This window comes from Ranitomeya imitator, chromosome 2, assembly GCF_032444005.1.
Source record: "Ranitomeya imitator isolate aRanImi1 chromosome 2, aRanImi1.pri, whole genome shotgun sequence".
In the NCBI taxonomy this organism is placed as follows: Eukaryota; Metazoa; Chordata; class Amphibia; order Anura; family Dendrobatidae; genus Ranitomeya; species Ranitomeya imitator.
This window is the reverse complement of record NC_091283.1, coordinates 181196173-181268261: the sequence shown is the minus strand read 5'-3', so window position 1 is coordinate 181268261 and position 72089 is coordinate 181196173. Positions and strand designations below refer to the sequence as shown.

The following is a 72089-nucleotide window of genomic DNA, read 5'->3' as shown; positions in this document are numbered from 1 at the left end:
CACCGCGGAGACACCATCACGTGTTTCTCAACGCAGTGATTCCAGAACACTGCCCCCATCCCTTATGGGAAATATGCAGATGCATGTAAAGAAGCTGCGGAGACACCATCACGTGTTTCTCGACGCAAGCAGTGAATAGCCAGGCCTTTCTCTGTGGATGGATACCATGCTTGGCATAGGTGGCTTTCCTTCATAGGATGCTGCCCTTCCCGTGGTTGTTCCCTCCCGGGGAAAGGCCTGGCTATTCACTGCTTGCGTCGAGAAACACGTGATGGTGTCTCCGCGGTGTTGGATGTTTTGGTCTCCCCGAGGCCAATCATCTGTGCCTTTAAAGGTACCTTCACACTGACCAACTTCACAACGATATCGCTAGCGAACCGTGACATTGCAGCGTCCTGGATAGCGATATCGTTGTGTTTGACACGCAGCAGTGATCTGGATCCTGCTGTGACATCGTTGGTCGGAGCAGAAAGCCCAGAACTTTATTTCATTGCTGGATCTCCCGCAGACATCGCTGAATCGGCGTGTGTGACGCCGATTCAGCGATGTCTTCACTGGTAACCAGGGTAAACATCGGGTTACTAAGCGCAGGGCCGCCCTTAGTAACCTGATGTTTACCCTGGTTACCAGTGTAAATGTAAAAAAAAAAAAAAACACTTCATACTTACATTCAGGTGTCTGTCGCGTCCCTCGGCGTTCTGCTTCCCTGCACTGTCAGCGCCGGCCAGCCGTAAAGCAGATTACAGTGGTGACGTCACCGCTGTGCTTTACGGCCAGCCGGCACTCACAGTCAGTGCAGGAAAGCACAGCGCCGGGGGACAGACACCGGAATGTAAGTATGTAGTGTTTTTTTTTTTTTACATTAGCACTGGTAACCAGGGTAAACATCGGGTTACTAAGCGCGGCCCCGATGTTTACCGTGGTTACCAGGGGACTTCGCATAGTTGGTCGCTGGAGAGCTGTCTGTGTGACAGCTCTCCAGCGACCACACAGCAACGCTGCAGCGATCGGGATCGTTGTCTAGATCTCTGCAGTGTCGCTAAATGTGACGGTACCTTAAGTCCGGGGTACCCCGACGAAGACAGATTTGTTGAAATACGTCCTTATGGAGAGACCACTCTCCTGAGGCAAGACCTTGCCGACTGAGGAAGTCCGCAGCCCAATTCTCCACTCCTGGAATGTGAAGGGCCGATATGACCGAGTGATTGTGTTCGGCCCAGCGAAGGATGTGTTCTACCTCGCGCATTGCCGCTCTGCTGCGGGTGCCCCCCTGATGGTTTATATAAGCCACTGCCATGGCATTGTCCAACTGGATACGGATGGGGCGACCTGCATAGAGATGATGGAACCGCTTTAGGGACAGCCTGGTCACCCGTATCTCCAGGATGTTGATTGGAAGATGAGACTCGTGTCGAGTCCAGGTTCCCTGCGCAGTGTGATGGCGAAAAACCGCTCCACAGCCTAGTAGTCTGGCGTCAGTGGTGACTACCAGCGAATGGACCGGGAGGAAGGACCTCCCTTGGAGAAGAGAGGATTGGAGCATCCACCATTGGAGTGTCTGCCTGACCCGAGGGGAGAGGGGACACAGTTGGTCGAGGGAAAACAGACTCCCATCCCATGCGTCCAGAAGTGCGTGCTGGAAGGGGCGGAGGTGTAGTTGCGCAAAAGGAATCGCTTCCATTGCGGCCACCATTTTTCCGAGAATCCTCATGCCGAAACGGATGGAGCAGGGGGACGGCCGAAGAAGCTTCCAGACCCCCTGTTGAAGAGCCAGGACCTTGTCCCGAGGAAGAAGCACTAACCCTAGGGACGTGTCCAGGGTCATGCCCAGGAAGGAAATCCGTTGAGCTGGAAGAAGGGATGACTTCTTCAAATTGATCAACCAGCCCAGCCGAGAAAGAGTATCCAAGGAAATGCGGACGCACTCCTCGCAGGCTCGGAAGGATGGGCATTTGACCAATAAGTCGTCTAGATAGGGGAGAACGACTTAGCCCCGAGAATGCAGAATGGCCATGACAGCCGCCATGACCTTTGTGAAAACTCTGGGGGCAGTGGCGAGGCCGAAAGGCAAGGCTCTGAACTGAAAGTGTTCCTCTCCGACGGCGAGGCGGAGAAACCTTTGATGAGGTGGGAAGATTGGGATGTGGAGGTATGCATCCCGGATGTCGATGGATGCTAAGAATTTGCCGTGTTCCATCGAGGCAATGACGGAATGGAGGAATTCCATCCTGAAATGACGGACTTTGACAAATCTGTTCAAGAGCTTTAGGTCCAGGATGGGCCTTACTGTTCCATCCTTTTTGGGAACCATAATGTTATGACTTGGTGGTTAAGAGGCCACACTGATATGACCTGGTGGCTAAAACGCAACATGGAGCGAGCTCTGAGAAGGTGGTATCTCTACTGACCGCAGTCCCTAATCCTAACAACAACACTAGAAATAGCCGTGGGATGTTCCTGACTCTCCCTAGACACCTCTTCACAGCCTAAGAAATAACTACCCCTAAAGAAGGAAATAGAAAGCAATCTTGCCTCAGAGAAAACCCCCAAAAGGAAAGATAGCCCCCCACAAATATTGACTGTGAATGGAAAGGGAAATGACGTACAAAGAAATTAAATCAGAATTCAGCAAAGGAGGCCAATACTAAACTAGATAGACAGAGAGAAAAGGATACTGTGCGGTCAGTATAAAAACTACAAAATCCACGCAGAGTTTACAAAAATGAACTCCACACCGACTCACGGTGTGGAGGGGCAAATCTGCTTTCCCAGAGCTTCCAGCTAGCCTGAATACCACATAGTGACAAGCTGGACAAAAAGAGACATATTTGAAAAGCAATAGAGTCCAAACAAATGGACAAACAAAAACTAGCAAAAACTTATCTTTTGCAGACAAGGACTGGCCATATGAGAATTCCAAGGAAAGAACCAAATCCAACCAAGAACATTGACAGCAGGCATGGACTAAAGCCCAGAGCAGGTTTAAATAACAAACCCAGGCAAGGCGATTAGTGAAGGCAGCTGCTACAGCTACCTAAAGGAGCAGCAGTTCCACTCGAAACCACCAGAGGGAGCCCAAGGGCAGAACTCACAAAAATACCATTAGCAACCACAGGAGGGAGCTCCAGAACGGAATTCACAAAACATAAACAGGTTTAAATAAAAACCGCGGAATCTTTCATCCATTGGGACAGGGACGATGACTCCGTCTTGTTGGAGCGACTGGGTGGCCTGGGAAAAAGCTCGGGCGCGCCTTCCCGCTTTGGGAGGGCGGGAAGCGAAAAACCGGGTTGGAGGGGGGGGGAATCGATTTTGTAACCGGAGGACACCAGATCCCTGACCCACTCGTCGTGAACGACGGCGAGCCAGGTATGACGGAACAAGAGAAGGCGTCCGCCAACTTTGCTGGTGTCGTCCGGACGGGATTGTGAGTCATTTGGAAGATGATTGGGGTCTGGATCCCCTGGACCTAGATTGTGTGGAGCAGCCCCTCCAGGAATGGTTGGGCCTGTATGAAGCCTGAGGGCTCTCGTCTCTGGCGGCACGACACCCCGAACCAGGTGAACTGGCCGATGGATGCCATGAGTAGGTTCCACGAAAGGGCCGAAACCGGGTCTGTGGCTGCCGTCGGAACGTTTGTCTGAATCTCTCCTGGGGAAGGGAAGTACTTTTACCTCCCGTAGCGTTTGAAATCAGTTTGTCCAGTTTTTCACCAGAAAGACGGCCACTGAGATATGGCAGAGATGTGAGCGACTTTTTAGATTCGGAGACTGCTCGCCAGTTCCTCATGCATAGCGCTCTCCTAATCGCCACAGCGTTAGCAGCTGTAAGTGCAGAGCAGTTAGCTGGGTCCAGGGAAGCGTTTACTAAGTAATTGACAGCCAAGGAGATTTGATTTGCAAACTCCGCTATGTCAGGAGAAAGGTTGCTGTTCTGTAAGGTCTTATGCAGAGAGTCTGCCCAAAAGACCACGGCTTTGGCTACCCAGGTAGAAGCGGAGGAGGGGAAGAGTGCCGAGCCTGAAGCCTCAAAGACTGAACGGGCGAGGCTGTCAACTAGGCGGTCCGTGGGATCTTTGTTAGAAGAGCCGTCCGGCACAGATAGGATAGTTTTAGAGGACAAACGTGAGACAGGAGGATCCACAGGAGGGGATTCTGTCCTTTGTTTTCGGAGATCAGGAGAAAAGGGATATTTGGACTCAAGAGATCTCTGGCCCTGAAAACGTTTGTCTGGATGCTCCCTATGACGCTGGACTATGGCCTGGAACTCCGGGTGATTGGCAAACACCCTGTGAGTACGTTTAGTCCTTTTGAAGGACACAGAATTATCCGTACTGGAAGTCGCCGGTTCCTCGTCGACCTGAAGGGACTGGTTGACGGCCTCAATGAGACTATCTATAGTGCTCTGATAACCTTGCGACTCCATATCTAGAGGCCCATCGGACTCAGGATCAGAGTCCTGGTCGGAAGAGGTGCCTGGGGAGCGAGAGCGGGAAGCGGAGCTACCAGACGCCGAGGCACCAGAGGGCCTGGGAAACGAGCTACGGACGCGCTTCCTAGATGGCCGCTTGTGCTTAGAATGAGAGCGGCCCCTTCAGGCTGAAGATTCCGCAGCCGTAGGGGGATGCTCCTGAATAGGCGGATCAGTAGTCCTGCTCCTGGTAGGATCCTGGAGGGACTCAATAGCCTTAGTCAAAGAAGCCATAGACTGCGAAAGTGACAAAGCCCACTCAGGGGGACCGGTCACTGCAGGCTCGTTTGCGGCCGGGGGCTCTTGAGCACTTTTAGGGTCACAAGCATTACAGAGCGGGGCAGTATGCCCACTTGGTAGCGCAGCCTGACAGGAGGTGCAAGAAGTAAAGAACACTGTATGCGTTTTTGCAGACTTTTTGTGTTTAGGCAGAGACATGTCATCTGCTAATCTCCATGCAGGCTGTGCAGCCAGTAAAAACGGAGCACTGTGCAGCTAGTAAAAACGGAGCATTTTGTAGAGCGGAGCCTGCAGAAGGATGGGAGCTGTCAGCGCGCAGCGCATGTACCCAGGTCCTGTGTCCAGATGCCGCACTGAGACCGGTGAGAAGTGGCGTTGAGGTCCCCCTGTTGTAGGCAAGATGGATGCCGAGAGCTTGGAGGGCGCTTCTCGTAATATGCGAGAAGCGCTGAAGCGGTGGGCGGGGCCTCGCACGTGACGCACGCTGTGGGCGGACCGCGGCCTAGCAGAGACAGAAGCCGGGGACTAAATTAGCGGTGCCCGGCCGCAAGATGCGACCGAGCCCGCAGTGCGCTCGGGAGCCCCCCCTTACCCCAGCAGACTCACCGCTAGAGATGCTCTTCAGGCGAGTTATGAGGGGCGATGCAGTCCACCTCGATCCAGCGCCCTCTTGATGAGGAGCTGGAGAGGGACTGGGAAGCTCCTTGCAGCACTGCTATTCTCTTAGTGGTGGAGCAGAGGGAGGGCGGCCGGACAATACTCCAGGAAGATGGCTTCTGTGTATCCTCAGGCTATATTCACACTTTGCGGATTTTGCTGCGGATCCGCAGTGGATTTGACCGCTGCGGATCTGCAGCAGTTTCCCATGAGTTTACAGAACAATGTAAACCTATGGGAAACAAAAAACGCAGTGCACATGCTGCGGAAAAAAACGCGCGGAAACGCTGCGGATTACATTCCGCAGCATGTCACTTCTTTTCTGCGGATTTTCACCTGCTCCAATAGAAAACTGCAGATGAAAATCCGCAGAAGAAACCGCAGTAAAAACCGCGATAAATCCGAAGTAAAAACCGCGACGGGTTTTCACTGCGGATTTTGGAATTCTGCTGCGGAAAAATCCGCAGTGGAATCTGCAAAGTGTGCACATAGCCTCAGGGTTCGCTTCCCTAGGATTTCACAGGGCATGTCCACAGTCGAGCATCCCACATCGCAGGAAAGGGTACGAGTAAACTCGCCGTGCTCGCCTGTTAGTGTTTCGGGGGAGATCGGACCCCTTAAAAGGGTCCGTCGCCCCCTTCATCCTCTTGAAAAAAAAATAAGAATAAAAATAAAAACGTCTGGAAAGAAACAGACGCAGTGTGCCTCCTACGGACACTAAGCAAGAACTGGTATTATCCGGAGCCAGTGGGCGGTGTACACTGCAGGGGAGGAGCTAACCCTTTTTTGTATTTACTTAGCAGCAAACACCCACGGTCCTGTGTCCCCCAATGTGGCAATAGAGAAAAAACAACATATAATTAGGGCAAGTAACAGTGCCTCTTTAAGCCTTGATCCCCTAAATCCACAGTTCCCCACCTTTATGTGGTAGAGTCACAGACAGGGACCCTTCCAGCAGGAATATCAGACGTATTAGGCCAATGCTGTACAACCAGATATATGGATATAATTGAGACTACAACCGCCGGTGACATCTTTGTGCTCCAGGATGTTTTCGTTCTCTGTGCCTGGAGGTAGAATTAGAAGAAAATGTATTGTCCACAGTGACCCCTCGTCATCCACTGACCCGCCAACTGACATCAGCCTGTCACCCTATATATTACATAATGATATGGTATTTACAGGCTGGCTATATCTACTGTATAAGAAGAGACCATGGAACAGAAAAAGTTGAAATGGAAGATTTCTCACCTTGTGTGGTAGTTAGAAGTAAAATATATGAAGTCCTTGCTCGTAAGCACATTGGTCTCTCTCATTTATGGTTTAAAGAGAGATTGGATCATTTTAAAGAGGTCATAAATGAGACGTGGAAATACTCCGGACCCCACATTCTATACTGGACACTGTGACATCACCGCAGCGTTCCATCACATCTCTAGTCACCGGCGCGGCCACCACCAAGTCTATGGCGGAATGGACAATGAATAATAGCAATAATTCTAAAATTATTTCATTATACATACAGGGAAGAAATGTTCATTCTTCCCGCAGACACCAGATTTTATTTTCTAATATTTCTCCTTTAATTAACCCCTTAAGAACACAGATAATTTTCGCGCTTTCTATTTTTCCTCCTCAACTTCCAAGAGCCAGAACTGATTTTTTTTTCAATGAACATTTACACCAATGAACAGACTGTGACCTTATCTTTTGTGAAGCATCTAATGAGCATGTGCAAAAGTGATTGTACAGGAGGGGGGAGGAGGTGAGCTGTGACATCACCAATGATGATTGGTAGATCCTGCGTTATCAGCTTTGTACAGAGGTGTTACCAGTAATTGTAATCCTACCTCTGCTGATATGACAACTGCTGAAAACTCTTCCTGAATGGAAGACTGTAAAATAGTCCCAGTGGGGAGAGACAAAGCCTTTTAATTTTTCCAGTGACCCAGTTGATTTAGGACCTGCTTTTATGCGTGATAAACTAACGTTTTTTGTTTTTTTTTGCTTTACAGCTTTTACTATTTGGGTTAACTAATTTTATGTTTTGATTGGTCTTTTATTTATTTCTACTGTGGGAAAAAGAGTAGGGATTTGAACGGTTAAGGTACCTTCACACACAACGATATTGTTAACGATATCGTTGCTATTTGTGACGTAGCAACGATATCGTTAATGAAATCGTTATGTGTGACAGCGACCAACGATCAGGCCCCTGCTGGGAGATCGTTGGTCGCTGAATAAAGTCCAGAACTTTATTTCGTCGCTGGATCTCCCGCGGACATCGCTGGATCGGCGTGTGTGACACCGATCCAGCGATGTCTTCACTGGTAACCAGGGTAAACATCGGGTAACTAAGCGCAGGGCCGCGCTTAGTAACCCGATGTTTACCCTGGTTACCATGCTAAAAGTAAAAAAAAACAAACAGTACATACTTACCTACAGCCGTCCGTCCTCCAGCGCTGCGCTCTGCACTCCTCCTGTACTGTCTGTGAGCCGGAAAGCAGAGCGGTGACGTCACCGCTCTGCTTTCCGGCTCCCAGACAGTACAGGAGGAGAGCAGAGAAGCAGAGCGCAGCGCTGGAGGACGGACGGCTGTAGGTAAGTATGTACTGTTTGTTTTTTTTTACTTTTAGCATGGTAACCAGGGTAAACATCGGGTTACTAAGCGCGGCCCTGCGCTTAGTTACCCGATGTTTACCCTGGTTACCGGCATCGTTGGTCGCTGGAGAGCGGTCTGTGTGACAGCTCTCCAGCGACCAAACAGCGACGCTGCAGCGATCCGGATCGTTGTCGGTATCGCTGCAGCGTCGCTTAATGTGAAGGGGCCTTTACTCGCCTTATTTTGGCTGCATGTTGAGGGTATTAGCTGTGGAGCCAAGACATTCTGAACTTGGCCTCGTGGCCGAATTGCAAAGATGCTATGAGGACCCGATTGGTAAGGATTAATATATATATATATATATATATATATATATTTTAACTGAACTTCGTGGAGGACAGCTTGCTATGTGCACACGTTCAGGAATGTCTGAGCAAAACTGGACTCTCTACGCCGGAAATCTGCTCACGTGTTTTTCATGCATGAAGTCATGCTACAAAAAAAAAACATACTAGGTAATATACAGTATAAGTTAAATATTGAATTTTTTTTATATACAAATGAAGACTCATCGGTGCACCTTTTGTCATGGCCTATGCACATCTGTTTCCATATTAAAGCCAGTCGCCTGTCTTGATTGACAGCGCTACATTGGTAAGAGCAAACACTACCTGAAATCAGTGAGCCCCAAGGGTCAGTGTGGGTGTGCACAGTGTGTCTTCGGCCGCTGCTCAAGCGGCTTCAGTGAGGACGGTAGTTTAAGAGAACAGACAGCGGGCACACATCACATGGTTCTCTCCTCCCTGAAGTCGCTTGCTACGCTTCCAGCTGCATTGTTAAGACCTACTGGGAGTTGCAGTTTCATGCAAGCGCGTATGCTGGGGGCTGCAGTTTCATGCAAGTGCGTATGCTGGGGGCTGACCTGACATTGCAATGGGTCACTGTACTAACGCTAGTACAGTACTCATCGACTGATAGCAGTTCTGGTGATGTAGTCATGATCCGACTGTGGTTCTGGTGACGTATTCATGTACTGACTACAGATTTGGTAATAAATGTATGTACTAATAAAGGTTGTGGCAATGTACTTGCATACAGACAGTGGTTCTGGTGATATATTAATGTAGATGTTGTAATCTTTAATTTATTAGACTTGTTATTTGATCGCTACATGGTCATTGTGCTGTTCTGAACATACAGCCATCTGAATTAGGCCATATTTGTCAGCTGAACAACTGTTTGACTAATGCCCCCATATGCTATAGACAGTTGTCTGATCATTCATGCAGCAGCTATCTCACCAGATTCTCCCATTTACAAGACCGCTCAATCTGACAAACTATGATGTGTTCTCCATGAGAGCCACTGCTAGACATCTCTGGGGGCGGCTTGTCATTTAGAGCAGAGGTCCCCAACTCCAGTCCTCAAGGCCCACCAACATGTCATGTTTTCAGGATTTCCTTAGTCTTGCCCAGGTAATAATTGCATCACCTGTGCAATGCAAAGGAAATCCTGAAAACATGACCTGTTGGTGGGCCTTGAGGACTGGAGTTGGGGACCTCTGATTTAGAGAACCAAAAGCATCTTCAGTCCTAAATCGGACACGCCGGATCCTCATCCCACTCCGACATAATCAGTCAGATTAGACTGTCGGCTGAACCTGTCAATATGGGTGGATTCGGACTTTAGTCTAAGGCTGCAGTCACACTATCAGTATTTGGTCAGTATTTTACATCAGTATTTGTAGCCAAAACCAGGAGTGGGTGATAAATACAGAAGTGGTGCATATGTTTCTATTATACTTCTCCTCTAATTTTTCCACTCCTGGTTTTGGCTTCCAAATACTGATGTAAAATACTGACCAAATACTGATAGTGTGACGGCAGCATAATAAGTATGAGAGGACTTAACTACCACGTAAAGGATACGGGCACTTCCAGGATATGTGTGCACAACATTTTTAGACGTTTGTGAGGCACAAGAGCGCTTTAGGAAACGCCGGGGTCTTTTGTGCTGAAGCTACTTTTTTTTTTCTTCTTTAAGTAATGTTTTCTGACACATTTTGGACACCGGTTTTTAATTTAAGGCTATGTGCACACGTTCAGGATTTCTTGCAGAAATTTCCTGAGGAAAACCTGAAATTTTCTGCAAGAAATCTGCATGCGTTTTTTTGCGCGTTTTTGGTGCGTTTTTTTTGCAGATTTTCCAGACATTTCCCAATGCATTATATAGTGGGAAATCCGCAAAATTAATGAACATGCTATTTTTTTACCGCGAAAAAAAACGCATCATGTGCACAAAAATCGCGGAATATGTTCTAAATGATGGGATGCATAATGTATGCTTTTTTTTTGCGGTTTTATAGCGAAAAATCAGCAACATGTGCACACAGCCTAAGTGTACTAAATAAACTAGTGAACGGCTTCCAAGCAGAAGTCGCCTGAGGAATGATCAAGTTAATTTGTTTAACTGCTTTGGAAACCTGGGTATAGCCACCACATTTCCCCTACCCCCCCAGTGTTATGTCTCCTAGTGGCAGGACGTATACCCATGGTCCTATGTCCCCCAGTCCTAGGTCTTCTAGCTCAGGGGTCCCCAACTCCAGTCCTCAAGGCCCACCAACAGGTCATGTTTTCAGGATTTCCTTAGTCTTGCCCAGGTAATAATTGCTATAAAGGCACAGATGATTGGCCTCGGGGAGACCAAAACATCCAACACCGCGGAGACACCATCACGTGTTTCTCAACGCAGTGATTCCAGAACACTGCCCCCATCCCTTATGGGAAATATGCAGATGCATGTAAAGAAGCTGCGGAGACACCATCACGTGTTTCTCGACGCAAGCAGTGAATAGCCAGGCCTTTCCCCGGGAAGGAACAACCACGGGAAGGGCAGCATCCTATGAAGGAAAGCCACCTATGCCAAGCATGGTATCCATCCACAGACAGCTGTTTCGGGGTTTTTGCCCCTCATCAGTGTGGAGTAGGAATCTGGCTATTAGGAGCAGTGCCTAGTAAAAAGGCTATAAAGGCACAGATGATTGGTCTCGAGGAGACCAAAACATCCAACACCGCGGAGACACCATCACGTGTTTCTCAACGCAGTGATTCCAGAACACTGCCCCCATCCCTTATGGGAAATATGCAGATGCATGTAAAGAAGCTGCGGAGACACCATCACGTGTTTCTCGACGCAAGCAGTGAATAGCCAGGCCTTTCCCCGGGAAGGAACAACCACGGGAAGGGCAGCATCCTATGAAGGAAAGCCACCTATGCCAAGCATGGAATCCATCCACAGACAGCTGTTTCGGGGTTTTTGCCCCTCATCAGTGTGGAGTAGGAATCTGGCTATTAGGAGCAGTGCCTAGTAAAAAGGCTATAAAGGCACAGATGATTGGCCTTGGGGAGACCAAAACATCCAACACCGCGGAGACACCATCACGTGTTTCTCAACGCAGTGATTCCAGAACACTGCCCCCATCCCTTATGGGAAATATGCAGATGCATGTAAAGAAGCTGCGGAGACACCATCACGTGTTTCTCGACGCAAGCAGTGAATAGCCAGGCCTTTCCCCGGGAAGGAACAACCTACTCCACACTGATGAGGGGCAAAAACCCCGAAACAGCTGTCTGGAGTGAGGTTTTCTGGAGCAATCCAGACCCTTTTGCAGAGAATTCTGTTTTTTTCTGTGGTCGTTTGTACCGACAGCTTTGAAGATGAGTTATGTGAAGAACACCATCCGAGTGACGTTGGAGCCATCTATCCGGGCAAGGAACAGCGTGGTCTTTATTGTACGTGACCTTATTGAGGAAAAGGCTGGAGGAAAGCGGGAGAACATCTATAGCATCAATGAGTTCCCTAATCAAGGTAACTACGATGTTACTTTTATGTCGGAGCATTATTGCCTGAATGTCTATAAGTGGTTTCGGAATCATGCCGGAGATCCCTGTTTGAAGGGAGTCAAATGTGAACCACTGTTTGGTCTTCAGGAAAGGCAGGTGACTATCACTGTCTATAACCCCTTTACTGAACCTGCATTGTTGGAGAGCTTCCTCTCACAGTATTGTGACTTTGTTTCAAAGGGAGAGAAGCAAGTGAACTGTTTAGGAATCTTCAATTGTAGATACAAATATCGTGTAAGGTTCAGAAGAGATCCTGGCAGTGTGGGTGGGTTCAGACACCCTCCGGCAAACTTCTCTGTGGCAGGGCATAGGGGTTTCCTGACGTACCCTGGGCAGCCTCTGTTTTGCAGGAGATGTTTCTCTTTTGGACATGTCCAGGCAGACTGCCAGAAGGGGCAGTGTTGCCGAAACTGCAAGAAGGAGGGGCATATGGCTGGTGATTGCCCGATGGCTAAGACCTGTGACGTGTGTGGTAGTAGTGACCACATGTATAAGGATTGTCCGCAGAGAGCGCCTAGACGCTCAGAGAGTGAATGGAGAGAGGAGGAGGAGAGAAGGAGGAGGTTGGCGATTATCAGAAAGGAATCTGAAAGAATGGAGAGAGAGGAAAGGAGGGAGAGGGAGAGGGAAAGACGCTCTGTGACTCCAGATGACATTGTGCTAGCACCCCGTGGTACTATGAGTGATGCACAGAAGGAAGATAAGGAGTTTTGGTTGGCGGCAAAAAAAGTAGAGAAGGGGTTTAAGAAGAAGGAAGAAGATCAGGAAGAAGATGAGGAAGAAGATGATGACTCTACTGTGCCTGAAATGTTTTCTCTTGAGGAAGCAATGGATGCAACCGAGGAAGACGTGCGTATTTCTGAAGCTGAGAGCCCTGTGCACCCCTCAGATCCTCAGAATATTAGAGGGCTTTCTTCAGATCAGGACAGGGGTGCGAATAAGTGTCAGAGGGAGGAGGATGGGGAAAGTGATGAGGCATGCACTAGCATGCCTAAGAGGAAAATTGGGCCAGCTAAAAAAAAATGGAGTGAGCACGAAGGGGTTAGTGGTTCAGAGACTTGCTGTTCAGTCCAAATGGCAGAGGAGGACAATGGTGATACTGGGTAAAATGAAAGCTCAGTGGATCTGTTTTTTTTTTCTCTCCATTCTGTGAGTCTTGACCTTTGTCAAGGGCTTTTTGTGTAATGTGTGTAGTTTTGTGGTAATTTTTGCATTGTTTTTTTGTTTTTATAGTATGGGTTTTTCTATAGTTTCTCAAAATGTGAGAGTTTTTAAGAAAGCGAGGAGGAGAGCAGCAATTTTGGATTTTTTAGCTATGCAGAGTGCATCTATTTTTTGTTTGCAAGAATGTGGGATTGTGGATGGTGTGAAAGGGGATGAGTGGTCTTATGGTGCGTCTGTGTGGTCTGGTAGTGCAAATAATAGAAATGATGGTGTGGGGATTTTAGTTAAGGGGCAGGAGGTTGTTTTGAATAATTATTTGGTGGTGGAGGTGGGGAGGTGTATCTTAGCAAATTTTGAATATAAAAATGCTAAGTTTTGTGTTATCAATATTTATGCGCCAGTAAAAAAAAATGAGCGTAAGTTATTATTTGAAAAAGTGAAGCTTTTTGTTCCAGGAAGAGTGCCTGTGGTGATTGTGGGTGATATGAATTGTGATGTGGGGGGAGTGAATGTGGATGTGTCTGGAAATGTTTTGCTGGAGTTAGTTACTGACTTTGATTTGAGTGATATGCAGCGTGTGTGTAAGGTTAACCCTTTGTTAGATACCTTTTTTTCTGATAGTGGAAGAGCACAGTCCAGGTTGGATTATTGTTTTATTTCTAAAAATATTATTCCTGTTGGATATAAGCAGGATAGGGTCGTTTTTTCGGACCATGTTTGTGTGTTGTGCGAGTTAGATATTAATGTTAGTGGTGTGTTTGGAAAGGGTTTGTGGAAATTAAATGTGAAATTGTTGGAAAATGAAGCTGTGAGGAAGGAGTATGTGAGAAAGTATGAACAGTGGTGTAAAAGTAAGGAAAGTTTTGGGAATGTTTGTGAGTGGTGGGATTGGGTTAAGAGGCAGACAAAAAAGTTTTTTAAAAGTGTGGGGTATGAATTTGCGGCAATTAAGAGGGAAAAGTTTGTTAAGTTGAATGCCCGTTTATGTTTATTGTATAAATTGAGGGAAGGAGGAATGGAGGTGGAGGAGGGGATAAAAAAGGTTAAAAAAGAAATTAAAGAGTTTTTGGAAGAGAAAGGGAAGAGTATTATTTTTAGGGCAAAAATTGATAGAATGGAGCAAGATGAAAGGTGTTCGAGGTTTTTCTTTAAAAAGGTTTTTGGGAAAAAGCAGAGTATGGGTGTTTTGAATGCAGAGGATGGAAGAGAGGTAAGTGGGGAGGATATGTGTGAACATGTGGCTAAGTTTTATGAGGAGCTGTATGCAGTGAAGTGGAGGGATGAGGCTTTGGAGGAGGATGTACTAAGTGTATTAGAAAATAAATTGAGTGAGATGGAGAGAGAGAGAGTGATGGGTGAGGTGACAGGTGATGAGGTATGGAAGGTAATGAATAGCATGGCGTTAAATAAGACTCCAGGAGAGGATGGACTTCCTATAGAGTTTTATAGGGTGATGTGGCATGTGATTGGTAAGGATTTTGTGGATATGTGTAAGTATATGTGGTCTAGTATGGAGGTGGCTGAGAGTATGCGTGCAGGGATGGTTGTGTTAATACCTAAAAAAGGAGATTTGAAGAGTTTAAAAAATTGGAGACCGATAACGTTGTTGAATTGCGATTATAAGATCTATGCGAAAGTAATGGCGAATAGGATGTGTGATGTGATAGAGAGTGTGATTGGGGATGAACAGTGTTGTGCAGTGCCTGGGAGACGTATACATGAGTGTGTGTGTATGTTGAGAGATTGTTTGTGGGACTGTATGAGTCGGAAGAAGAGTGTATTTGTTTTGAGTTTGGACTTTGAAAAGGCGTATGATCGGTTATCACATAGTTTTTTGTTCCGGGTATTATTGAGAATGGGGTTTCCGCCTGATTTTGTTTGGAGGGTGAGGAGCTTATATAAAGACATTTATAGTTGTGTTTTGATGAATGGTTCTGTGGGTAGAAGAGTGAATGTTTTTTCAGGTGTGCGACAAGGTTGTCCTTTGCCTCCTGTGTTTTTTTATTTGTGCGATTGAACCGTTGCTTTGTATGTTGAGGAAAGATAAAGTGATTAGAGGAGTACAAGTGCCAGGAGGTGGAGGGAGGGAATGGAAGGTTAGTGCTTATATGGATGACGTGTGTGTGTTGTGTGATTCAGAGTATTCTGTGAGGCGGGTGAAGTTATTAGCGTCTATTTTTTGTGGTGCGTCAGCATTTAAGGTGAATTGGGAGAAGAGTGAGTGTAAGGTTTTTGGGGGAGGGGTTTTAAGTAAGGATGTAGGAGTGAATGAGGTGACTGGGTCTATTAAGGTTTTGGGGGTGAAATTTTCAGAGAGTTTGGATGGGAAAGAAAGTTGGGATGATGCGAAAGGAAAGGTTGAGCGGAAGTTATGTTTTTGGAAGATGAGAAGTCTTTCGTTTTTTGGAAAAATCTTAGTTATTAAAAGTGTGATTTTGCCTATTTTCTTATATATTGCAGTGGTCTTTCCGCCGGGGTATATGTGTATGAGGGGGTTAAATAGGATTCTGTTTGTGTTTTTGTGGAATTCTAGAATGGAGAGGGCTAGGAGGGAGGTTTTGGTGAAACGTTTAGAAAAAGGTGGGTTGGGTTTTCCAAACCTTGAGGTGTTTTTTGGTGTAAATATTGTGGTTTTTGTGTTGAGGGTGATTAGGATGGATGGCAAGTTTTCTTGTCTGTGTAGGTTTTTGTTTGGGGCGTATTTATTTCGTTTGAAGTGGCGAGAGAGGGATCTGAGGTATCCGGTTGCTTTTGACGTGCCTAGATGGTATGTGTGGGTTTATAAATTTTTGGTGAAGTATGAGTTATGTGATGTGGATGTTAGGTTGTTGAGTAATAAGAAGGCTGTGTATAGGATGATTGAATGTAGAGAGACAGAGTGTGGAATAAACATGGTAAGAGGGAATGATATAGAAAAAGTATGGAAGAAAGTGCGGTTAGACGGTATGACGAATAGGCAGAGTGAGATTGTGTGGCAGTCTTTGCATGGAGTGTTACCAGTTAGGGAATTTCAGAAGAATCGTGGGTTGGGGAGAAATGATATGTGTCCGAGAGGTGGGTGTGGTGGAAGGGAAAGTGTAATACATGTGTTTTGGAATTGTCATTATGCTAGGGAGGTGATTGGAAGAATGGGACCGTTGTGTAAAGAATTGTGTGGTGTGAGCTTGTTATCGTTCGAGTTGTTCATGTTTGGCTTGGGAATGTGTGATGGAGTGAAGGAGAGAGTGTTGTGGTTAATAGTTGCATGTATAAAGGAAGTATTATGGGATGTGAGGAATGTGTATGTTTTTAAGAGAAAGGAAATTGTAGTAAAGAATAGTCTAAAAGTGATTTTGGGGAAGATGTATGTGTGTTTTCTATGGGATAAAAGAAGAAGGGGGGAGGTGGATGCCGAAGGGATTTGGAAGGTGAAGAAGTGGAGATACCTTGTAAATATGTCTTGACTTGTTTTTTCTGATGTTGTAGTAAACTGAAATTTTCCGATGATGATGGGAACAGCTTTTGTGTTTTGGATTTGACGCAGCTGTTTGGGATTTTTCTTTGGTCTTGGATTTCTGGACCGTGGATTTTCCCATCTGAGGGAAGAAAAAAAAAAAAAAAGAAAAAAAAAGAAACAGCTGTCTGTGGATGGATACCATGCTTGGCATAGGTGGCTTTCCTTCATAGGATGCTGCCCTTCCCGTGGTTGTTCCTTCCCGGGGAAAGGCCTGGCTATTCACTGCTTGCGTCGAGAAACACGTGATGGTGTCTCCGCAGCTTCTTTACATGCATCTGCATATTTCCCATAAGGGATGGGGGCAGTGTTCTGGAATCACTGCGTTGAGAAACATGTGATGGTGTCTCCGCGGTGTTGGATGTTTTGGTCTCCCCGAGGCCAATCATCTGTGCCTTTATAGCCTTTTTACTAGGCACTGCTCCTAATAGCCAGATTCCTACTCCACACTGATGAGGGGCAAAAACCCCGAAACAGCTGTCTGTGGATGGATACCATGCTTGGCATAGGTGGCTTTCCTTCATAGGATGCTGCCCTTCCCGTGGTTGTTCCTTCCCGGGGAAAGGCCTGGCTATTCACTGCTTGCGTCGAGAAACACGTGATGGTGTCTCCGCAGCTTCTTTACATGCATCTGCATATTTCCCATAAGGGATGGGGGCAGTGTTCTGGAATCACTGCGTTGAGAAACACGTGATGGTGTCTCCGCGGTGTTGGATGTTTTGGTCTCCCCGAGGCCAATCATCTGTGCCTTTATAGCCTTTTTACTAGGCACTGCTCCTAATAGCCAGATTCCTACTCCACACTGATGAGGGGCAAAAACCCCGAAACAGCTGTCTGTGGATGGATACCATGCTTGGCATAGGTGGCTTTCCTTCATAGGATGCTGCCCTTCCCGTGGTTGTTCCTTCCCGGGGAAAGGCCTGGCTATTCACTGCTTGCGTCGAGAAACACGTGATGGTGTCTCCGCAGCTTCTTTACATGCATCTGCATATTTCCCATAAGGGATGGGGGCAGTGTTCTGGAATCACTGCGTTGAGAAACACGTGATGGTGTCTCCGCGGTGTTGGATGTTTTGGTCTCCCCGAGGCCAATCATCTGTGCCTTTATAGCCTTTTTACTAGGCACTGCTCCTAATAGCCAGATTCCTACTTCACACTGATGAGGGGCAAAAACCCCGAAACAGCTGTCTGTGGATGGATACCATGCTTGGCATAGGTGGCTTTCCTTCATAGGATGCTGCCCTTCCCGTGGTTGTTCCTTCCCGGGGAAAGGCCTGGCTAGTCACTGCTTGCGTCGAGAAACACGTGATGGTGTCTCCGCAGCTTCTTTACATGCATCTGCATATTTCCCATAAGGGATGGGGGCAGTGTTCTGGAATCACTGCGTTGAGAAACACGTGATGGTGTCTCCGCGGTGTTGGATGTTTTGGTCTCCCCGAGGCCAATCATCTGTGCCTTTATAGCCTTTTTACTAGGCACTGCTCCTAATAGCCAGATTCCTACTCCACACTGATGAGGGGCAAAAACCCCGAAACAGCTGTCTGTGGATGGATACCATGCTTGGCATAGGTGGCTTTCCTTCATAGGATGCTGCCCTTCCCGTGGTTGTTCCTTCCCGGGGAAAGGCCTGGCTATTCACGGCTTGCGTCGAGAAACACGTGATGGTGTCTCCGCAGCTTCTTTACATGCATTTGCATATTTCCCATAAGGGATGGGGGCAGTGTTCTGGAATCACTGCGTTGAGAAACACGTGATGGTGTCTCCGCGGTGTTGGATGTTTTGGTCTCCCCGAGGCCAATCATCTGTGCCTTTATAGCCTTTTTACTAGGCACTGCTCCTAATAGCCAGATTCCTACTCCACACTGATGAGGGGCAAAAACCCCAAAACAGCTGTCTGTGGATGGATACCATGCTTGGCATAGGTGGCTTTCCTTCATAGGATGCTGCCCTTCCCGTGGTTGTTCCTTCCCGGGGAAAGGCCTGGCTATTCACTGCTTGCGTCGAGAAACACGTGATGGTGTCTCCGCAGCTTCTTTACATGCATCTGCATATTTCCCATAAGGGATGGGGGCAGTGTTCTGGAATCACTGCGTTGAGAAACACGTGATGGTGTCTCCGCGGTGTTGGATGTTTTGGTCTCCCCGAGGCCAATCATCTGTGCCTTTATAGCCTTTTTACTAGGCACTGCTCCTAATAGCCAGATTCCTACTCCACACTGATGAGGGGCAAAAACCCCAAAACAGCTGTCTGTGGATGGATACCATGCTTGGCATAGGTGGCTTTCCTTCATAGGATGCTGCCCTTCCCGTGGTTGTTCCTTCGGGGAAAGGCCTAGCTATTCACGGCTTGCGTCGAGAAACACGTGATGGTGTCTCCGCAGCTTCTTTACATGCATCTGCATATTTCCCATAAGGGATGGGGGCAGTGTTCTGGAATCACTGCGTTGAGAAACACGTGATGGTGTCTCCGCGGTGTTGGATGTTTTGGTCTCCCCGAGGCCAATCATCTGTGCCTTTATAGCCTTTTTACTAGGCACTGCTCCTAATAGCCAGATTCCTACTCCACACTGATGAGGGGCAAAAACCCCAAAACAGCTGTCTGTGGATGGATACCATGCTTGGCATAGGTGGCTTTCCTTCATAGGATGCTGCCCTTCCCGTGGTTGTTCCTTCCCGGGGAAAGGCCTGGCTATTCACTGCTTGCGTCGAGAAACACAAGATGGTGTCTCCGCAGCTTCTTTACAAGCAGGTAATAATTGCATCACCTGTGCAATGCAAAGGAAATCCTGAAAATAGGGATTTGTGTGTACTCACCGTAAAATCCTTTTCTCCGAGCCATTCATTGGGGGACACAGACCATGGGTGTATGCTGCTGCCACCAGTAGGCTGACACTAAGTAATACAAAGAAAAAGTTAGCTCCTCCCCTGCAGTATACACCCTCCTGCTGGCTCCCAGCTAACCAGTTCGGTGCAAAAGCAGTAGGAGATCAATAACGACATATAAGCGTAAAGCATGTCACATTATATATAAGAGTATAACATATCAAAAGATAAAAACAAAGCATAAGCTAATAACAGGGTGGGAGCTGTGTCCCCCAATGAATGGCTCGGAGAAAAGGATTTTACGGTGAGTACACAAAAATCCCTATTTCTCCTTCGCCTCATTGGGGGACACAGACCATGGGACGTCCCAAAGCAGTCCCTGGGTGGGGACAACATCACTTCAGGCCGTGTAGCCGCTACTTACAAGTGCGCCACCGCGGCCTGCAAAGTCCACCTGCCCAGACTCACATCTGTGGAAGTGAGTGAATTATAGTGCTTCAAGAATGCATGCGGCCTGGAGGAATTCGCAAGCCTGCGGTCGTGCTTGCCGACGTCTGGCGCCTAGAGCCCTCAGACAGGGAGATAGGCTGGCATCTAGCGCGAAAGGACTCCTGGATGGAGAAAAGAATCCACCAGGCTAACGTGGCCGAAGAAAAACGGCTAAACCCTTCCTGTGACGGTCAGGAAGCCTACTTACCATCGAAAAACCCGAGTAAAATGTCCAACCTTTGGAAGGACGTCGTCCTCCATACGTACCCACTCGGAGCACTCGCTTCTTCCAGATTATGGAGAACCCATTCCGCTTTGTGGACTAGAGCCGAAGGAGATGAGAGGACGATGCCCCTGCAACAGTGGAGATATAATACCCCTTGGCAACGAGGGAAGGGGATGGCTAGAGGGCAACCTTGCCTTGAAGGTAATAAGGAAAAAAGATAAAGAACAGAGCGTCGAGATCTGAAGACTCATCAGGAGGACAAGAGCGCAGAGAAAGAAGGGGAGAGACCCTCCCTGATAGAAAAGTCTATCCGAATCAGAAAAGGAGTCCACTGTAAGATGCCCAGGACCATTAAGGTCCCACGGATTTAACGGTACGCGGTAGGGAAGAACTACAGGTTGAGGCCTGCAAGAAAGACCATATTTCCAGCTTGAGACAATAAGCCGGAAAAATACTAGTACTGCAAGCGAGAAAAAAACCTGACATGGTCAGTGCGGGTCTCCCGGGATCACTGGGGCCCTACCCGCTTCCGAAAAGGTTTCAGACGCAGTGGAAGAGGGGTTATGGAAATTGGTACCATGGAAGAATAGATCATGCACTGCAATGGTCTTGGATCGCGAGGCCAAACCATGAACTGGAGTACATTGGCGTTCAGTTTGGACGCCATCCGAACTACCTCTGGAGTACTCCAGTGAAGGCAGGTCCGATGGAAGATTTCCGAGTGAAGTTCCCACTCACTTGAGGAAAAACCCGGACGGCTGAATATGTCTGCCGCCCAGTGTTCTACTCCAGGGAATGTACTGTTGAGATCACCGAAGATAGAACTCGGCCCATCAGAGAGTGCGAGGTACCTTAGCCATGGCGCTTGACTGAGGGTACTTGCTAGATGGCTAACTTGGGGCACAGCCGAGGCATTATCCAACTGAAGACCCGCCAGAAGGCAGAGGGCCTGCTGAAGGAATAGCCGTACCGTTCGGATCTACAGAGAGATGATCGGGAGAAGAAAACTGGCAATGGTATCTCCCAATAGCCTTTGGGCCAGGAGAAGGCTCTGGAAGAGAAAGGAGCTCAGAGACTACCCTTTGAGAGCCTGATAGACTTGCAGAAAACGAGCGCAGCGAAGGAAACTGCTTCCGTAGACGTCCTTTCCCTCAGAACCCTCCTAGCGAATTGAAAGAACCGAGGGAATGAGAGATCGAGTGCGCAATCTCCCTGTAGAAGGGCCACGACCTAGACCCGAGAGAGAATAACCATCCTTCTTGGGCAGGATCATCCTCAAAGAGGATCTGCTGGGCTGAGAATGAGGAAAAAAAAAAAAACTTGTCTAAGTTTAGCTGCTAGCCCAATAGAGAGGTAATTGCAAGTGATATGGACGACTCAGCGTAGTCCTAGGAGAGCGGCTACAAAGTCGACCAAATAGGGCAGGACGACCATGCTTCTAAGGTGCAAGAAGAACATGACAACCGTCATGACCCTTGCGACCACTCTGGTGTGGTAGCCAGGCAGAAGGGCCAGGTCGTGAAAATACTGTTCGCGAATGGAAAGGCGAAGAGATTATAGTAGAGAGGAGAAATAGGTATGTGAGGGTAAGAATCCCGAATGACGATGGATGCCAGAAAACAACCACGTTTCTCTGTTGAAGAAGTGGCTGAGCGGAGGAACTCCATCCGAAAAAAGAAAGGGTCCTGTCAAAGGTTGTTAGAAGTTTGGGGTCCAGGAATGGAGATACTTTTCATTCCCTCCATTTTGGAACCAAGATCCCTTAGATCTAGACTGTCCTGGCCAATGCTTCCACTGCTGGTTGAGCCTGAAGAAGAGATACGATCCCTTGCTAGTCTCCCGCTCAGAAGATTTGATTGGCCAGCTATACTGTGGAACGAAGTAGATAAGGTCTGGGACCCGGAGACTTTCATTCTCTCCCTTTGGTCAAGCAACCCATGTGGCGGCTAAGGAAGGGTAGAGCGCTGAACCCGAAACCACAAGACGGAACGAACTAGATTTGCTATCCGACTGTCTGTGGAATCTTAATGGTCACGTGCCTTAAAGACCAGGTCATACTGGTCGTGTGCCTTTAAAAGCCAGGGCATACTGGACATGAGCCTTTAAGACCAGGGCATACTGGTCATGGCCTTGAAAAACCAGGACGTACTAGTCATGTGCCTTTAAGACCAGGGCATACTGGTTATTGCGTTTAAGACCAGGGGATACTGGTCACGTGCCTTTAAGACCAGGGCATACTGGTCATGTGCCTTTAAGACCAGGAAATACTGGTCACGTGCCTTTAAGACAAGGGCATACTGGTCATGTGCCTTTAAGACCAGGGTATACTGGACACGTGTCTTTAAGACCAGGGGATACTGGTCACGCGTCTATAAGACCAGGGCATGCTGGTCACGTGCCTTTAAGACCAGGAATACTGGTCATGAAAGGAATGTTGGAACAAGTGCCTTAAAGACCAGCAAAGCTGGTAATGTGCCTTTAAGAACAAGAATGCTGGTCATGCTCCTTTAAGACCAGGGATGCTGGTCATGTGCCTTTAAGACGAGGGCATACTTGCCATGTGCCTTTAAGACCAGTGCCTACTGGCCCTGTGCCTTTAAGACCAGGGCATACTGGCCTGATTAAGTACTAAGGAAAAGGAGACCGGCTTCTGGCAGAGCAGAGAATGCTGGGGATGTGACCCTTTTAAAACTAGGGGACCCTTAAGACCAGGGAATGCTGGTCCTGGGTTTAATAAAAAGGCATGGAAAGCTGGGGATGCACCTATGGGCCCAGCGACTACCGGGCAGAGTATTAAATACCAGGGAATGAGTCACCAGGGAATGAGTCACCAGGGAATGAGTCATGAGAGCTTCATTGCTGGGAACTCACAGCTCTCTGTTTGCAAGCCTGCACACTGTACTATACATTCTGTAGTGTGCAGGAGCACCAGAGACTGCAGCCTTAAGTATATAAAAAACAGGGAAAGCTAGTCCCTTAATGCTGCCGGGATGCGTGCCGGGGGGGGGGGGGGGGAGATATTGGGGCGATTCACCTTACTCAGGTTCTGAGTCCCCCGTCTGGAATAGCGCTGACTTCAGCGCTGAAAAACCGCCGGCCGCAGCCCCCTCCAGAAGAAATAGTGACCGCAATGGAGGAGGAAGAAGATGGCCGCCGAGATCTCGTCTGGAACGAGAAGCGCCTGAATAGGGGGGCGGAGCCGCTAGAAGGGAGCAAGCGGTGGGCGGGGCTTCCCGGGATGCGGCCTAAACAGGGCAGAAGCTGGGGACTAAATTTATGGCTTCGGCCGGCGCGCACCCGCAGACTGAGGGGAAAAGTGCCGCGAAGCTCTGTGGGGACCCAGTCGCTATGGAGCCCTCCTCTGACCGCCGGAAAACCCAAATCTCACGGAGCACTTACCCCAATATGGAGGGGGTGGCAGATGCTGCAGGTAGGAGCTGTGCCCGGGTAGATAGGACGGTGCAGGGTTGGGGAGCCTCCATCCACCATCCCTGCAGAAGAGGGGTGGAGAGGAACCGTCTGCCTCCTTCCATCATCCGCTTTTTCAGTGGTGATGCAGTGGGGGCTGCTCGGACGCCACGCTGGAAGGTGCCTCTGTACAGCCGAGGGTAAAACCTGGTGGACAGGGCTGAATGTCCGGCAATAGACCTGGCTGCAGAAGAGGATACTGAAGGTGAAACTCCAGTGCTCGTCTGATAAGGGAGGGGGGAGATCGGTGCCCTTGAAGGGGCCCGTCGCCCCTAGAATCAGCTCAGGCAGTGGCTTCCCACGTCGCAGGAGAGGATACGGAGAGGTAAAACTCCCGTGCTCGCCTGTTGATGGTTCGAGGAGATCGGAACATGAAAGAATCCGTCGCCCCATTCGACCGTAGAAAAAGTAAAAAACGGTAAAAAAAGAGTTCTTTGGGTCTGAATAGCAGACCCGTCCGTGTGCCTCCTACGGACACTAAGCAAGAACTTGTTAGCTGGGAGCCAGCAGGAGGGTGTATACTGCAGGGGAGGAGCTAACTTTTTCTTTGTATTACTTAGTGTCAGCCTCCTGGTGGCAGCAGCATACACCCATGGTCTGTGTCCCCCAATGAGGCGAAGGAGAAACATGACCTGTTGGTGGGCCTTGAGGACTGGAGTTGGGGACCCCTGTTCTAGGTGACTGAGTGCAGGCTGTTTATACTCCTATTATGTCTCCTAGCGGCAGGACGTATACCCACGGCCCTTTGTGCCTCAGTGTTATGTCTCCTAGCGGCAGGACGTATACCCACGGCCCTTTGTGCCTCAGTGTTATGTCTCCTAGCGGCAGGACGTATACCCACGGCCCTTTGTGCCTCAGTGTTATGTCTCCTAGCGGCAGGACGTATACCCACGGCCCTTTGTGCCTCAGTGTTATGTCTCTTAGCGGCAGGACGTATACTCACGGTCCTATGTCCCCCAGTGTTACTAACAAGAAAACCCCTTTTCTTCACTTTAACCGCATTACCATATACTTTTAGACCCCTCAATCCAGGTGAGGTCAACTATTATTTTCCAATTTATCTTTTAATTAAGTCTTTTGTGCAAGTATTTAGTTAAGAGCATAAAGTCCGGTCATCAGACTACAAATAACACTGTACTACAAGTCTCAGCAGATCTGAACATAAATACAACAGAACATTAGAACATAATATGATGTGTCAGTAAATTGTGCAATAATATAGAAGGCGGACACATTAGTGCAAAGAAAAAGTCACAGGAATTGGCAATCACAGATGAGAACCGATGATATTGAAAGAAACATGATGGGGAGAGTAGTACATGTCATAGATAAACCATCTTAGAACGGGAAAATCTCCACTGATTGAATGCTACTGGACAGTCCTGGTGCCAGAAATTGTTCACAGTAGTCCAATACTTCCAGCAGCGCAGAGGAGGTTCAGCAGAAGGGTCTCATGTATTTGCGCTACCATCTTGCACAACGTCCTGCAGCATCTTCTTGGTGTCACCCCTGTGCCAGCAGCTCAATTTAAAGGTGTTTTCTTGATTTTTACTGTCCATGCCCCAGCTGATTAATACATGAGCGGACACAGAGAAGAGGCCCTGTACAAGAACCGTAGATGGCTCTCTGCAGTCCAATAGCTCCTCATAATGCACAATTTTACCTGCTTTAGAGGTAGATGTGGCTCCCTTACCTCTTGGCCCCTTGTCTGTGCACCAATGGTATGGTTGCCCCTACATTGACAGGTTTGGCCAGTGCTCTTTACCTAGGGAACCGGCCACCACTGTTAGATTGCAGAGGTGTCCAGTTACCTACACAATGAGCAGTGAACTATAGAAATAACAATCCCTCCGTTATTAAAAATCTAATAAGAGGCAAATTGCAAAGTTGATTGTCTTTCCAAACACTTTACAATTTTACCCACTTCTGATGAGAAACCCCCCTTTAAAATCTGTAATTTTGGTGATACAACAGGTGGTATAATTTTTTTCTAAGTAAACCAAAGCTTCCGTTTTTCTTATTACCGTAATATTTTCCAACTCACGTCTTATTCTCACAGTTAAGGTATATGTGCAAAGAAAGAAAAGGCAACTATAAAAAAAAAAATTAATAAAATAATATAAGTTCAGATTTTTGTCCATTAGTTGTTTTCCTTTAAAAACCTTTACATAATAGAAATGATTAATTAAAATCTGGTAATCTCCATTTGATTCAGCGTTTAGGCATAAGTCTGAAGTAGATGTCAGATTGTGCCCAGAATAATTTAGGGTAACACAGTCGCTAAAAGCTCAGGCTTCGTCCTCAGGATTTCTGCTGTCTGTGCACCACCTGGTAAGATGATCCTTTGGGTCAATGATCAGCCCCAGAATGATAGCAACCACGGCCAACAGCTGGATGGCCAGACATCAGATAATAATGCGGACCAGATCAGACTGCCATAAGACAGATACAACTTCCCCCGTGGTCCTACTAAATCTAACATGTATGATCAGAGGTCTTTATGACAGGTCAGTAGGATCGCAGGGATGGGATCTGGGTCTATCAGCTGTAAAATAGATGATGAAGCCGACTCCAGGGTTAGACGCTCAGTATTTAGGTTCCTGAGGTATGATCACGCCTAGGGTCAGAGGTCAAGCTCTTCTGCTCCGTTACCAACATGGACGTCGCCATTCATTTCCCGCACAGAGTCTATACCAAGATATCCCAGGAGGATGTCACTCCGCCGGCGGGAAAGATGCAGGATGTCTTCTGCCAGTGACTGAACCGTAGTGTATCTCACCTTATCCAAATCGAACATGTCCTTTAAATACTGCACGATCTGGTGCTGATGGGAAACACAAGAAGAAGGAAGTCATGGCACCGAAAGAAAAGTACAATTCGGCCGAGCCACACAGGAGATCAGCAGGTCTTCTATATACTATGATAATAACTATTCTTACAGCATATAGAACAAGTGATCAAATGATCAGAGGTTCAAGTCCCCAGGAAAAAATACAAAAAAAAAAAAAAAGTACAAGTTAATAAAAAAAAGATTTAAAATATATATATATATATATATATATATATATATATATATATATATATATATATATATATATGTATATATAAAAAATTTGAAGCACATTTTCAGATCTTAAGAAAATATAAAAATTGACCTGAAAATAGACTTGAAATATAATAATTTTTTTTTTTTTTGCTGCTTCTCTTCCCCCCACCCAAAAAAAAAAATGAAATAAAAAGTTATCATACCATCCTCTAGAGGTCACAGCTGGTCACTGAATGTCTTGGTCAAATTACACCCTGTGCCCAGTGTAAAATACATAAAAAGTAACTTCTATTAGTACCCAAAGATAACTGAATTAATATAACTTACTTTAAAGAAATTACAAATTTCTGTTAAGTTTTCCTTTGGACCTAGAAATCCATATGCCAGTATAGGGCTGACGTGCTCCGATACGGAGTAGAAATGTGATATGAAGCCGTCTGGCACCTGATAAAGATAAATGATCATTAATTATAAAAGGTGAAATTATTATATTCCGGCATCTATGAATCCTGATCCGGTTGTACAATGTGGGATCTCAGAAACCAGGATCAGAAGGCGACAGATGATAGCAGGCAGTCTACTAGCCAGAGGGGGCGCTACACTGATATCTCACCGCCCAATAATGCAACTGCTATAGCAATTGCTAACATCAGGTAGAGAACTTACACGGAATATATGTACATCAACACAACATTGACAGTCACTGTATTCCCCCCTCAGGAGCCCCCATATCTCTAAAAATTCCCACCTGCATAAATATGCATCTAAATTTGTATTAATTTAATTAACCAATTGCGGATATCCTCACCATGAGAAGCCTCTTTTTTGCTTTCAAAACTGACCAGCACGCTGTTGCCAAGGCCTGGGGAGAAGAAATAATGGGTCAATGTCTTATCTTACAGCCAATATATTACATATACAATATATTATCCCTTCAATATTTGGTGACCGCCCTTTTCTTCATCACTTCTTCTTGGTCACTTGCACACAATCTTTGAAGGAACTCTGCAGGAGGTTGTTCCAAACATCTTGGAGAACTGACCCCAGACCTTCTGTGTATGAGGCTCATGGAAATCCTTCTGTGTCTTCATGTGATCCAAGACAGACTGCATGATCTGAGATCAGGGATCTATGGGGGCCGGATCATCACTTCCAGAACTCCTTGTTCTTATAATGACAGTGGCTGGACGTTGGGTTGTTGCTTTGATGCAGAATAAATTTGTAGCCAATCAGACAGCTCCCAGAAGGATTTACACAAGCTGAAATATACAGAAGATCTGTGCTCAGTGCTTCAAGATGTTTGGAACAACCTCCTTGCCAAGTTGCTCCAGAAATTATGCAAATTGCATTTTGTTACTAGATAAAGATAAAACTATTCAGAGTATGTGAACTAGTTGCAGATTTGCCTGTGGAATTTTCTGCGCGGATTCTTCTTCTCTTGGCAGAAAATACAGTTGAAAATCCGCACGGATTTGTATGCGTTTTTGTAAGCTAAATAAAGATATGTTAACAAAAAAAAAAAAAACGAACAATTGTGATGTCATTTCCTTGTCCAACCTCTTCTTTGACATACTCCATTGAAGAATGTTTACACACACAGATACCATATATACTCGAGTATAAGCCGACCCCCCTAATTTTGCCACAAAAAAAACTGGGAAAACTTAATTACTCGAGTATAAGGTGGGAAATGCAGCAGCTCCCAGTAAATGTCAAAAGTAAAAATAAATACCAATAAAAGTAAAATTAATTGAGACATCAGTAGGTTAAGTGTTTTTGAATATCCATATTGAATCAGGAGCCCCATATAATGCTCCATAAAGTTTATGATGACCCCATAAGATGCTCCATATTAAAATATGCCCCATATAATCCTGCATAAAGGTTAATAATGGCCCCATAAGATGCTCCATAGACATATTTTCCCAATAGAATGCTGCACAAATGCTGATTATGGCCCCATAGATGCTCCATACAAACACTTGCCCCATTTACTGTTGCAATAAAAAATTTAAAAAAATAAAAATAAAAAAATCACATACTCACCTCTCCGTCGCTCAGGCCCCCGGCACTTTCAATATTCACCTGACTTTGTTCCGGGGCGCACTAACCACGTCATCGTGCCCTCTGACCTGAGCGTCACTGCAGAAGACGCTGAAGATGGAGCGGCGCCGGAACGGGGAGCAGGTGAATATCGCCCAGCGCAGCGCTCCCCTCCCCGTTAAACTCACCTACTCCTGCGGCTGTGCAGTGCCTGCTTCCCTGACGCCGCAGCTTCATCCTGTACTGAGCGGTCACCGTTGCCGCTCATAACAGTAATGAATATGCGGATCCACCTCCCATAGAGGTGGAGCCGCATATTCATTACTGTAATGAGCGGTACCATGTGACCGCTCAGTACAGGAAGAAGCTGGGGCGCCAGGGAGCCGGGGACCTGCAGAGACCGCGCCAGGAGTAGGTGAGTATAATTAGACAGCCCCCCGCCCCCCCTTCCCTGCCAACCCCTGGGTATGACTCAAGTATAAGCCGAGGGGGGGGGACTTTCAGCCCCAAAAAATGGGCTGAAAATCTCGGCTTATACTCGAGTATATACGGTACATCTATAGATAGTTAGATAATACCAAGCCTGATGTTTAGTAATAAACATAAAATGATACATAAAGAGTTAAATAAAGAAAAACACACAAAATCTGTGTTAGGCCGGGGTCACACTTGCGATAAAAATCACACGAGTCTCGCACCTCAGTACCCGCACTGCCGCCAGCACTCAGACCGGAGCGTTCAGCTGCATAGAAATACATGCTGTCGCACACTCCGGTCCCGAGTGCCGGTGGCAGTGCCAGGTATTGAGGTGCAAGACTCATGTGAGTTTCTCGCAAGTGTGACCCCCAGCCTTAATCGCAATATGTTTAATTTAAATAAAAAAAGATGGCGTGGGCTCCCGTGCAATTTTCCAAACCAGAGGGAAAGCCAGCGACTGGGGAGGGTCGATGTTTATAGCATGGGACGGGGGTAATACCCATAGATCTTCCTAGGCTACTAATATCAACTCACAGCTGTATATTTAGCCTTTACTGGCTATTAAGAGGAGCCCCCCCCCCCCCCCCCCCAAAAAAAAAAAAAAAAAAAAAAAAAGACGTGGGGTCCCCCTATAATAACTATAAAAAACAGCTATGTAGACAGCTGCGGGCTGATATTAATAGCCTAGGAAGGGGCCATGAACATTAGCTCTCAGCCACCCCAGAAAAGGCACATCTCTAGAATGCACCAATTCCGGCACTTAACCTCTCTCTTGCCACATGCTCTATAGCAGTGGCAAGTGGGGTAATAGTTGTGAAGTTGATGTCACCTTTGTTTTGTAAGGTGACATCAAGCAGGTTTAGTAATAGAGAGGTGTCAATAAGGCTACGTTCACACTAGCGTTGCGCCGCCCTGCGTCGGCGACGCAACGCGCGACATGCGCAAAAACGCGCGCGTTTTGCGACGCGTGCGTCGTTTTTTGACGAAATCAGACGCAAGAAAAATGCAACTTGTAGCGTTTTCTTGCGTCCGACGCTAGCGTCTAAAACGACGCACGTGTCGGAAAACGCGTGTAAAAAGACGCACGCGTCCCCTATGTTAAACATAGGGGCGCGTCGCCGCTGCGTCGCCGACGCAACAGCGACGCGACGCTAATGTGAACGTAGCCTAAGATACCCATCTAGTACTAATCCTATAGTTGTTACATGGTAAATAATAAAGACACAGCCAGAATAAAGTCTTTTAATGAAATAAAACACCACATAGTTTCCCATATTTATTATACGCCTATTTCCTTCGACGCCCTCGTTCTCCTGCAAAAACAAATTAAATTATAAACCAACACAAATACTCCCTGTTCAGATGTAATCCATTTAATAACGAGTGTCCCACGAAGATTTCCGATGTAGAGCTGTCACATTGGGAGATGTGACAGCTCTACTGGGTCTCCGATGATACTTCCGCAGTGTAGTTCATCGGAGTTCGTGCTCTCACTTTACGGCACTACAGCTGGGTGAGAATTTTCTCACACAGCGGTGCCGTAAGTGACAGGACGAACTCCAGTGACCTCTAAGCAGTGGAGTGATACAATGTGGGAGGATACCTCCTATCACTGTCACTGGAGCCCCTGGAGAGCAGTCACATCAGATCGTCGAGGCCCTCATTATTAAATGGATTACATTGGAACAGGGCATATTGGGTTGGGTTATTATTTTTGAAGGCAATCGAGGGCGTCGGGGATTAGCTGTTTGGTGAGTATGTACTGCATGTGTATATGTATGTACTGTATGTGTATATGTATATGTTTTGTTTTTTTCTAATATTCAACACAGTAGCCAATGATGGGACTACTATCGCATCATCGGCTAATGCTGCCACTGTTCTATGTGACTGCAGACATAGCCGGATGGGACTAGTAGTCCCATCAGACGATGCCTGCCTACACACAGACCCACACGCACACCCCCGCAGACCCCCACAGACACACGCAGATACATACAGACACCCGCACATCTTCTCCTCACAGTCTCCGCCCACAAACTCTTCCTCCTGTCTTTCTGCAGCTTTTTTCGCACGCACATCCACAGCAAATCTTTTTACACCTGCGGATTTGTTGCAGATTTGACTGTATCAGTGGAAGTCAATGGATGCAGAAACGCTGCAGATCCGCAAAAAGAATTGACATGCTGAGGAAACTAAAACACTGCGAATCCACGTGGATTTTTCCGCAGCATGTGCACAGCAATTCTGGATTCACATAGATTAACATTGGTTGTGCACTACACTGCGGATTTGGTGCAATTCTGGAGGTCCAAATATGCTGCGGATCCGCAACAAAATCCTCAACGTGTGCACATAGCCTTACACTACTATTTTAGAAAGCTTCTTACTCTGCAGCGGTTTTCCCCACTAACGCTTTTGCACAGTCCTGTATATAAATACATTATCGTATAGACTAAGTATGTGCCCCCTTCCACATCCCATCTACAGCAGATTTTCTGATCTCCCATCCTACATCCATAATATGGAGTCGCCGCTCTGCAGATATAATGGCTCCTGCTCTTCTGGGAAGGATTTCTACAAGATTTTGGAGGCATCTGTGGGAATTTTTTCCCCTTCATCAAGAAGAGCATTTGTGGGGTCAGACCCTGATGTTGGGGGTCACAATCTCTGCTCTTGGATGGGGCTGAGGTCCGGGCTCTGTGCAGCCGCTCATGTTCTTCCACCCAACTCCCCCTCCATGTCTGTATGGTCCTTGTGCACTGGGCACAGTCATGGGGGACAGAAAAGGGTCTTCCCAAACTGTTCCCACAAAGCTGGAAGCTACTATTGTGATATGTTAATGCTTCAGCACAATACATTTTGGACATCACTGGAACCAAGGGGGTCGAGGCCGACCCCTGGTAACAAGCCCATGGTGTTATCCTCCTCCACCATTTGAACAGCGGGCACAATGCAATCAGGGGGTAACGTTCTCCTGGCATTCACCAAACACAGACTCATCCATCAGACGCCAGATAGAGAAGTGTGATCCGTCACTGCACAGAACATGTTTCCTCCAGAATCCAGTGATGGCAGCTTTACACTACTCCATCCATCAGTTGGCATTGGGCTTGGTGATGTAAGGCTGCATGCAGCTGCTTGGTCATAAAGCTCTCGGCAGGGGCGCTGTGTTTGTGCTGATGTTAATACCGGAGGAGGTCTGGACTCTGCAGTTATGGGGTCAGCAGAGCGTTGGTGACTTTTCTGCCCTCTGCTCCTCAGCACTCGGCCCCCCACTTTGTAAAGTTACGGGGTCTCCACTTCGTGGCTGAGTTGCTGCGGTTCCTTCTGTTTCTCAATAATATCAGTCACAGGTGATGGGGAAGATTTAGCAGAAAGAAATGTCATGAACGGACTTGTTACCCCGGTGACTCTTATTACAGGACCGCGCTGGTATCAGTGATCTCTGCACCACCGACCGCTCTGTCACATTTATAAAGGCAGACAGCATGGCGGGGGGCCGGAGGTTATACACTAGAGCATGAAGGACCAGATGTTGTACACTGGAGGGGTTAGGGTCCGGATTAGAAATCTGAATTCAATAATTAAGACGCTACACTTTTCTCTACTGTCCTTTAGCACTTTCTTGACATAACAGAACAGATTCCTATTGGTGATGTCTTACTTCCCTGCACAACATCCTCCACAATACACAAGGATTATATAAGGTTAATTCTCCCTTCTTACTGTTTCCTTGAAGCTGTCAGACAACCAACGGTTGCGCAGTACAGCAATCACCGAGGAAGGAGGGTTTTCTAGGTCCTCAAAGGCATCCATTAGGATAAAATCCAGCACAATGTCAAAGAAATTCATGCAGACAACCTGGATGGGAGAAGACAACACACATTTACTATCCAGAGAGGAGGTCTCCCAAGTCCTGTCCCCAAACCTATCAGTCCTGTTTGTACTAATCCACAAGACGCTCCTTTGGGAGACGTGTTCCTGTAAGCAGATGTGTTATTTACTGCTGTCTTCTCCCTAGATACCAATGTCTGATCTCTACTGATCTCTACAGAACAACAGGTAAATAGAAAGACATAACAGAAAGCTGTAGAGCCGAATAGTAGAAATGACTACTTCTACATAGGTTAGTGGTTACCATTAGTTTACAAGATTGCACCAAGTTTCAGCCAACAATCTTCATTCCTTCATTTACAGGCTCCTGATATGTGGTTGCAGGCTAATCTAAGGCTTAGATTTTCACTTGTAAGACCATCTCTTCCAGTAATATAGGCTGGATGTGAGGACTGTGTCTCTCCCAGTAATATAGGCTGGATGTGAGGACTGTGTCTCTCCCAGTAATATAGGCTGGATGTGAGGTCTGTGTGTCTCTCCTAGTAATATAGGCTGGATGTGAGCTCTGTGTCTCTCCTAGTAATATAGGCTGGATGTAAGGGCTGTGTGTCTCTCCTAGTAATACAAGACTGATGTGAGGTTTGTGCGTCTCGCCTGGTAATATAGGATGGATGTGAGGTCTGTCTCTCTTCCGGTAATATAAGCTGGATGTAAGGGCTGTGTGCCTCTCCCACTAATATAGTCTGGATGTAAGGGCTGTGTGTCTCTCCTAGTAATACAAGATTGATGTGAGGTCTGTGTCTCTCCTAGTAATATAGACTGGATGTGAGGTCTGTGTATCTCTCCCACTAATATAGGCTGAATGTGAGGTCTGCATTTCTCCTAGTAATATTGCCTGGATGTGAGGTCTGTGTGTCTCTCCTAGTAATACAAGATGGATGAGAAGTATGTGTGTCTCTCCTAGTAATACAAGATGGATGTGAGGTCTGTGTCTCTCCTGGTAATATACGCTGTGTGTGAGGTCTGTGAGTCTCTCCCAGTAATATAGTCTGGATGTGAGGTCTGTGTGTCTCTCCTAGTAATACAAGATGGATGTGAGGTCTGCATCTCTCATGGTAATATAGGCTGGATGTGAGGTCTGCATCTCTCATGGTAATATAGGCTGGATGTGAGGTCTGCATCTCTCATGGTAATATAGGCTGGATGTGAGGTCTGTGTCTCTCCTAGTAATACAAGATGGATGTGAGCTCTGTGTCTCTCCTAGTAAGGCTGCCGTCACACTAGCAGTATTTGGTCAGTATTTTACATCAGTATTTGTAAGCCAAAACCAGGAGTGGAAAAATTAGAGGAAAAGTATAATAGAAACATATGCACCACTTCCGCATTTATCACCCACTCCTGGTTTTGGCTTACAAATACTGATGCAAAATACTGACCAAATACTGCTAGTGTGACGGCAGCCTAAAACAGACTGGATGTGAGCTCTGTGTCTCTCCTGGTAATATACGCTGTGTGTGAGGTTTGTGTGTCTCTCCTAGTAATATAGGCTGGATGTGAGCTTTGTGTCTCTCCTAGTAATACAAGACGGATGTGAGATCTGTGTCTCTCCTAGTAATACAAGACGGATGTGAGATCTGTGTCTCTCCTAGTAATACAGACTGGATGTGAGGTCGGTGTCTCTCCTGGTAATATAAGCTGGATGTGAGGTCTGTGTGTCTCTCCTAGTAATACAGACTGGATGTGAGGTCTGTGTGTCTCTCCTAGTAATATAGACTGGATGTGAGGTCTGCATCTCTCCTGGTAATATAGGATGGATGTGAGGTCTGTGTGGCTCTGCTAGTACTACAAGATGGATGTGAACTCTGTTTGTTTTATCCAGCAACAGACTGTAAGTGAGGTCTATGCATATCCAAAATACTTCTGTCTCCATTAGCTCATATCATCACAGCTTCTATCCTACCGTTATTTCCTCTGTATGTGCTGTACTCCTCGTCGTTTTTTTCTGACCTGCTTCAGAGAGTACATGCTTTCTCCCCTCTCCATCTAATGGAAATCTGTGCACATCCCTACTCCATGTTGCCAACACTTAAAGGGAACTTGTCACCCCCAAAATCGAGGGCGAGTTAAGCCCACCGGCATCAAGGGCTTATCTACAGCATTCCTTAGGCTATATTCACACTTAGCGGTTTTTACCGCGGAACCGCCGCGATTTTGATGCTGCGGGTCCGCAGCAGTTTCCATAGCGTTTACAGTAACATGTAAACCCTATGGAAACCGCAAACCGCTGTGCACATGCTGCGGGAAAAACCGCGCGGGAACGCAGCGGTTTACAACCCGCAGCATGTCACTTCTTTGTGCAGAATCGCTGCGATTCTGCACCCATAGGAATACATTGAACCGCTTACTTCCCGCATGGGGCTGTGCCCACGTTGCGGGAAGTAAGCGGATAATGTGCGGGTGGTACCCGGGGTGGAGGAGAGGAGACTCTCCTCCAGGCCCTGGGAACCATATTTGGGGTTAAAAAATAAAAAATCTGGTTATACTCACCCTCTGATATCCGGAGCTCCTGGGCGCTGCACGCGGCCGTCCGGTCAGAGTTGCTGTGCGACCAGGACCTGTGGTGACGTCGCGGTCACATGACCGTGACGTCACGAAGGGTCCTTCTCCCACAGCATCTTTGGAACCGGACCGCCGGGTGCAGCGCCCAGGAGATCCGGACATCAGAGGGTGAGTATAACCAATTTTTATTATTTTTAACATTACTATTGATACTGCATATTGCTGCATATGCAGCATCAATAGTATAGGCGGAAACCCGCAGCGGAAACCGCGGAACAAACCGCGATAAATCTGCAGGGAGAACCGCAGTTGTTTTGCCCTGCAGATTTATCAAATCCGCTGCGGGAGAACCCGCAGGGACCCGACGCAAGGTGTGCACATAGCCTTAATGCTGTAGATAAGCCCCCGATGTATCCTAAAAGATGAGAACAAGAGGTATATTATACTCACCTGGGCAGGTGGTCCAATCCGGTGGGCGTCGCGTTCCGGTCCGGGGCCTCCCATCTTCATACGATGACATCCTCTTCTGGTCTTCACGCTGTGGCTCCGGCGCAGGCGTACTTTGTCTGCTCTGTTGAGGGCAGAGCAAAGTACTGCAGTGCGCAGGCGCCGGGAAAGGTCAGAGAGGCCCAGCGCCTGCGCACTGCAGTACTTTGCTCTGCCCTCAACAGGGCAGTCAAAGTACGCCTGCGCTGGAACCGCAGCGTGAAGACCAGAAAAGGACGTCATCTGATGAAGATGGGAGGCCCCGGACTGGACCGCGCCCCCAGGTGAGAATAGTCTAACCTCTTTTTCTTATCTTTTAGGAGACATTAGGGACTTATCTACAGCATTCCAGAATGCTGTAGATAAGCCCCTGATGCTGGTGGGCTTAGCTCACCCTCGATTTTGGGGGTGTCAGGTTCCCTTTAAGGAGAGGAAAGAGAGAGCAAATACAGCCGTCAGGACCTGGAGGCGAAGGATATTGCTCTTATCAAGGCAGTACATAGAACTGATATTTAGCCCTCTCTGAGCAAATGCAAATCCATAGAGCAACAAGGACTCTCAGCTTGCAAATGATGGCGGAGGCCTAGTAGTTGCATTAATCGGCAGGTGACTGCACATCGTTAGCGATAGGCAGTCACAGGCCATGGCTAGAAATCCCCTTTATCTGGAATGGGGCCTTTGAACGATTGTTCGTAAAAGAAGAGTAAACTTTCCTTACCCCACGTCCTTCCAGCTCCCTCTGCGTGGTCGGCCACGATTCCTCCTTTGACGCATACAGTAGCATCTGTTCATAGTTCTCAATGAATCCCTTGGGGTTCTAGCAGGTTTACAATATAAAGATCTCACTCAGTAACGTCCCCTATTATTACACCCATCACTTACTGACATGTACAATGCCCAGTACCTTCTCTGCTCTCACAATAAGTCCTGTCACCATCTGCTTTCCAACTTCACCAAAAAACAGCAGATTCCCATTATCCTGGAGTAACAGCTGCAAGAGAAATCCCAGAGTGGATGATAGTCTCCTTCCTACCAGTAATCTATGATAGAACACATTGGTTTCGGTACCTTGAAGGCTTGACGGACGCAGTGGAGTTTAGCCAGAAAGTCATGGTCGTTGTAGCATCCCAATAACTGAGTCCTGAAAGTGGAAAACACCTTTAAATAATCTTTAAATGTAAAATACCTTTAATGTTAGTGTTTTCACTCCTACTCCCTTCTTGGACATTTAGGACATAAAATGTCTGATATAAGCCGGTCCCACCACAGGGACCTGGTTATTTGTCGAGGCTGGATCACATCTTGACCCACTGAGAATAGAGCAGTGGCTACACATGTGCAGCTTTCTAGATTTTCTTGCCTGTGACTTCGAAAATTGCTAAACATGCTTTCATAGCTCCTACAGAAGTGAATGAAGAGAGACACAGATGCGAGGCTGCCTCTGTATTTGTGGCCCTGCAATTATTAGAAATCTAATACAAATTAATTAGGAAAGCCACAAATGCAGAGCCGTCTCTCTATTCCCCACAGTGCCAAAAACGGGCCCTGTTGTCAAGATATCTCGGAATAGACATTTACCATCAATACTTGGAAGTGGTAAAAAATGTCTCATAATTGTGGGTCCCACATATGTGACTCCCTATCACTTATATAGGGGATCCCGACCACCCCATCCCTCTTCACAGAACAACATTAGCAAGGAGGAGTTTACTCGCTCATCACTAGTTTATACTCGTTGCTCGGGTTTTCCAGAGTATGCTCGGATGTCCTCCAAGTATTGCTTGGAGATTTAGTTTATGTCGACGCAGCTGTATGATTTGCGGCTGCTGGACAGCCTGAATACATGTGGGGATTCCCTAACAAACAGGCAACCACCACATGTACTCAGCCTGTCCGGCAGTCACAAATCATACAGCTGTGTTGACAAATATCGTAGTTACTTACCGATAACGGTATTTCTCTGATCCCATGACGGCACTAACGAGAGAGGGATCCGCCCTCAGGGACAGGAAACCCACAGGTTAAAAAGGCGGGACCTCTCCTCCACCTCAGTTGGTTTACAGAGCCTTGCAGGGAATTTCTGCTGTAACTTAATTGGTTATTTTTACACAACAAAATATAACTGTATAACTATATATATATATATATATATATATATATATATATATATATATATATATATATATATATATATATATATATATATATATATATATATATATATATATATATATATATATACATACACACACATATTTTTTTTTTTTTTTTATGCACACCTCGTGACTTAATTTATAAGTAGTGTGGACACCCATACGTGAAGGGAGGGAATATACAGGTGCCGGATCAGAGAAATACCGTTATCGGTAAGTAACTACGATATTCTCTTACCCCATGACGGCACTAACGAGAGAATTTCAAAGAATGAAAATTTTAGGGTGGGACCACTGCCTCAAGAACTCTCCTACCAAAAGTTAAGTCTGAGGGAGAAGATAGATTAAGCTGATAGTGCTTGAAGAATGTAGAGGGGGAAGACCAAGTGGCTGCTCTACATATTTGATCTATTGATGCTCCACCACGTTCAGCCCAAGAGGTTGCCACCGACCTGGTTGAATGAGCCTTAATTGTGTCCGGAGCTTGTTCTCCGGAAGAGGTATATGACATCTTGATGGCATCTCTTACCCACCTCGCCAACGTGGCTTTCGATGCCTTGTGACCCTTATTTGGTCCCTGAAAGCAGACAAACAGAGCCCTCCCTTTTCTACACTCCCTTGTGGCTGATAGATAGTGTGTTAGACATCTCTTTACATCTAGAGTGTGTAGAGCCTCCTCTTTTTTGTTTTTTGGATTGGGGCAAAAAGATGGTAACGCTATCTCTTGAGACCTGTGGAATTTTGACGCCACTTTGGGAAGGTAAGAAGGGTCAGTTTTGAGGATTACTCTGTCATCTAATATTTGTGTTAGAGGTGGGTAGGCTGATAAGGCCTGCAGATCACTAATCCTGCGAGCTGAGGTTAGGGCCACCAATAAACAGGTTTTCCAAGATATTATTTTTAGTGAAGCCTGAGATAAAGGTTCGAACGGCGCCTTAGTTAGTGCTGAAAGGACTAAGTTCAGGTCCCAGGGAGGAGCGGTGAGATGTATAACTGGTCTGGACCTAGTAGATGCTTTAATAAATCTTTTTACCCAGTGATTCCCCGCCAAATCCTGATTATAAAGGGCACCCAATGCTGCAATCTGAACTTTCAGGGTGTTTGTTGCCAGGCCTTTCTCTAATCCTTTTTGCAGAAATTCTAGAATTTCCTGGATTGGCATCTGATCTGATAGAGTAACTGCTGATGTGGATAGGAACTTTTTCCAGATCTTGCCGTATGCTTTGGTAGTTACAGGTTTTCTACTAGCCAGCAGGGTAGAAATTAGATTTGAAGAAAACCCCCTTTTTGTTAACAGTTCCCTTTCAAAAGCCAGGCCGTCATATGTAAACTTTTTATTTGTGGGTGATTCACTGGTCCTTGATGCAGGAGGTCTGGGATATCTGGGAGTACCCATGGATCCGCTATGGACATTAGGCGTAGCCATGGGAACCATACTCTTTTCGGCCAGAACGGGGCTATCAATATCACTTTGGCTCTGTCCTCCCTGATTTTTTTCAAGACTAAGGGAATTAGAGCTATCGGAGGAAACACATAAGCTAGATGGAATTTCCATGGAATTAACAACGCGTCTATAGCCACTGGACTCCCCCGAGGATCTATCGAGCAGAAGGCCTCCGTTTTCCGATTTTGATTGTTTGCAAATAGATCTATATCCGGGGCCCCCCAAAGATCCACTATGCGTTTGAATATTCTTGTATTTAACTCCCATTCCCCCGTTTTAATTGGGTTCTGCTTAGAAAATCCGCAGTTTGATTTTCTGACCCTTTTATGTGAAGGGCTGTCAGGGAGGACAAGTTGGCTTCTGCTTGTGACATGATGAAATTTGTCACTTTCATTAGGGATTGAGACCTTGTCCCTCCCTGATGGTTTAAATATGCTACTACCACCCTGTTGTCCATCAGTACTCTCACGTGGTGGGAACGGAGGGAAGTTAAAAAATGATTGATGGCGTACTGAACTGCTAAAAGCTCCTTCATGTTTGAAGTAAGGTCTTTTTCTTCTACTGACCAAGGACCTTGGGCAATTTGCCTGTTTAGGTGGGCCCCCCACCCCCAAGGACTTGCGTCTGTGGTCAGGATTATCGAGACTGGCCATACCCATGGAACCCCCCTCCTGAGATTGGACGGGTCTGTCCACCAAGCTAAGGAAGTTTTTGTCCGAGAGGATATTTTTAATTGCTTTTCTAAATTTCCTCCTGCGTGGGATACTGCCTCTAGTATTTCCCACTGGAGATCTCTCGAGTGGCTCTGAGCCCACTGTACCGCTGGGATACAGGATGTCATCGACCCCAGTATGGACATGGCTCTCCTTAGAGTGATCAGAGGAGAGATACTCAACTGATTCACTAGATGTATCATGTTGGATACTTTTTCTTCCGGCAGACGACACTCTTGCTTTGTTGAGTCTATTACTATCCCCAAGTACAACTGTACTTGAGATGGGATAAGCCTGGATTTTTCCAGGTTCAAAAACCATCCTAGATTTGATAGGGCTACCATCACTCTGTTTAGTTGCTGGCTGCAATGTAGAGAGGAACTGCCCATCACTAGGAGGTCGTCCAGATAAGGCACAATCAATATGTTTTGTTCCCTTATATGGGCCATCACTTCCGCCATTAATTTTGTGAATACTCTCGGGGCAATGGCTAGACCAAACGGAAGAGCCCTGTATTGGTAATGTTTCAGTTCCCCTTGTAATCATTACTGCAACCCTGAGATATTTCCGGAAATCCGGATGGATTGGCACATGATAGTATGCGTCCTTTAAGTCTATAACAGTCATGAAACAAGACGGGATAAGGGATCTGACACATGATTTTATTGTCTCCATTTTGAATTTTTCTATTACCAGGTATCTGTTTAGTTGTTTCAAATTTATAATTACTCTGAAAGTTCCGTCCGGCTTTGTTCGAAGAAAGAGCGGAGAATAAAACCCCTTTGTCTCTTCCTGTTGCGGAACTTCCTGTAAGACTTTCTTCTCCAGAAGACTGAGAACTTCTCTCTGGATACTCAGCTGCTCGATCTCTGACTTTCTTCGTGGTGTGACCACAAACTGATTGTGTGGCATTGAGTGAAAGATTAGTCTTAGGCCCGTCTTTATGATGTTTAGGGTCCAGGCACTTCCAGAAATTATTTCCCAGGTTGGAAGAAAGTGGGTCAGTCTCCCTCCTACCTGGGGCACACCCTCATTGTGGCTGTTTTTTATTATCCGGCTTGTTGAACATGAAACCTCCTCTTTTGAATTTTCTGTCTTCCCACCCCTCCTTTTGGTTTTTTGGGGGGCGTCTTTGTGTGAACCTCCTTCCTCGAAAGGGCCATCTATAAGATTGATTTAGGAATCCCGGAAAGGCTTTCTTTTTATCAACCGCTTTTTCGAGGACATCGTCTAGGGTGGGACCGAACAAATATTCACCTTCACACGGAATGGAACACAACTTAGCTTTAGTTTGCAGGTCCCCCGGCCAGCACTTTAGCCATAGTGCTCTCCTAGCCGCATTTGAGAAGGAAGCCGATCTTGCCGTCAGTCTAACTGAGTCTATTGAGGCATCTGCTAAATACGCAGCGGCACCTCTCATCGCTGACACAGAGTCCAGTATAGACTCTCTCGGGGTTTTATTTTTTAATTGAGTCTCTAAATGATCCAGCCAGACCATTAGTGCTCTAGCTGTACACGTAGCAGCTATCCCGGGTTTTAGCCCCCCGCTGGCGGCCTCCCAGGACCCTTTTAGGAAGACATCGGCCTTTTTATCCATAGGATCCTTGAGGGTCCCCTCCTCATCAATGGTGTTCTTAATACATGGCGCACAGAGTTTTTTAACCCATGAATCCGGCAAATCAGCTGAACAAAGCGGGCATACTCTATTTTTACTTTTCCCCTGGCATTTCTTTCCCTAGGAAACAATAAACCCCTATTAGAATTTCCACTTTCACGGAGGTCACTTACCCTCCTAATGTGAGGAAGATACCGGTTGTGGCTTTGAGGATGCCTCCTCCAGTTGAACCACCGTCTCCCTCCTGGATCCACCAGAGCCTCTGCTACGCTGGGATCCTGAGCTGCTGCGCTGCGTGGGTTTTCTTGAAGAATGGCGCTCCTTCGGGTTCTTTGTCACAGGGGCCTGTGAAATTTCTTCCACCGACTGCTCTATTCCACTCATGGTGGTAATCTCTGAGCAGCGGTATGCCCCTTTCCTTCCGGATATATACCGATGGAGCGGCGCCAGGCAACTTCCGGTTTACCCAGAGGTGCCCTGCGCCGCCCCGGAAGTGACCCCCGCACCTGCGCAGTAAGTCGCCGGACCTCGCGCGCGCGCTCACTACTTGCCGGCTCACAGGAGGGACGGAGCTTCTGCAGCCGCTGCTGCACCCTGCGTCCTGCCGCTTGTCGGTGACCGGCGTCACCACCCCCTGTGCGCCTCATGGACCGGCGGAGGAAACCTCCAGGTAGCCGCCGCTACCTATTACCGACCACTCCATTGAAACGAGAAGAGGCAGGCTCGGTCCTCTTCACTGCCTCCCCTCCGCGCATATCCACGAGGCCCGCCGACCCCGGAACGCGCCTTCAGGGAGGAATCCACCCGAGACCGTGGCAGGGCCCCCCGCTGCCTGAACTCGGCCCGATGGTCCCTGGACTCCTGGATGGTAAGCTGTGGGTCCCAGTCAGGGACAGGAAACCGAACTGAGGTGGAGGAGAGGTCCCGCCTATTTAACCTGTGGGTTTCCTGTCCCTGAGGGCGGATCCCTCTCTCGTTAGTGCCGTCATGGGGTAAGAGAAAACTAAATCTCCGAGCACGCCAAAGTACTTGGAGGACACCCGAGCGTACTCTGGAAAACCTGAGCAATGAGTATATTCGCTCATCACTAGCTTAAAGGTTTTTTTTTTCTTAAGATATTTCCCCTTAAACATGTTGCAGATGGGTTGGGTTCTGGGTCCAAAGACCCCCACTGATCACCTCCACTTTGCACGCAGAAAGTGATACCAGGAGCCATACAGTGCTAAAACAAACAGGAACTGAGCACTGCTACTTGTATGAGTGAGTGATCTTTTCAGGGATCATTAGGGGTCTTAAGACATAGCCCCTCACTGATCTGCAGTAAGTTAAGGTACTCTTTAAGTGGAGGGTGGTCGAGGATCTACCCTATGGGACAGATGGGAGTCTGGCAGGGCACAAACACTCATCAGAAATCTGTGCATTTGCTGCAGAAACAAATCAGAGGAACAGATTTTCAATACCAAAAAAATTCTGCTGCTTGTACATTTGTCCCCCTAACACAACCCTTACCTCACAGTCCGGCACGTTACTTCTCCGATGCTGACCAGCCTAATCGCGTCCTCGTAGGCTGCTGCAGGCTTGGCTGGTAGGAATGGACCTTCGTTCAGTTGAATGGACTCAAAAAGCTGGAAAGCAAATAATGTCAACATTAACAAATAATTCTGTCAACATAAAACAAGCTACATAAAAAGAAACAAACAAAAAAATGACGAGCATGGATCTGAGAACTCCATGCATAAAAAAAAAAATGGAGAGTGGAGGAGTGTCATTCGGCGGACGTCAGCCGGAATCAGACTGATTACTGTGGGTAATGCCTATACCTGCCCATTCACTACATTATAGGAGTCGTCACCTCTACTGCGGAGAAGAAGGAATCATCTGACATTGTGCTGATTTCGTCATCCATTTGTAACTGCCTCCTGCCCTCCAGTAATGGAAACATCAGGGCTCCTTCTGTTTTAGGAGAGGATCACATAAATATACAATTCTCTAATAACAAGCAGTAGGATTGTTATATTCTCTGACATTTTTAAATGTTTTTTTAATTACTTGACTTTCTTACTCTTCTGGAATCTAAAGGCCCCCATAGAAATTAGATTTAAAAGGGGTAGTGCAAGCTTGTGGCCACAATTCCATAGAATGTAAGTCCGCAAGGACAGGGTCCTCGCCCCTCTGTACCAGTCTGTCACTGTAAACCTGCTTACTGTAAACGATATCTATAACCCTGTATGTAACCCCTTTCTCATGTACAGCACCATGGAATTAATGGTGCTATATAAATAAATAATAATAATTCTTCAGGATTCTCCAATGTAGGTAGCACACGGGCGCGTGACTGCAAGTATGAGATTTGCATACATGCAGTCACATGCCGACTAGACGTGCACAGCACTGCACAATGCAACTGAATGGAGCGAGGCTGGACACGTCTAGTCAGAAAATGACCGTAATAATGCAACTTGCGATCACATGACTGCTCGCTCCTGGTGCCAGAGACCCGGACAGTGCACACTGCGAGAATTTGCAAGTCTGCAGACACAGAGTGAATGCAGACTTGAGCCCCAAGTCTGGACAACCCATTTAAAAGCAGCCAAAACTGTCCATATGGGCAGGATCGTCCAATAGACTAAGGTGTATGGAGGTCTCTAGACTCCCAGTGGGGGTGAGAAGGATCCAGTCAGTAGAATTTCAACAACTGATCCTTTTATTTGGGGCAAATATAAGCCGGTGCCTAAGAAGGCTCTCAAAGAGAACACAGGACACTCAGCCAAGCGTTCCTGCATATGAGGGGAGTCAGAAGAAATGTGTATCAAGTGTCTGACATTGCCTCAACAGACAATAAAAGAGCCCAGTATTGGGAGTCCCAATCGGATGAGCTCCCTCTATTAGCGAATTACCCATTATCAATCCTGCGGCATAATGTGTCCCAAGGATCTGATCAAACAATGGAGGTGGGATAGATCAGATACCCAACTCACCCAGATCCACCAACATGGTATCAGGAGGAACACTTGTGCCAAATTCTTCCTGCAAATTGTAAGCACGGCTCAGCAAGGATTCTAACTTCCCGGCAAACTCTTTGGTTTGGGACGTCTAGAATAATAAAAAAAAAAAAAAAAAAGGATAAGAACGACTTTTTTTTAGGGCTCATGCAGAGGTTTGTGCAAATCGCTCTGATCTCTGACCGCAATGTAAGGACTGGTCGAGAGTCTTCCGACCTGAGCTTGATGGCTTCATGTATAAAATCTATGATGCTGTCACGCATAGGTCGGGAGAGCTGAGGTCAGTCCGCGCAATGTGGTCCTAGACCAGGCCGATTTGCACGGCCGCCTGAAGGAGCCCTTACATTTATAGAAAACCATCTTATTACAAATTATTAGCAGAACATATAATACACATATTTCACAATAGACGTGGTCTAACCTCGAGTATACTTGCAGATGGCTCATCATTGATGACTTCACTACTCTGTGCGGTCGGGGTATTGGAGCTGCATCTCTGCCCAATATTCAGTGCCAGCTCCCACTTATGCAGAGCCTCTTCAAAAAGTTCCACTCCTAAATAGCAATAAAGTCAATTTAATAAAAAAAAAGAAAAAAGAAAAAAAAAAGCAATTCTGATCAAGAAACGTGCTTATCAGTTTGTGGGATGAGCGCCTACAGTGGCACGATGTGACAACCACATATGTCTACCGTAACAGATCATCAAATGTGATATGGCACCTGGTCACCGTTTGCTCCAAAAGCAGTTCTTCCCTTCAGATTATGCTCCCATGTGGGAGTATTGCTTTGCTCAGGAGTAATTGCTTTAACAAATGTGGGGTAATTTCTATTTGTTATTCCTTATGAAAATGATAAAATCGGATCTTAAAAATTTTTTGGGTAAAAGTTCCAATATTTTACAGGTTTTCATTGTGACATCAAAATGCTAAAAAAAAATATTTAAAAAAAAAAAAAAAATGATGCAGACAAATGAGACGTGGTAAATATTAACTATTTTGTGTACTATGACTGTCTTAAGGGCAGAAAGATTAAAATGTATAAAAATGGTATTTTTCAATAAAATATATTTAAACCTCTTCAACCTGAATTTACTATTAATATAAAGTACAATGTGTCACGCAAAAAAACAACAACGAAATCTCAGAATGATTTGGATACATAAAAGCATTCCAAGTGTTTAAAGTGACACCTATCACAATGGGGCTTCATTCTACCATCCCATTCATCATTCAGGGGGTTAACACATCTGAAAGGTATTTTGGCATGCTATATGGTCCTTTTAACACCTCTCTGCTTATAATAACAGTCTCCATGTCATGTCATCTATGATTGGTGATTTATGAGTGCAGTAAATCCTACCTTGAATGTAAAGATGTTCTGCTTCAGACTCATCAGCGGCAGCGAGCTGTTCATCCATTTCTCGGGGCTCCCATGATGCCAGCGAAGTAGCATTTGTGTTGGAAGAGTTGACCGCCACTACCTAACCAAGCGAGATCAATGGAGGGCAATGCAATTTTTCAAAGACATTTATAACTTTTTAGAAGTCTACAGGATGCCATAAGTAGATTATTGCACTTATGAGTCTATACGTGCTGTATATTAGTGGGCGCACCCACAACAAAATGAGCGATTCAGGCTACAAATATATGTAAGTATTATTTATGCAGTTCCCTAAAATACTATTTACAGTGGCTCCAAAAGGCACATTCACTATAAAGATGGTAACCATAAGCATCCTTAATGTACATGAATCTGAGCCTCCCAGGATACAAAAAACGCCAAGTATATTGATAGGATGGGAAATAACGTGTTGATTGCTGGGGGTCCGATCCATGGTCCAATCCTCTCTGAATGGAGCCGAGTTCTAGCATGTGCACATTTCCGCTCCATTCATTCTCTATAGGACTGCACAGCACTCGGCAATCTCTGGCAGTCCAATAGAGAATGAATGGAACAGATGCACATGCCGCAGGGCCACATTCTTGAGATTGGAGGGGGTCCCCTGCCCGTGATCAATCCTATGCAGAAGGGATAACTTATACACCTAGAACAAAGGCTTTAGCCTCACCTGATTTTTTTTCCTTTTTTCTATTTGGCATAAGAAGCGGACTCAGAATCATTCCCCTGATGTAACAGTGGTGAAGCTTACCGATGCCAGACTGTGAGTGGAGCTGGAGTGCTTGCTTGGTTCAATTGAAGAGATGCCGCTCAATGTGTCATTGCTCTTACTACTCGGACTTTGTACCCTGCGTGAGCATCCTAAAAAGGGTACGAAAACAAGAAAAAATTAGATTAAAAAAAAAAAAAAAAAAAAGCACAACCAGTACAGATGTTCCTTCCCAATGCGTGTGATAGAAACCCCCCAAATATATAAAACGTTAAATTATTAATCAGTGCACACGTGAAAATGTCACAAAAGTGCCGGGAGACACAGTGCAGACGTCGCAAGAACGGCACCAGTCCAGAAGGCAAGTATGTGATTTACCAGAAGTGGAAAACCCCTTTAAAACTTGGAAATGCACTGCGCCCTGTCCAATGCCCCCTGACAGCCGCACAGCACACAATGGTATCTCACCAGTCTCTCTACACTGGAGCGGTGAGTGACAATGCTGCCGGCATCCCATCACTATAATCAGCTCCCCTCCTCTGTATTTTTGGCAGGTGTCCTATTTTTTTTACTAAAACTTGGATTTAGAATAAAGCCAATCTCGGGGGAGAAGGTCTCCTAGGAGGCGGCGTGCAGCCAAAGTGAACCAAATTGATTCTTTTTATGGATAAACAAGATATAAATGTCCCAATACCAGACGTTTGCTGTACTGCAATGGAAAAAAAGTAAAAGGCCTCAGTGCATCATATGCTGTGTGATTTAACGGTGATGGCAGAAGTAGTGATCCCGGTACTGCCACGCTGGGATTTCGCAGGATATGGCGACTGTGCTGAATTGTGGGCCCCATCGCTGCAAAGGAAAGTGTCACAAGGACAGTAATATAAAAGGTGAGCCAAATTGTAGAAGATGGGGAGATATATATTATGCATACACCCGGATCAGTCAGAATAGATCAGGTACTATGTGTCAAAGAAAGATCCAACTACTGCCAGGACCCAAGGTTTCCCAGCAGAACATTGCCCCATCACTCTGCCTCCGCCGGCTTGTCTTCTTCCCATACAGCCTCCTTGGACAATTTCTTCAAAAGGGAAATAATGCACAATGACACCCGGTCGTCCACATGATGTGAAATCTGATTCATCAGACCAGGGCACCTTCTCCCATTGCTCAATGGTCTTGTTCTGATGCTCACACGCCCATTGTAGGCACCTTTGGCTTGGATTATTTTGGGCGCTCTGACCGGTCTGTGACTATTCATCTTCACATACAGCGAGCAGAGTCCATGGGTCTGACGCATGTTGCATTTTCACCTAATAAAGTGAGTGCGGTTGAGCTGTAGCACCAGGTCCAGGGCCGATCAGACTTCCCGCAATTCTCTATGTGGACTTAAAATGTGCATCTGTCTGCAGGACATCCACAACGTCTGTGCAGATCCTAAGGCTACATAGGGGACGTTACAAGGAGAAGCGAGGCTGCCGTGGACAAGTCAGTACTGTCTGTGCAGTCTCATCCAGAATATTACACAACGTGTGGTGCTTTTCCACAGTCCAGGACAAGTGTCTAGAAACATCAGACAGGAATGTCCTGAGATTATCAGTCCATCACAATGTGAGGACTGAGGCCTTTACGTAAAACCTCTCCCACGATGCAAACATCAGATAACGAGCTGGTAAAGGGGTATGAGCCAATAATGGTGCCGCCCCTCTTAACCTTTGCCCATTAGGGTGACTAACCTTTCTGTACAGAAGAGGAGCGTCTGACAGGTAACACGACCGGTGGGACCCCTCCTGCCTTCAGGTTTCCACCTCCTGCGGTTATCTGTTTTTTCTTGTGTTTCCGTCTCTTCAGCTGATGAGCTGCCAGGGCTAAGGCCACGGTGCCCAGAGCGGTGGCAAAAAGGACTTTCCTCAGGCCCGGAGACAACCTGAGCTGGGAGAAAGTGTTCTGCGAAGAGACGGAAAGTGTAAGAGACGAGCCGCACACAGAATAAGGCCCTGCAAGTTACGCCACACTAACGCGTCCTGCTAAAAGCCACAGGATTCACGTATGATGCAGTTAAAGGGGTTGTCCAAGAGAGTATGTGATGCAAAATAAAACTGCAGGTAGTATTATAAAATATAAAGTACCCGCTAAATCCCAAGCCGCACAGTTCCAGCAGGCTTTATATGGTGCAGAACCATGGGACCACTGCAGCCAATCACTGACCTCTGCGATAATGCACGCCAGTAAAGCATATGACCTTGGAGGCCAAAGACTGGCTTGCAGGGGTCGGTCATGTGTATGTCTGGCACATCATCACTCCAGGAAAATTAATATAGAACGACAGGGACCACAAGTACTTCACATACCCACAGAATATGCCATAAATGAATAGTAGATGCCGATCCCATCAATGGGGCCCGCATATATCAAGAGCAGGGCCCCGTCATGGGCTCCTCTGAGGGGAGAGGTGAATAGAAGTAGGAATTCGGACCACCTCTACACTGACATATGCCCCATCCTTGAGATTGGCGAGACCAGCACCTGCCGTACATTAAAGATGTGTCCTGAGGAAAAGCCATGAGCGTGCATAAGTGTAATAACCCTAAAAATCAGAGTTGTCGGCAGCAAGTCTTATCATGGGAACATGGGATGTACTGCCAACAATATGTCAGCTGTACGGGGACCATATGAGCAATTATTTAACTCCATGCAGTTTGTATTGTACCACGTGAACATCAGAAATAATGAAATCTGCAGTTGTGAATGCACCTTAAAGGGGCCAGTGATTTGATGTGAAAATGTATTTTTTTTTCTACCTGGTGTAAATGCCTCTGTTTTCCTGAATCCGGTGCTATTTTTCTTTTGTTCCTGCTCCTCTCCGTTCCTGAGATATAGCCCCCCTCTTCCCTGTATAGAAATCTAGTCTTGATTGTCAAGGAGGCATGGCTCTCAACTCTTGTCATCTTGAGAACCACACCCACTTGCCAAAAAAAAAATATATATACTAGATTTATAGACAGGAAAGAAGAGGCCATATCTCAGTAATGGAGATGTGCAGGAACAAAAGAAAAACAGCGCCGGATTCAGGAGAAGAGCGACATTTATATCAGGTAAGAATACATATTTACGGCAGGTGACAGCTCCTGTTTATAATATCCTTCTCACACACGTGGATATAGGGCACGGAGATGCTGTATGATAGCTGCTCTCGCTGCTACGAAAAGTTATGTGTGAATCCGTCCTAACAGGGTTAGAATCAAATTTAGTAAACTTGTTACTGCGGAGCTGAAATCCAAGCGCGGTCACTGATCACACAGACATAAGCTCATACAGACACGACGGTGATAACGGCCTGTGTTTACCTGTCCAAAGGTCGTGTACAAGAACACAGGGATCTCCGCCACGGTCATTGCTAAAGCCTGGATAATGGACATACCCTCTGCCCTCTGGAACGCCATGATAGTCGGAAGGACACAGACAGACGGAGAGCGGTCTATTCCACTACAGATGCTAAAATCCTCTGTTTTTCACCAGAATCAAATCCTTCACTGCTCGGATGTCCCATCTTGTAAGTGGCCCCTGTAGATTCAGGTAAAAAGAGGAGACCATCAGCACATATACAGAGAGGAAATGTATTACATGTCAGGCATGCTACTGTGGTCTGCAGAGACGCCAGACTTGTCTCCCATCGAGCACATCTGTGACATCATTGGTCGGTGATTACTCAGGAGCTGCCAGCAGCGGATCTTGATGATTTGCCCAAGTGCATTCAGAACAGCAGACCCTTCCTCAGACGACCATTAGTAACCTCAGCGATAGCAGCCGTGCCTGTAAGTGCCGCTCACACTCCAGGCTGAGTACATCGAGATGGTTTGAAAATTTTGTTTCAATTTTTTCATCATTTGCAGATCAGTAACCAGTCTATAAATACTGTGATATACATAATCTTAGTGCCGTCACTTCAGCGTAGAGCAGTGCCCATGGAGATCTACATTTATAGTGACCAATAATAAGCAGTTATAAGAATATATATCAATGTACGGTCAATAATAGATAGTAATGCAAGAAATCACTGTACAAATAACATAAGGAGGATACATAGGAAATATTGGCTACTAGTAATACATCAACCGCAGCAATAATAAGGCATAGTGGCAATACTGCAGTAATAACATTACAGTAATAATAACACTACAGTAATAGTGTAATCATAATACATAGTAGTAATACCACAGTACTGCAGTAATAATAATAACAACACTACGGTAATACTGTAATAACACTACCTAGCGGTAATATAGTAGTAATAACACTACGGTAATACTGTAATAACACTACCTAGCGGTAATATAGTAGTAATAACACTACGGTAATACTGTAATAACACTACCTAGCGGTAATATAGTAGTAATAACACTACGGTAATACTGTAATAACACTACCTAGCGGTAATATAGTAGTAATAACACTACGGTAATACTGTAATAACACTACCTAGCGGTAATATAGTAGTAATAACACTACGGTAATACTGTAATAACACTACCTAGCGGTAATATAGTAGTAATAACACTACGGTAATACTGTAATAACACTACCTAGCGGTAATATAGTAGTAATAACACTACGGTAATACTGTAATAACACTACCTAGCGGTAATATAGTAGTAATAACACTACGGTAATACTGTAATAACACTACCTAGCGGCAATATAGTAGTAATAACACTACGGTAATACTGTAATAACACTACCTAGCGGCAATATAGTAGTAATAACACTACGGTAATACTGTAATAACACTACCTAGCGGCAATATAGTAGTAATAACACTACGGTAATACTGTAATAACACTACCTAGCGGCAATATAGTAGTAATAACACTACGGTAATACTGTAATAACACTACCTAGCGGCAATATAGTAGTAATAACACTACGGTAATACTGTAATAACACTACCTAGCGGCAATATAGTAGTAATAACACTACGGTAATACTGTAATAACACTACCTAGCGGCAATATAGTAGTAATAACACTACGGTAATACTGTAATAACACTACCTAGCGGCAATATAGTAGTAATAACACTACGGTAATACTGTAATAACACTACCTAGCGGCAATATAGTAGTAATAACACTACGGTAATACTGTAATAACACTACCTAGCGGCAATATAGTAGTAATAACACTACGGTAATACTGTAATAACACTACCTAGCGGCAATATAGTAGTAATAACACTACGGTAATACTGTAATAACACTACCTAGCGGCAATATAGTAGTAATAACACTACGGTAATACTGTAATAACACTACCTAGCGGCAATATAGTAGTAATAACACTACGGTAATACTGTAATAACACTACCTAGCGGCAATATAGTAGTAATAACACTACGGTAATACTGTAATAACACTACCTAGCGGCAATATAGTAGTAATAACACTACGGTAATACTGTAATAACACTACCTAGCGGCAATATAGTAGTAATAACACTACGGTAATACTGTAATAACACTACCTAGCGGCAATATAGTAGTAATAACACTACGGTAATACTGTAATAACACTACCTAGCGGCAATATAGTAGTAATAACACTACGGTAATACTGTAATAACACTACCTAGCGGCAATATAGTAGTAATAACACTACGGTAATACTGTAATAACACTACCTAGCGGCAATATAGTAGTAATAACACTACGGTAATACTGTAATAACACTACCTAGCGGCAATATAGTAGTAATAACACTACGGTAATACTGTAATAACACTACCTAGCGGCAATATAGTAGTAATAACACTACGGTAATACTGTAATAACACTACCTAGCGGCAATATAGTAGTAATAACACTACGGTAATACTGTAATAACACTACCTAGCGGCAATATAGTAGTAATAACACTACGGTAATACTGTAATAACACTACCTAGCGGCAATATAGTAGTAATAACACTACGGTAATACTGTAATAACACTACCTAGCGGCAATATAGTAGTAATAACACTACGGTAATACTGTAATAACACTACCTAGCGGCAATATAGTAGTAATAACACTACGGTAATACTGTAATAACACTACCTAGCGGCAATATAGTAGTAATAACACTACGGTAATACTGTAATAACACTACCTAGCGGCAATATAGTAGTAATAACACTACGGTAATACTGTAATAACACTACCTAGCGGCAATATAGTAGTAATAACACTACGGTAATACTGTAATAACACTACCTAGCGGCAATATAGTAGTAATAACACTACGGTAATACTGTAATAACACTACCTAGCGGCAATATAGTAGTAATAACACTACGGTAATACTGTAATAACACTACCTAGCGGCAATATAGTAGTAATAACACTACGGTAATACTGTAATAACACTACCTAGCGGCAATATAGTAGTAATAACACTACGGTAATACTGTAATAACACTACCTAGCGGCAATATAGTAGTAATAACACTACGGTAATACTGTAATAACACTACCTAGCGGCAATATAGTAGTAATAACACTACGGTAATACTGTAATAACACTACCTAGCGGCAATATAGTAGTAATAACACTACGGTAATACTGTAATAACACTACCTAGCGGCAATATAGTAGTAATAACACTACGGTAATACTGTAATAACACTACCTAGCGGCAATATAGTAGTAATAACACTACGGTAATACTGTAATAACACTACCTAGCGGCAATATAGTAGTAATAACACTACGGTAATACTGTAATAACACTACCTAGCGGCAATATAGTAGTAATAACACTACGGTAATACTGTAATAACACTACCTAGCGGCAATATAGTAGTAATAACACTACGGTAATACTGTAATAACACTACCTAGCGGCAATATAGTAGTAATAACACTACGGTAATACTGTAATAACACTACCTAGCGGCAATATAGTAGTAATAACACTACGGTAATACTGTAATAACACTACCTAGCGGCAATATAGTAGTAATAACACTACGGTAATACTGTAATAACACTACCTAGCGGCAATATAGTAGTAATAACACTACGGTAATACTGTAATAACACTACCTAGCGGCAATATAGTAGTAATAACACTACGGTAATACTGTAATAACACTACCTAGCGGCAATATAGTAGTAATAACACTACGGTAATACTGTAATAACACTACCTAGCGGCAATATAGTAGTAATAACACTACGGTAATACTGTAATAACACTACCTAGCGGCAATATAGTAGTAATAACACTACGGTAATACTGTAATAACACTACCTAGCGGCAATATAGTAGTAATAACACTACGGTAATACTGTAATAACACTACCTAGCGGCAATATAGTAGTAATAACACTACGGTAATACTGTAATAACACTACCTAGCGGCAATATAGTAGTAATAACACTACGGTAATACTGTAATAACACTACCTAGCGGCAATATAGTAGTAATAACACTACGGTAATACTGTAATAACACTACCTAGCGGCAATATAGTAGTAATAACACTACGGTAATACTGTAATAACACTACCTAGCGGCAATATAGTAGTAATAACACTACGGTAATACTGTAATAACACTACCTAGCGGCAATATAGTAGTAATAACACTACGGTAATACTGTAATAACACTACCTAGCGGCAATATAGTAGTAATAACACTACGGTAATACTGTAATAACACTACCTAGCGGCAATATAGTAGTAATAACACTACGGTAATACTGTAATAACACTACCTAGCGGCAATATAGTAGTAATAACACTACGGTAATACTGTAATAACACTACCTAGCGGCAATATAGTAGTAATAACACTACGGTAATACTGTAATAACACTACCTAGCGGCAATATAGTAGTAATAACACTACGGTAATACTGTAATAACACTACCTAGCGGCAATATAGTAGTAATAACACTACGGTAATACTGTAATAACACTACCTAGCGGCAATATAGTAGTAATAACACTACGGTAATACTGTAATAACACTACCTAGCGGCAATATAGTAGTAATAACACTACGGTAATACTGTAATAACACTACCTAGCGGCAATATAGTAGTAATAACACTACGGTAATACTGTAATAACACTACCTAGCGGCAATATAGTAGTAATAACACTACGGTAATACTGTAATAACACTACCTAGCGGCAATATAGTAGTAATAACACTACGGTAATACTGTAATAACACTACCTAGCGGCAATATAGTAGTAATAACACTACGGTAATACTGTAATAACACTACCTAGCGGCAATATAGTAGTAATAACACTACGGTAATACTGTAATAACACTACCTAGCGGCAATATAGTAGTAATAACACTACGGTAATACTGTAATAACACTACCTAGCGGCAATATAGTAGTAATAACACTACGGTAATACTGTAATAACACTACCTAGCGGCAATATAGTAGTAATAACACTACGGTAATACTGTAATAACACTACCTAGCGGCAATATAGTAGTAATAACACTACGGTAATACTGTAATAACACTACCTAGCGGCAATATAGTAGTAATAACACTACGGTAATACTGTAATAACACTACCTAGCGGCAATATAGTAGTAATAACACTACGGTAATACTGTAATAACACTACCTAGCGGCAATATAGTAGTAATAACACTACGGTAATACTGTAATAACACTACCTAGCGGCAATATAGTAGTAATAACACTACGGTAATACTGTAATAACACTACCTAGCGGCAATATAGTAGTAATAACACTACGGTAATACTGTAATAACACTACCTAGCGGCAATATAGTAGTAATAACACTACGGTAATACTGTAATAACACTACCTAGCGGCAATATAGTAGTAATAACACTACGGTAATACTGTAATAACACTACCTAGCGGCAATATAGTAGTAATAACACTACGGTAATACTGTAATAACACTACCTAGCGGCAATATAGTAGTAATAACACTACGGTAATACTGTAATAACACTACCTAGCGGCAATATAGTAGTAATAACACTACGGTAATACTGTAATAACACTACCTAGCGGCAATATAGTAGTAATAACACTACGGTAATACTGTAATAACACTACCTAGCGGCAATATAGTAGTAATAACACTACGGTAATACTGTAATAACACTACCTAGCGGCAATATAGTAGTAATAACACTACGGTAATACTGTAATAACACTACCTAGCGGCAATATAGTAGTAATAACACTACGGTAATACTGTAATAACACTACCTAGCGGCAATATAGTAGTAATAACACTACGGTAATACTGTAATAACACTACCTAGCGGCAATATAGTAGTAATAACACTACGGTAATACTGTAATAACACTACCTAGCGGCAATATAGTAGTAATAACACTACGGTAATACTGTAATAACACTACCTAGCGGCAATATAGTAGTAATAACACTACGGTAATACTGTAATAACACTACCTAGCGGCAATATAGTAGTAATAACACTACGGTAATACTGTAATAACACTACCTAGCGGCAATATAGTAGTAATAACACTACGGTAATACTGTAATAACACTACCTAGCGGCAATATAGTAGTAATAACACTACGGTAATACTGTAATAACACTACCTAGCGGCAATATAGTAGTAATAACACTACGGTAATACTGTAATAACACTACCTAGCGGCAATATAGTAGTAATAACACTACGGTAATACTGTAATAACACTACCTAGCGGCAATATAGTAGTAATAACACTACGGTAATACTGTAATAACACTACCTAGCGGCAATATAGTAGTAATAACACTACGGTAATACTGTAATAACACTACCTAGCGGCAATATAGTAGTAATAACACTACGGTAATACTGTAATAACACTACCTAGCGGCAATATAGTAGTAATAACACTACGGTAATACTGTAATAACACTACCTAGCGGCAATATAGTAGTAATAACACTACGGTAATACTGTAATAACACTACCTAGCGGCAATATAGTAGTAATAACACTACGGTAATACTGTAATAACACTACCTAGCGGTAATATAGTAGTAATAACACTACGGTAATACTGTAATAACACTACCTAGCGGTAATAATAGCACTGCAGTAACACCGCGGTACTATGCGGGTGTACATGCCCTCTGTATAGGAGCCGTGCAGCGCAGCCTTATTACCGGGGTCAGCAGCCGCCGGCAGCTCCGCTCCTCACTCTCCGCTTCCTGCCTCCAGAAGGGCAGCTTCTCCTCCAGCGCAGCTCAGCCAAACCCTGAGGCCAACACAGCAGCCCGTTCGTCCAATCACAAACATTGCAGCCCGCCCCTCTCCTTCAGAAAACCAATCAGCAGAGGGCTGCAGCCACCTCATATTCCCTCACACGGGTATGGTTGCACTTGTGCAGAGCTTCCCCTAGTCTCTGCTTCCTCTGATTGGTTTAGAAAGAAAAGAAAGAAAAAAGGAGGCGTGTTCACAATTAAAGTGACAGTAGCATGAGGAATAAAAAAAGGGCTTGAGATGACCTAGTAATGGCTGCTTGGGGGGGGGGGGTTAGTAGTTAGGTGAAGGATGAAAGGATCATTTCAGCTTAATTTTTTTTCTTACTTAGGATACAGCAGTTATTAATTTGCAAACTAAAAGTGTTGCTAGGCAACAAAACCACTGCACCCAGTTTACAATAGTCCAGGACGTCTCTTTTCTACTAGAGTTGCAATGACAACACGCGGTTTTTGTGCGGATTCCACCTGCGGTTTTCTATTATGGAGCAGGTGTAAACCGCTGCGGATTCCGCACAAAGAATTGGCATGCTGCGGAATATAAACCGCTGCGTTTCCGCGCGTTTTTTTCCACAGCATGAGCACTGCGTTTTCGCTTTCCCATAGGTTTACATTGTACTGTTAATGCATGGGAAACTACTGCGGACCCTCAGCAAAATCCGCAATGTGTGCACATAGCCTTATACTCCAGGCTTTCCATCCTCCCCCCTCTCTCCGAAGAAGGGGATTACAATTAGGCCCCCCGACCTCTCGCTGGAAACATTGTGTTAGCAGGGACCCACAGCACACGTACAACACTATTAGCGGATGATGTCAGCCTTTTTTTATCAGATTAACCCCCTTCCCCTATCTTTGGGGAATTTCTGTGGTACAATATGAATATCACCAAGGGCAAATTCTTGGAGCGTGGCTCTCTTCTTCTCATGTCCTGTGGCTTAAACGGAATCTGTTAGTAGGATCAACCCTCTAAGCCGTCTGAGTCGCCCACGCCCCCAGGCCGTCGGGTACTCGGTACCGGGTCCTGCGATTCACAGGGGGATGTCACGGTGGCGACCCGGTCTGTGGCCCTGGGCGCCCATGTAAAAGGGAATGGTCTTTAAAGGGATAAAGTTTATGTTTGTGACGCCACCTGTGGTATTAGGTCAATGGGGACCGACGCTGCTTTAAGGGGTCCTCTAGGGTGATGTTATGGCAGCTAGATGGTGTAACTTCCCACAGGTGAAGTATGTCCTCAGGGCTTCCCGGTGTGTAGATGGTGGTATGGTGAGAGGCGCAGAGAAGAACAAGGACACAGGGTTGCAGTCTCTTTACCTTGTTTACTGTTGGTTTCAGCAGCCACAGTCCAGAGGACCAGATCACAGGGCAGGCAGAGTCCGGCTGGTTCGGAGGCAAGTCCAGAGTCCTCTTATCCAGGTGGAAAATAGAAGCCTTCCTTTGCGCTGTAGTGGTGTAATCCCTTACTGCTAGAAGCTTCACATAAGGTCCTCAGAGATGTTATCTCTCTCTCTGTCCCCCGGATAGGATGGGACAAAACCCGTATGACTGGTGACTTGAGCCTGTTTATAGTATCTCTTAGATGACCCGGTTCTGCGGGGTGTCACCATGCTTCCTGGGTATAGGTGCGGATAGGTAACGTGCAAATAGCTGTCCTGACAGTCTCTGATGTAAGGCGTGGAGGTCCTTACAACCCCAGTGTTCCAGCTACCGGCGTTCTGCGCCTCAGAAGGAGGCAGCCTGCTCGGGGCTGGTCCCCTTCTGGTATCTTCTCCTTTGCTTCCTCTCCTGTACGCTCACTGTAAACAATTCTGCTTTCTAAATGTCTCTTTCCAGGAGCTGTAGCACTGTGGCCTACACAGCTCTGTAAACCCTCTGTCCTCCTAAGACTGATGTCTGGAACTCACTGACTTTCCCTACAGACTACCAGTTATATATATATGGGGAGTCACCTAGTAAATAGGATCAAAAGCTCCCCCTGGTGGCCTGGAGTGTGAATGTGTTGCATGTTTGTGGTACCTGGTTACAGTTATCCTTTCTTGCCTCCAAATGTAGCATCACTCTCCCCGGGAGGAAAGCGACACTACTGCGACGACCAAGACCCTGGGGCACCACACGTCCATATGGGCATGTAGGTGTCACTGGGTTTCCGCAAGAGAGAGGGGCAAAAAGACCGTGGAGTCTGCTACCATTCCTGCGCTGAGAAGAAGTACTTCTCCTTTATTTTAATTGTGTTTAACCCCTGTTCTGCCAGAAGAAATAATCAACCATGTTGGAGAGCCATGAGCTCACAGTTGTCAGAGCTAGCATTTGCTGCATGATTTCAGGAGGGAGAGGTGTTCATATGAGAAGGAGAGTTGGAGGATTTATCATTGACTGTTGAGTAGTTTGTATGTGTGGTAATTCCCTTCCCTTCCACTCCCCGATGCATTCCTCTGTTATATGTGAGTGTATATTTTGTATGCCTGGAGTTTTCTGTTAACCCTTGTTTGTTTAGCCTTCTTTGTTGGGTTGGTGTACTGTGGTGCATAATAGCACCCCTCTTCCCTGGGTGGGGGAAGAGAACAGACGGAGGACTAACTCAGGAGACAGGGCAAAGGTGGAGGACCCAGCATCTTCACCTTCGGAAGTATCCCAGAGAAGAGGGCGAGCTAGGGCACCCTAGAGATAGGGACAGAAAAGGAGCCCTTGGTCCCGAATAATCCAAAGGCTGTGTCATGACAATAAGTCATTGAAAGCTGAATAAAATGATACCTTGATATTAACAATCTAATGTTTTATTACAGAAAAATCCACATTTTTCTTAATATGTAAATAAGCTGCTAAGATCTATGGGCCGGACATAGATCTCTCCGAAAATCTACCTCCAGAGCTTATTTTAAGTGAAAAGGGGCATTACCTGTGATACATGTAATGACTGACAGCCTGATCTCCATGTCACACACTGGCAACATCTCCTTTCTTTTACATTAAGTTCTGGTGGTATATTTTCGGAGAGATCTATGTCCGGCCCATAGATCTTAACAGCCCATTTACATATTAAGAAAAACGTGAATTTCTCTGGAATAAGGCATCATATCGCAGATATCACAGTACCATTTTATTCAACTTCCAATGACCTGGCTGCCCATGTAGACAGCTTAGGAGTGTTGCTCCTCCTGACAGATTCCTTTTAAGCCAATACCTGGCCATATTACATATTTAGGTATCAAATTTTTGGCCTAAATTACCACCTCTTTGCCTCTCAGTATTTTGTTCAGATATCAACTAATTAAGATGTTGAAAATCCCCAAACTCTCGTATCCCTCCCGAACTTTACACCTCCTAAAACACTCCGACTTAACAAACTGAACTCAGCTTTTACCCACTTTATCTTGACGTGCAGAAGGTCCCAAAGAGGAAGGTGGCATTATTATTCCAAACTTTCAAGGATATCACTAAAATCATCTCCTTAGGCATGTGCTTGATTGGGCCCATAACAGTCATTCTCTAACTTGTCTTTACAAAATGCCCTATCGGCCCTTTGGGTTTGAAGATCTACTCCCCTGGTGACATCTATGCTTTTAAGAGACACCTTATCAGCCTGGAGGGAATTTTCCAAACTCCTGAAACTATCCGTACTCCTTTCTAAACCATGCCCTTGTGGGGGATCACTCCTGGAAAGGATTACCAACTCCATGTTCCTTGTGTGGTAACAGAAGGCAATTCATTTGGCGAGTCACCTTATACTTACAGAGGAGCGTAGATGGTCTACTCTGCGGGAGGTGAGAGATAAATATTCCCTCCCATACCTTCACCACAGGACAGATGTAGATTTTCTGTCCATCAAGATTGAGGGACCTCAGGGGCGGGGCAATTATTGCCAACCTTTTTAAAATGTAGCCAAGTGGCTACACCACCAGACACTTACCACCTTTCCTAATTGTAAGACCCCATTCACGGATCTGTGGCAATATTCCTATACCTTATTAAAGTTTTAGGACAAGGTAATACTTTACAACAACACCCAGTGGTCCAACTAAAAAGGCTGGCACCCACCCTTCTTTTTCACTTTATAAGATGGAGAAACCCAAAACGGGCATACAGAAAAACATTCCTCATGTAATGCATACAGTGATACTAGAGGTCCAGAGATGCATAGTTCCTCGCTGGTTGACCCCTGACCATCCATCATTAAATACGGTCACAGGTCAACTTAAATTATACCTAAATGTTAATATAATTGACACGGGATGTCAAACGGAGAGAGGAGCTAGTAGGGTATTTTTCACAACCTTTATCTAACCACAAGATGATGGCTGCCAAGACACTGGTGGTACTGTAAGGAGGACTGTAAGGAGCACTTTTTATGGACTGAACATTTGGCTTCATACTGGTAATGTGGAGTTGGGCTTTCCTTGTTACACATTGCCTTTGAGGAACATCCCACTAAACCACAGGGGTACACTTGATTGCTTATGACTTGTACTCCACTTGTTTTATCCCAGAGGCACTGTTCATAACTTGATCAGGTGAGAGGTAAACTCCTAGTAAAAATCCCTGAGCTCCTCTGATACTGCCATTCTGGAGCACATTATGTGAAATCTCTGTACTGCAGTCCATCTTGGTGTTTCTTTAGAGTTTATTTTTTTCTGGGGGGCATGCACATTTACCCCTCTCTCCCAGGTACTGCCAATCACAGCTCAGCAGCATCTGATACTGATAGCCTACTAGATCATCTGCCGATCTGTGATTGGCAGTGCCTAGGAGGTAGGGGTGAAAGTGCACGATCCAGAGAAGACTGAAGAAACTATTATAATTATTTATACGGTGCCATTGATTCCATGGTGCTGTACATGAGAAGGAGTTAGGGTACCGTTACACAGTGGCACTTTGATCGCTAGGACAGCACGATCCGTGACGTTCCAGCTATATCGTTACGATCTCGCTGTGTCTGACACGCTACTGCGATCAGGGACCCCGCTGAGAATCGTACGTCGTAGCAGATCGTTTGAAACTTTATTTCGTCGCTGGATCTCCCGCTGACATTGCTGAATCGGCGTGTGTGACGCCGATTCAGCGATGTCTTCACTGGTAACCAGGGTAAACATCGGGTTACTAAGCGCAGGGCCGCGCTTAGTAACCCGATGTTTACCCTGGTTACCAGTGTAAACGTAAAAAAACAAACACTACATACTTACCTTCCGCTGTCTGTCCTCCGGCGCTGTGCTTCTCTGCACTGGCTGTGAGCGCCAGCCAGCCGGAAAGCACAGCGGTGACGTCACCGCTCTGCTTTACGGCTGACCGGCGCTGACAGTGCAGAGGAAAGCACAGCGCCGGAGGACAGACACGGAAGGTAAGTATGTAGTGTTTGTTTTTTTTACGTTTACACTGGTAATCAGGGTAAACATCGGGTTACTAAGCGCGGCCCTGTGCTTAGTAACCCGATGTTTACCCTGGTTACCAGGGGACTTCGGGATCGTTGGTCGCTGGAGAGCTGTCTGTGTGACAGCTCTCCAGCGACCACACAGCGACGAAACAACGACGCTGCAGCGATCGGCATCGTTGTCGTATCGCTGCAGCGTCGTTTCAGTGTGACGGTACCCTAACATACAAGTTACAGATATCACTTACTGTAAACAAACTAACAATGACAGACTGGTACAGAGGGGCGAGGACCCTGCCCTTGCGGGCTTACATTCTACAGGATTATGGGGAAGGAGACAGAAGGTCGGGGGTCGGGGGTGCTGTAGCTCCGATGTTGTTGAGGTGGCCGTGTGGTCATTACAGGCTGTAAGTTTTCTTGAAGAGGTGGGTTTTCGGGTTCCGTCTGAAGGATCCGAATGTGGTTGATAGTTGGGGCAAAGAATTTCAGAGGATGGGGGATATTCGGGAGAAGTCTTGGAGGCGATTGGGTGAGGAGTGAATAAGTGTGGAGGAGAGAAGGAGGTCTTGGGAGGACCGGAGATTACGTGAGGGAAGATATTGAGAGATTAGTGTGGAAATATATGGAGGAGAAAGGTTATGGATGGCTTTGTAGGTCAGTGTTAGTAGTTTAAACTGGATACACTGGGAAACTGGGAGCCAGTGAAGGGATTTGCAAAGAGGACAAACAGGAGTGTAGCGAGGAGAGAGATTAATTAGTCGCGCACAGAGTTAAGTACGGACTGGAAAAAAAGGATAAACCTACAACAAAACACTGGAAGATCATAACAGCCGAAAATATGGGCAAGCTGAGAGTAACTTACACAAGGTATGGTGTCCGTGTCTCCGCTCCTTCCAGTGTTTTGTTGTAGGTTTATCCTTTTTGGGGAGCGGTGATAGTTGTTATATACATACCAATTGGTGGTAACAACTAATTAACCTAGCCTCCTCATTATAGCACCTGTAATTCACTGAACTTCAATTTTGGATTGGCCTTTTTTGGTAGCCTGACGTAGATTTTTTCTATATATACAGCTGTCTATGTGTGGACTTTTTTGGGGTAATGATTGTTCATATAGGTTTATTTGATGCTATGTGTATTTATCCGCTCCATTACATTGGGAGGTTTTTCTCTTCAGTATTATATACCGTGTTAATTATGTGAATTTTGTTTATAAAAATTACTAATTTTAAAATATAATTTTTCTAGACATTGTGTATTCAGTCCGATTGTGTTGCATGGCAATTTAGGACTTTGTGTTTTTGGATTTAAATTTATTTATGACATGGCGGCAGATTCCTGATCTCAGGATTCCCAGTCTGCCGTTTCAGGATTCTTGGGGTTCCCAAGTGGTCGGACTCTCAGCGGTCATCAAATTATCCCTCGTCTAAGATAGGGGATAACGTTTATTTTTGGGGGTGGTGAGGGAAAGCTAGGATAAGGGAGGAAGCCTGGAGTGAAATAATCCTTTAATAGATTCGACTTTTGTAGGTGGAAATATTTGAACTTTGAGGGACATTCTTGAGCTTTCACAAGTAATATTATATGTGACCAGTAGGGGGAGCACTAAAACTATATTTGAGAGTACAATTACAGCAATCTGTACCAACTTAATTTACAGTACTGCTTTATTATTATTACTATTATTATTATTTATTATTTTATATAAATTCCATATTTTCAGATTTGTGATTTTTTTTTACATTTTTTTATTAAAATGTTTCATTTATCCCTTCTTTCATTCCTTAAAGGGAATCTGTCATGTTGAAAATGGCACCTTATCTGCAGGGCGGGATGTTGTAGAGCGTTTGTTTTTTTGCAATATTCAATATGTATAATGATTCTCCACGTCAGTACATTAATGGCGATACTGAACTTATAGTTTTTTTTACATTATTATTTTAGTAGTGAAAGCAAATAGTGACATTGTGAAAGGAAAATTTGTAAGTTAAACAAAAGGAAAAGAAGCCACAATATAATCTGCACACCACCAATGAGTTATATGAAACAAAGACAATTTTATTGGTAACAAAGGTAATTTAAAAACAGTTAAAAATGCACACAAAACAACTCCCCCATGAGGCCTGTCCAAAACAATATCTCATAAACGGTATAGATAGCACATGGTGCCTGGCACAAATACACACAATATAGAGGCACAGCTGGGTTTGATCAATACAAATGTATACATCACCTGTTATTCCATCCGGGAAATACAAGTCAAATAATATGGACAACCCGTAGGCACAAATATAGGAGATAATGAAATATCAGTCCCTACTGAAGGATGGATAAAACATGGCCATTGCCCCTAATAAGACAGTCAAATAGACAAAAAATGAGAAAACCTCAACAGCGTGCATGGAGAACCCTCAAAAAAGGACCTATAGTAAGGAGGGTAGCTCCGGCAACCAATGCATGGATCAGGACCGCAGGGTGGGAGAACCCAACGCGTATCGCGGTTACAACGACCGCTTCGTCAGGGGTGATTGCTTACCGAATAAAACCTCCGTCTTTATATCCCAAATAAAGTGGCCATAGGTGCGCACCGGTGTGTAACTCCCAACGAACCGGAAGTGAAGAAACCGGAGCCCGCATGGAGGAAGGTCAGCGGCGTGATGTATTCGCGCATGCGCGCACGGTAAAAGAAACCAAGTGAGGGCAGACGTCTCTGCCCATACTGTTCCAGTGCGCACGCGCCGGAACTATAGCCGGCGGTCCGCATCAGAGCAGATAGAACAAGAAGGGGAATCGCCCACAGAGGCGTGTGGTAACATGCGGAGACGGCATACTGGAGGAGGAACAGGAAGGGATATGACCGACCTACATCCCAATACTGGAGGAAAGACATATAATTAGGAAAATACTCTATACAATAAGAAAATAAGAAAATATAACAAAAAAACACCCAATAACAACAAATAATAAGAAAATAAATAGAAACAAAGAAAATAAACATAAATATGGATATAAACATAAATATAACGATAATATAAATAAAAAACAAAAAACACAACACACTTGCCAATCACCAAACTAAACCCTTATAAACCATAAACATAATCCAAAATACACAACTAACCAAGAAAAAATAATAAAAATAAGAAATGCCCATATAACATAGCCTGCCACCCATGATAGAAATGGCCAACCCCCCATAGACCTCATAGTCCATAAAACTATCACTGGTGTCCCCAGAATAGTCCACAATAATGAAGATCCATTGGGAGAAGGGGAAAATTCCCGCCGATCAATCCAATTCTTCACAAAAGTACGTCACAAGTCCCGATGTTATCCATTCCTGAGGTAGATGCGGTATCCAGTATATCCAACCATCGAATTGAAACTCTGGGGGAGACCTTCTCAAGATAGCCATCCAACTACAAAACCTCGTCAAAGAATCATCCGTCATATAAGGATCAAACAAGAAGGAGTCCAATATAGAGATCCTACAGGAATTTAACTATCCCAGGAAGCCTGTAAAAAGGAGATCTTCATTAATGCCCTGAGGTGCTATAGACTTAAGCAGATAAATCCACCGAGACTCCAATTGTAGGAGCCGCTTGTGCAGGGAGCCACCCCTCCCAGAGCCCCTAACATGTTCTAGGCCAATAATCTTGGTGTTGGCATAGCTACCACTATGGTGAAGTAGATAATGAGAGGCCACCGTGGTAAGTGTCTTACCCTTTCGGCTGTCAGCGGCCGCCATATTGATAGTGGAGAAATGACCCTGCATTCTCCTGCGTAATTCCTGCGAAGTCTGACCTACATAAATGCAGGGACATGAGCATATTAGAGCATAAATGACGTGAGTGGTTTTACAATTGATATATGATTTTATTCTATGTTGCACCTGATCTACCGGATTGCAGAAAGAGTCACGCGTCGGATGCATGTATGGACACATGTTGCAATCCCCGTATGGAAATGAGCCTCTCAACACAATACCTCGATTAAGTCTACGTGTGGGTCTATTATAATGGCTTTGGGTAAGGATGTCCTTAAAATTAGGCACCCTCCTAGCCGTTGTTAGTGGGCGCTCACTGACAACCTGAGATGTTTGTGTGTCAGTGGTCAAAATCCTCCAGTGGTTATTCAAAATTCTACTCACCTGAGACCATTGGGTATGATATCCCGTGATGAATCGCGCATAGCTATCTGGTCTCTTCTTATTGGTAATAAGTAAAGAATCTTGTGTCTGCTGTTTTGCCCTCTGATAAGCCCGAGAGATGCATTTTTTGGGGTAATTCCTTGTCAGAAACCTTTTAGTCAAGTCCTGGGCTGTCGTCTTAAAGTCCGAATCCTGCGTACAATTCCGTCTTGCCCTAAGAAATTGTCCAGTCGGAATTCCATCCCTGGTGTGTTTCGGATGAAAACTCCGATATTCCAGCAGGCTATTGACAGCGGTGGGCTTCCGGTATAGACATGTAGATAACATGCCGTCCTGACACTTGACTTCCAGGTCCAAAAAATTAACTGCAATGTTAATGTTAATGTTTATATAAATTCCATATTTTCAGATTTGTGATTTTTTTTTACATTTTTTTATTAAAATGTTTCATTTATCCCTTCTTTCATTCCTTAAAGGGAATCTGTCATGTTGAAAATGGCACCTTATCTGCAGGGCGGGATGTTGTAGAGCGTTTGTTTTTTTGCAATATGCAATATGTATAATGATTCTCCACGTCAGTACATTAATGGCGATACTGAACTTATAGTTTTTTTTACATTATTATTTTAGTAGTGAAAGCAAATAGTGACATTGTGAAAGGAAAATTTGTAAGTGTCGCCATTTCCTGAGACCCGTAACTTTCTTTAGTTTCCCATCGATGCAGCTACAAATGGGCTCGTTCAGAATTTCAGTTTTCTCATGTATGAGAAAAACAGAATGATTATTTTTATCAGAGTTTATAGTCCAAGTGTCATCTGCTTTCTTCATAGGTTGAGAAAAAAAAAAGTTTCTCGCCTTCTCCTATGTGACAGTCATAGAAAATCAGACAGCACTCTGATGGCATTTTTCCCCCGACCTATTGACTTGCATTACCAATTTTGACCGCACCTTCGGATCAAATTCGGACATGTCTCCATGACCTAAGGGCTTGTGTTTGCAACCTTTTTTCTCTTTGATATCACTTTCAGGTACATATGACATTCTGATCGCTTTTAATTGGATTTCTTTGGAAGTGCAATAACTGCAAAAATTTCATTTCTGAAACTTTTCTTTTCAGCACACAACGTACAGTTTATATATATATATATGAAGCGCCCCCGTAGGGCAGTGGGGTACTCTGTACCGGGTCCTTCGGTTCTCAAGGGGGATGTCACGGTGGCTGACCCGGTCCGTGGCCCTCGGGAGGTCCATTGAAAAAGGGGGAAAGGTCTTTAAAGGGGAAATGTTCGTGACGCCACCTGTGGTATTCGGTCAGGGTGACCGACGCTGCTTAGGGGTCTGCTGGGGTGATGTGATGGCAACCAGTTGGTATACCTTCCCACAGGTGAAGTATGTCCACAGGGCTTCCCAGAGTGTAGATGGTGGAAGGTGTGAGGCGCAGTGAAGAACGAGGACACAAGGTTGCCGTCTCTTTACCTTTACTGAAGACTTCAGCATCCACAGTCCAGAGCACCAGATCACAGGGCAGGCAGAGTCCGGCCAGTCTGAAGGCAAATCCAGAGTCCCCTTATCCAGGTGGAAATCAGTAGCCTTCCTCTAGCGCCTGGTTGTTGTAGTCCCTTCCTGCTGAGCTTCTCGTTAAGGTCCTCACAAATGTTGTAGATGTTATGTCTCTCTCTCTGTCCCCCAGATGGATAGGAACAAACACGTATGACTGATGGCCTGAGGCTTTTTACAGGGACTAGCACGCCCCGGCCCCCACAAGTTGCCACCTTTCCTCCTGGGTATAGGTCGGGCAGGTAATATGGAATTAGCTGTCCTGCCGGTCTCTGGAGCAAGACATGGAGACGATTGCTCCCCCGGTGTTCCGACTACCGGATCCTACGCCTCAGAAGGAGGCAGCCTATGTAGGGCAGAACTCCTTCTGGTTTTCTCTCCTTTTGCTAAGACTTTGTTTCTCACCCTCTACAATACAATTTGCTGTTCTTGTCTCTTTCTTAGGATGCTGCCGCATCGGTAGGCAGTCGCAGCTCCGTGGCCTTCTGTCTAGGCCTCTGACAGGATCCCACCCCTGTCAGGGACCCACTACCAGATAGCAGCTCACTGGGTGAAGCCCAGCCAGCTTCTGTCTAACTTCCTATCCAGACCTCCAGTTTTACCTGTGAAGAGCGCCCTAATAAATAGGAGCATGGCTCCCCCTGGTGGGCTGGAGTGTGAAGTGTGTTGTGTGGTTTTGATTCCTGATAAAGAGATCTCCTTTATTGCCTTCAAACGTAACATCTCTCCCCCTGGTGGAAGAATGACATTACTGCAACGACGAGGACCCTGGGGCGCTATATATATATATATATATATATATATATATATATATATATATGCATATATATATATATATATATATATATATACTAGATGGTGGCCCGATTCAAAACATCGGGTATTCTATATTCTAGAATATGCATGTCCACGTAGTATATTGCACAGCCCACGTAGTATATTGCCCAGCCACGTAGTATACTGCCCAACCACGTAGTATATTGCCCAGCCACGTAGTATATTGCCCAGTCACATAGTATATTGCCCAGTGACATAGTATATTGCCCAGTCACGTAGTATATTGCACAGCCACGTTGTATATTGCCCAGCCACGTAGCATATTGCCCAGTTACGTAGTATATTGCCCAGTGATCAAAACCAATCACCAAACCAAAGGATGCACCAGGAAGACCAGACTGGATCAAGATATATTCTTTTATTATTTAATTATCAAGCAGCGATACAATATATAAAAAACTACCATTAAAAAATATACGATAAAAATACAAAACAATCATACAAAAAAGTGTGCAGCACGGGACGGCATATAAAAATAAATATACAGATACCCAACCGCACAATAATAATAATTATTTATATATCCGTGCAAGGTAAGTATTACCCACAATCGGGTATATTAGTTCCCTGAAAAATTGAGTGACACAATGTGGAAACAATAATAAAAACTCCAAAATTGATGTGCAATATATGCAAAAAAGTGCTGAAGTGCAAATAAATTCAAAGAACACAATTGTTTTAACCATCAGAGTTATTTCCAGACCCTGCACAGTGCTGATAGAGACAAAGTGCTAAGTGCTGAACTATAACAGATTCCAGGGAAAAATAGTGGATATTAGTGGATATTACCTTAGGGCACCGCGCCGTCCTGAGTACACGCACACAGGACGTGTACTCAGGACGGCGCGGTGCCCTAAGGTAATATCCACTAATATCCACTATTTTTCCCTGAAATCTGTTATAGTTCAGCACTTAGCACTTTGTCTCTATCAGCACTGTGCAGGGTCTGGAAATAACCCTGATGGTTAAAACAATTGTGTTTTTGAGTTTATTTGCACTTCAGCACTTTTTTGCATATATTGCACATCAATTTTGGAGTTTTTATTATTTTTTTATTATTGTTTCCACATTGTGTCACTCAATTTTTCAGGGAACTAATATACCCCGATTGTGGGTAATACTTACCTTGCACGGATATATAAATAATTATTATTATTGTGCGGTTGGGTATCCGTATATTTATTTTTATATGCCGTCCCGTGCTGCACACTTTTTTGTATGATTGTTTTGTATTTTTATTGTATATTTTTTAACGGTAGTTTTTTATATATTGTATCGCTGCTTGATAATTAAATAATAAAAGAATATATCTTGATCCAGTCTGGTCTTCCTGGTGCATCCTTTGGTTTGGTGATTGGTTTTGGTTCTTGGTCTAAGTGGTCTCCACTTTCTTTTTACTCAAAGGACACCCGGGTGAGCTAATATCACTATATTTATGATTGCGTTACTGACTTATATATATAGCCTTTATTTTATTTGGGTTGTTCTTTTGTAATTTTCTCTAATATTGCCCAGTGATGTAGTATACAGCACTGACACGTAGTATATTGCCTAGCCACGTAGTATATTGGCCAGTCACGTAGTATATTGCCCAATTACGTAGTATATTGCCCAGTGAGGTAGTATATTGCCCAGCCACGTAGTATATTGCCCAGCCACGTAGTATATTGCACAGCGACGTAGTAAACAGCACAGAGCCACGTAGTATATTGGTCAGACACGTAGTATATTGGCCAGTCACGTAGTATATCGCCCACCTACGTAGTATATTGCCCAGTCACGTATGTAACAGGTTAAAAAATAAAAAATAAACATATACTCACCCTCCGAAGGCCCCTTGTAGTCCTGGCGCCTGTGTGCGATGCACGCGGCAGCTTCCGGTCCCAGGATTGGTATGAGCGCAGGACCTGTGATGACGTCGCGGTCACATGACCGTGACGTCATGGAAGGTCCTTCTCGCATAGCATCTTTGGAACCGGAACCTGATGCTTGCACTGCCGAGGACAGCACGCACGTCGGAGGGTGAGAATAACCTTTTTTTAATTATTATTATTATTTTTAACATTAGATCATTTTACTATTGATGCTGCATACGCAGTATCAATAGTAAAAAGTTGGTCACACAGGGTTAATAGCTGCATAACCGGAGTGCGTTACACCGCGGTCCATTAACGCTGGCATTAACCCTGTGTGAGGGCTGACTGGATGACTGGAGGGGAGTATGGAGCGGGCACTGACTGCGGGGAGGAAAGAGCGGCCATATTGCCGCCGGACTGTGGCCGTCACTGATTGGTCGTGGCAATGGTCTTGGGCATTTTGCCACGACCAATCAGCGACTTGGATTCCATGATCGACAGAGGCCGCAACCAATGAATATCCGTGACAGACAGACGGACAGAAAGACAGAAGTGACCCTTAGGGGCAATTATATATATATATAGAGAGAGAGAGAGAGAGAGAGAGAGAGAGTACAGACACCTTGGACACACCTCATTTAAAGATTTTTCTGTATTTTCATGACCATGAAAATTGAAAATTCACACTGAAGGCATCAAAACTATGATTTAACACATGAGGAATTATATACTTAAAGGGCCACTGTCACCCCCTCCAGCCGTCATAAACTAAAAGAGCCACCTTGTGCAGCAGTAATGCTGCATTCTAACAAGGTGGCTCTTTTAGTTTTGTGTTCATGTATTACTAAAATAAAGCGCTATGAAAACTTTTCAAAAATACCTATCTTTGTCCACGGAGGCGGGTCTGAAGCCTCCTCTGTGAAGCGCCCAACTGCTGTCACTCATCTCTTCTGGGCCGATGGTCGCCGCCCCCTGCGCGCTGTTCTTCTTAAATCCGGCGCCTGCGCTGTGCGTGCCTGCCTGGGGCAGGCGCATTG

General features: G+C 45.0%; 1 protein-coding gene across 2 annotated transcripts; it reads right to left on the bottom strand.

Annotated features, from left to right (window-relative positions):
- Positions 1-24577: 24577 nt before the first annotated feature.
- Positions 24578-57291, bottom strand: MIGA2 (mitoguardin 2). 2 transcript variants are annotated; one of them, XM_069748178.1, is made up of 16 exons: positions 57198-57291; positions 50359-50575; positions 48748-48958; positions 47057-47166; positions 46267-46387; positions 45329-45462; positions 44884-44998; positions 43758-43858; positions 43415-43530; positions 37049-37121; positions 36885-36971; positions 36699-36797; positions 32828-32962; positions 27387-27440; positions 26906-27022; positions 24578-26356 (listed from the first exon to the last, which is right to left on the bottom strand). In XM_069748178.1, the coding sequence occupies exons 2-16, from the start codon at positions 50452-50454 to the stop codon at positions 26156-26158; spliced, it is 1770 nt and encodes a 589-aa protein (XP_069604279.1). In that variant the 5' UTR covers positions 50455-50575; positions 57198-57291; the 3' UTR covers positions 24578-26155. The 2 variants fall into 2 exon arrangements, with proteins under 2 accessions (XP_069604279.1, XP_069604280.1); XM_069748179.1 differs by having other exon boundaries at positions 57107-57255.
- Positions 57292-72089: the final 14798 nt, after the last annotated feature.

Excerpts from the sequence above, each read along its gene's own strand:
- MIGA2 (XM_069748178.1), bottom strand. The coding sequence starts at position 50,454 with ATGGCGTTCCAGAGGGCAGAGGGTATGTCCATTATCCAGGCTTTAGCA. Across the intron at positions 47,167-48,747 it reads CTCCTCTTCTGTACAGAAAG|GATGCTCACGCAGGGTACAA; the intron begins GTTAGTCACCCT and ends TACCCTTTTTAG. Across the intron at positions 36,798-36,884 it reads TTATTGTGAGAGCAGAGAAG|AACCCCAAGGGATTCATTGA; the intron begins GTACTGGGCATT and ends TAAACCTGCTAG.